We start from the raw sequence: 72,089 nt of genomic DNA on the forward strand, positions 1-72,089 counted from the left end.
ACTATTGGTATATACACATCAAATCAACATCCTAATCAACATTATTACTGCCCTAGATATGAGGTAACTAGGATTTATCAAGTAGTATGAATTATTAGTAAGAAAACAAAATTATGAATCCTTTTCTTTCTTTATAAACTAAAAACGTTTTTATAAATGAACACCATTTCTTCACTCCATTTTCTCATATCTACACCCTCATTTATCTCTCAAAATACTCCTAACTTCATACATGATCATCTCCAAGCATTTTCTCCATCATTTAGCTTCAATTACAAGCCTTAAACACCATAAGAAAACTCTTTCAAGAACATATCAAAATAACCACCCATTTGAAGAAGTTTACTTCCAACCTTTTGATCTAACTCCACCACTCTTTGATTCCAAGATTATTTCTTATCATTTGCAGTAACTTTGTCCAAGTAACTTGAGGTAGTAACCTTGTTCATAATCTTATTCAATTCATATTCATATAGCTAACTTATTTTGTGGTATAAAATTTTAACAACAAGAACATAGTTTGAATGATTTCAAACTTGTTCGTAAACTAAATAGATCTTTCTAACTTGACTTTTAAAACACTTCAAGACCTGTAATATATCATAATGATATGCTAACCTAACAAGATATAACTTGGTTTTACAAAGAACATCTTAAAAACTGAATCTACGTCGTCGGAGTGCAACCGGGGGCTGTTTTGGGTTGGATAATTAAAAACCATCTTGAACTTTGAATTGGAAGTTCATGTTCTGGAAAAATAATATTTCTTATGAATATGTTAACACATAAAAATTTCATGGTTTAACTCAAAGTGTAAGTATTTTTAGAAAAATGATCATTAAATGTTGTTTTTATGATGGAAAATGATCACTTTCATAAGTTTCACCAAAGTTTGACCTATAACCTATGATTTTGAATGCAAACTAAGGTATTTTCAGTTCATATTCTTAAAATTTGACTCGATCCAAGGAAGTGGCAAGTTAAAACAACAAAAACGGAGTTGTAATGAAGAAACTACGACTAAAACAAGATTGGGTATCCGAAGCTAGTTTAGCTACGAAAATATTTGGAGAAAAAGTAAATTAATCATATCTTTTCTAATTAATATGATATTTTATATATAATTACTTATGATTTGATTTTATATATTTCAGGACCACCCGTAAACAACACGAGAAGATTAATCATAAGACCTCATGATTGTACGCAACACGTCATTTGACAACACGGTACTTTATGTACGCAACACATCATTTGACAACATGGTACCATGGGTCGAGATTAATTCTGATCAATATGAATACGATGGGGTCTTTATTTATTTTATTTAAGCAACTAATTGTGGACCACTAACATCGGACTGCTAACTACGGACTAAGAAAATATTAAAAGTATTAAAAGCATATATATATGTAACGATTACTTAAAAAGAAAATATGTTGATATATTATATATATGGTTAGGTTCTTGATATCTATCGGAGACCAAGTCGAATTAAATACCTTCAAGGCAAAAGTGAGTTTCATTTGCTCCCTTTTTAATTGGTTTTGCAATATATATTTTTGGGCTGAGAATACATGCGCTGCTTTTATAAATGTTTACAAAATAGACACAAGTACTTAAAAATATATTTTACGTTGAGTTGTACCACTGGCATATTTCCCTGTAGCTTGGTAACTACTATTTACATGGGTATTGTAAACGCGAATCCTGTTGATAGATCTATCGGGCCTGACAACCCCAACCGGACTGGACGACCAGTATTCAACGGTTGCACAGTACTTCGTTTTGGTGACTACACTTGGTACGGTGCAGTGAGATTTCATAATAAAGGGAATATGAGACGTTGATTAAATGTTAAGTATGGTTACCAAGTGCTCAACCACTTAGAATGCTTTACATACACTTTCGAGTGTATTATGTTTATGATTATGAAATCTTGTGGTCTATTAATATATTGAAATGATTTTTATGATAAACCTATGAACTCACCAACCTTTTGGTTGACACTTTAAAGCATGTTTATTCTCAGGTATGAATTAAGTCTTCCGCTGTGCATTTGATCAATATAAGGACATTACTTGGAGCTGATCATCGCAATGGGACCAAATGTTGATGACTTCGTCCAGGTGGATTAGGACGGGTCCTTTCATACCCGCACCTATTTCCAGAAGATTCGTCAACTCCTTCTACAGCTTAAAATTTCGGGATGAAATTTATTTAACGGGTAGGTACTGTAGTGACCCGAACTTTTCCATGTTTATATATAATAAATGAAATTGATATTTACATGATTAAATGTTTCCAACATGTTAAGTAATCAAACTTGTTAAGACTTGATTATTTGAAATGAGTGTCATGTAGACAATTGACCACCCAAGTTGACCGGCGATTCACGAACGTTAAAACTTGTAAAAACTATATGATGATGATGATATATATATATATATATAGTTAACATGATATTATGAAAAGTAAGTATATCACTAGGTATATTAACAATGAGTTATATACATAAAAATGAGACTACTAAGTTAAGAAACTCGAAACGACATATATAATGATTATCGTTATAACAACGTCTTACTAAATACATATGTATCATATTAATATATTGTTACACTATATTTAACATGATAAAATAATAATTATATATATATATCATTAAGTATATTAACAATGAACTACATATGTAAATCAAGACTACTAACTTAAGAATTTCGAAATAATATATATACGTAACGATTATCTTTGTAATAGTATTTTAACATATATATATGATGTTAAGATATATTCATACACCATGTTATCATGTTAACATAACAATTTAACATCTCATTTAAGTATAATAACAATGAATTAATTACATTTAACAAGATCGTTAACTTAAAGGTTTCAAAACAACACTTACATGTAACGACTAACGATGACTTAATGACTCAGTTAAAATGTATATACATGTAGTGTATTTAGATGTATTAGTATACTTTTGAAAGACTTCAAGACACATATCAAAGCACTTCTACTTAACAAAAATGCTTACAATTACATCCTCATTCATTTTCATCAACAATTCTACTTGTATGCACTCGTATTCGTACTCGTACAATACACAGCTTCTAGATGTATATACTATTGGTATATACACTTCAATGATCAGCTCCTTAGCAGCCCATGTGAGTCATTAAATATGTGGGAACCATCATTTGGCAACTAGCATGAAATATCTCACAAAATTACAAAAAATATTATAAATCATTCATGAATTATTTACATGAAAACAAACTTACACATCCTTTATATCTAATCCATATACCAACGACCAAAAACACCTACAAACACTTTCATTCTTCAATTTTATTCATCTAATTGATCTATCTCAAGATCTATCTTCAAGTTCTAAGTGTTCTTCATATATTCTATAAGTTCTAGTTTCATAAAACCAAGAACACTTTCAAGTTTGCAAGATTACTTCCAAGCTTTCTAATCCATTCCAAGTAATCATCCAAGATCAAGAAACCTTTGTTAATTACAGTAGGTTATCTCTCTAATTTAAGGTAATACTCATATTCAAACTTTGATTCAATTTCTATAACTATAACAATCTTATTTCGAGTGATGATCTTACTTGAACTTGTTTTCGTGTCATGATTCTACTTCAAGAACTTTCAAGCCATCCAAGAATCTTTTGAAGCTAGATCATTTCTTGCCACTTCAAGTAGGTTTATCTACTAAACTTAAGGTAGTAATGATTTTCATAACATCATTCGATTCATACATATAAAGCTATCTTATTCGAAGATTTAAACTTGTAATCACTAGAACATAGTTTAGTTAATTCTAAACTTGTTCGTAAATAAAGTTAATCCTTCTAACATGACTTTTAAAATCAACTAAACATATGTTCTATATCTATATGATATGCTAACTTAATGATTTAAAACCTGGAAACATGAAGAACACCGTAAAACCGGACATACGCCGTTATAGTGAAATCGGGGGCTGTTTTGGGTTAAAAAAAGTATCTTAATATTTGAATTGGAAGTTTGTTTTCTGTAAAAATGATATTACATATGAACATGATACTATATCCAAAAATTATGGTTAAACACAAAGTGAAAATATGTTTTTCAAAATGGTCGTCAAGATGTCGTTTTTTTCGACGGAAATGACTACCTCTTTAAAAAATGACTTGTAACCTGTATTTCTGACTATAAACTTATACTTTTTCTGTTTAGTTTCATAAATTTTAGTTCATTATGAAACTATAGAAACTTGAATCACTCAAAACGGATTTGAAACGAATAAATGACGGGTAAAACAAAATTCTATAAACTTGCTAGTTTTAGCTACGAAAATTTTGTAACAAATCTAGACTAAACATATCCTAACTAATTTATATTGTATTATACATATTATGTAATCTTAGGATACCATAGACACGTATACAATGTTTTGACATATCATATCGACCCATCTATATATATTATTTGGAACAACCATAGATACTCTATATGCAGTAATGTTTGAGTTAGCTATACAGAGTTGAGGTTGATTCTAAAAATATATATACTTTGAGTTGTGATCTAGCCTGAGACATGTATACACTGGGTCGTGGATTGATTCAAAATAATATATATTGATTTATTTCTGTACATCTAACTGTGAACAACTAGTTGTAGGTTACTAACGAGGACTGCTAACTTAACAAACTTAAATCATAAAAATGAAATAAAAAATGTTGTGAATATATTTCTGATAATACTAAAAACGAACATATATTTCATAGCATTATCCCTCAAGAAAGAAAAGCTTTTAGTTGCAATTGTTCTATTTACAAGTGATATTCGTTTAAATAATAAAAGGTGAAGACAAAAGACAGATTCGAAGATTTGAAGATGCAAACGACCAAAAAGCTAAAAAGTGCAAAATACAATTCAAGTGCTTCAATTTATTGATAAGAAACGTCTAACAGTTACAAGAGTACGAGCCGCAAAACACAAAGTACAAGATATTAAATCGTACAAAAGGACGTTCAAAAATCCGGAACCGGGACATGAACCAACTATCAACGCGTGACACAACGAAGCTAAAATTACAAGTCAACTATGCACACAAATATAATATAATATATAAATAATTCTATAAATTATATATATATATTATATTTATATATTAAAATAAAAACCGTCGGCAAACAAGAAAACAAAAGTTTGGAGGAGTAAAATCCATGCGATCGCATGGCTGAAGATTCCAGGCCAGGTCCTATAAATTGCAAGTCTGGGCGACGAGTAATACACAGAATTCAATCTCTCTCACTCTCAATTTATATTTATATTTATATTTATATTTTAATTATAATTTTAATTTTAAGTTAATAATAATAAGGTTATAGTGGCGAATGTTATAAGTGTGTAAGTCAAAATTATGTCCGTGTAACGCTACGCTATTAATACTCATTATAAGTTATGTTCAACCTTTTTAAATTAATGTCTCGTAGCTAAGTTATTATTATGCTTATTTAAATCGAAGTAATCGTGATTTTGGGCTAAATATTAAAGACGAGATTATTAGGCTTTGTACTATAATTGGGGTTTGGACAAAAGACCGACACTTGTGGAAATTAGACTAAGGACTATTAATGGGCTTTATATTTGTTTAATTGAATGATAATTCGTTAATTTAATATAGAGATTTACAATTTGACGTATCTATAAATAACCATATACACTCCATCGGACACGATGGGCGGGATATTTATAAGTAATAATAATCGTTCATTTAACCGGACACGGGAATGGATTAATAGTCAATGGACTCATTAAAACATGGGTGGATTACGTACAAGGACACTTGGCGTAATTGTTAACAATGTATTAAAACCTTGGGTTACATGCATTCGATATCCTGGTGTAATTATTAAACAAAGTATTAAGACCTTGTTACAGTTTAAGTCCCCAATTAGTTGGAATATTTGACTTCAGATATAATGATAATTTGACGAGGACACTCGCACTTTATATTTATGACTGATGCACTGTTATGGACAAAAAACCGTATGGACATATTGAATAATCCAGGACAAAGAACAATTAACCCATGGTAATAAATTAAAATCAACACGTCAAATATCATGATTACGGAAGTTTAAATAAGCATAATTCCTTTTTATTTTATATCTTATCGCACTTTTAATTATCGTACTTTTAAATTATCGCAATTTTATTTACCGTCATTTTATTTATCGCACTTTAATTTATCGCATTTTATTTATCGTCATTTACTTTACGCTTTAAATTAAGTTATATTTATTTTTTAATATTTTACATTAGGTTTTAATTGCGACTTAAGACATAAAATCGACAAACCGGTCATTAAACGGTAAAAACCCCCTTTTATAATAATAATACTACTTATATATATATATATATATATATATATATATATATATATATATATATATATATATATATATATATATATATATATATATATATATATATATATATATATATATATATATATATTTATATTTTTACAATTATAGGTTAAAATAATTATAGCGTTAAACTTGTTTAATGTATCCTTGTGGAACGAACCGGACTTACTAAAAACTACACTACTGTACGATTAGGTACACTGCCTATAAGTGTTGTAGCAAAGTTTAGGAATATCCACTCTATAAATAAATAAATAACTTGTGTAAAATTGTATCGTATTTAATAATATTTCGCAATAAAAATATAACAATTTCGTATACGCTGCTGCACACATCAAGTATTTTTGGTGCCGCTGCCGGGGAACTCTTAAACGCATAAGCGAAACGCTATTAAAAAAAATTATTAAGCTTTTATTCATTTTTATAAAAATACGTCTTATATAATACAATCAAAAATATAAAATCAAGAAAAAGAAAAATATATATCTACATTTTTAAGTTTAGTTAAATTTAAAAAGTTTATATTTCTTTTTATTGTGAAAAGTTATAAAAATTGATAAGTAAATTTTTCTTATTTATAAGTTTTATATAAATATTTTACAAAAATATAAAACAAGAAAAAAAAATTTATAAAAGTAATCGGGCCTACACTGTAGCAGCTCAATATCTGAATTGGATCCACAGGCCATGCGACCGCATGGAATTAACAAAGAAACCTCATGCGATCGCATGAGGTAACCTGACACGACTGGTCTGATCATCGTACAACATTAATTACGGAGTATTATTAATTATTATTATTGTTAAAACCTAATTAAGGTTAAGATTTAATTATTATTTTTAATTAGGGTTTAGTTTTAATATTAATTAGTTTATTCTATTTTTATTTATAATTTGTGTTTTTTTTAGTTTAATTTAGTTTTATTAATTATAAAACTAATACTTTTATAAAATAATAATATAAAAATAATATTTTTATAAAAATTAGTAATTTTATCATTTTTAGTTTCTTTTTATAAATCATATATTTTAATTGTTTATTTCGTAATTTGTATTTTTATCATTCATAACTAGTTTTAAACTTAGTTTTTGCCGTAGTTAATTTATATTTCTAGATTTTTAGGCTTTGCCGTAAAATCCCTTAAGTAATTTTTCTTTAGATTAAGATTTAGGCGCTTTAAAATTTTATGACGTTGCTTATCGCTTTAGTTTTAAATAAATTTTAGTGCCTTTTTAAGTTATTGCCGTTTTGGATATAGAATTCCTTTTAAGCTTTAAATCCTTTAGACGCAACTTTTAATTTTTAATTTTTAGACTTTTAAGTTTTGACGTTTTACTTTCTTATTATTATTTTTCGACATTTATTTTTCGACGTTTTTCGACGCGCTCTTTTTCTTTCTTATTTCTCGATGCTCTAGTTTTTAGGACATAGAATTTTCTATTTCTTCTCTAAAATTTCAAAACGAAAAATTATTTTAAGTAGTTAAATTGATAGACATCCAAAATTTTCTGGTTCGTAGTAATAGTTGGATTTGTTAGTGGCGTGTTGTGGGCTTCCGATTTAAAGGGTCCTGGCTACCTGCTGCATCTATTGGCTATTCGAAACGTGGGCAAAATCGGAAAAGTCTATTAATTTGATAACTTATATAATTTTTATTTTTATAACTAATAGGATATTCAGGGCATCGAGCAAAACGGTCACCACCTTTCATACGTTCACCACCTGTAACTCGATCAAGACATTTAGCCAATATTGTCTCCATTGATTTTTCTTTAGAATCGTCATCTAGTCGACCAAGTACTCCAATTCAAATTTTCGATAATCCATTTTTTGAACCCGACCTCACAATTGAGAATCCGGAGGATATTCAGGGACAATTCAGAGATCCTGAACCCCTAATCATTCCTCCTGAACCACAAATTACTCATCCAGAGATTGTCGAGGAAGAAACCATTAAATCAGAATCTTCTAGTGATTCAGATTTAACAAATTCAATCATGGAAAATTTGGAACCTCTAAGTATGGAAGATCGAAGGAGAGCTAAACGCCCTGGCCAAGGTCATGCAATTACTCAACCAGACATTAATGCGCCAGATTATGAAATCAAAGGACAAATTCTACACATGGTAACTAATCAATGCCAATTTAGTTGTGCGCCTAAGGAAGATCCAAACGAACATCTTCGAACCTTTAATAGGATTTGTACTCTATTTAAAATCCGAGAAGTGGAGGATGAACAGATATATCTCATGTTATTTCCCTGGACTTTAAAGAGAGAAGCCAAAGATTGGTTAGAATCGTTACCTGAAGGGGCGATTGATACATGGTATGTCTTAGTTGAAAATTTTCTTAAACAATTCTTTCTAGCATCTAAAGCCGTGAGACTTCAAGGAGAAATAGTTACGTTCACACAAAAGCCAAATGAAACTCTATATGAGGCGTGGACAATATTTAGAAAGTTGTTAAGAGGATGTCCACAACATGGTTTAGACACTTATCAAATAGTACAAATATTCTACCAAGGATGCGACATTACTACAAGAAAAGACATCGATATAGCAGCTGGTGGTTCCATTATGAAGAAAACCGCAACTGAAGCTTACAAAATTATTGGTAACACTGCTTCCCACTCACATGAGTGGCATTAAGAAAAAGATATCATTAGATCATCTAAAGCAGCTAGAGCCGATTCTAGCCATGACTTTGATTCCATGTCCGCAAAGATAGATGCTTTCGAGAGACGAATGGAAAAGATGACTAAAGATATTCACGCTATACGAATTAGTTGCAAGCAGTGTGGAGGACCACATTTGACAAAAGATTATCTCAGTATTGAACAAACAATGGAACAAAGAGAGAATGTTTCATACATGAACCAAAGGCCTGGAAATAATTATCAGAATAATTATCAACCGCCAAGACCAATCTACAATCAAAATCATAATTATAACCGAAATGTTCCATACAACAACCAACAAGGTCCTAGTAATTAACAAGTATCTAATAATACTTACAATCAGCAAAGACCTATTTTTCCAAATAAACCACCACAAACCGATGATAAAAAGCCAAATTTAGAAGACATGATGTCAAAGCTAGTTGAATCTCAAACTCAATTTTTCACATCTCAGAAACAAACCAATGAACAAAATGCTCAAGCATTTAGAAATCAACAAGCTTCGATTCAGAATCTGGAACAAGAAGTAAACAACCTAGCAAGGTTAATAGTTGAAAGAAAACCGGAAAGTTTACCTAACGATACAAATGCTAACCCCCGGAATGAAACAGCTAAAGCCATTACCACGAGAAGTGGTATTATACTTAAACCACCTGAAATACCTGTAATTTCTGATGACGCTATTCCTACTACACAAAAACCACAATCTGATCAAGAAAACGAAAAAGAACCGGCAGTTGAAAAGGTTAATGAAGATAACACAGTTAAGGCTAAACCTTATGTTAAACCATATCAACCACCACTTTCTTATCCGAGTAAAATGAGAAAAGAAAGACTTGAAGTCGAGCAATCCAAATTCCTGGATATGTTTAAACAAATAAATGTCAATCTTCCTTTCATTGATGTGATTTCAGGAATGCCAAGATATGCCAAATTCCTGAAAGATCTAATCACAAATAGAAAGAAAATGGAAGAACTCTCGGCTGTTACAATGAATGCTAATTGTTCGGCAATGCTGTTGAATAAGATACCAGAAAAATTATCAGATCCAGGAAGTTTCACAATTCCATGTTTTCTGGGTAGTCTTAGTTCAATAGAAGCATTGGCAGACTTAGGTGCTAGTAGAAATTTAATGCCGTATTCACTATACGCTAAACTAGACCTTGGAGAATTGAAACCAACACGAATAAGCATACAACTAGCCGATCAATCAGTAAAATATCCTAGAGGGATAATGGATAACATGCTAGTTAAAGTTGGTACTTTAGTATTTCCAGTAGATTTTGTTATTCTGGACATGGAAGAAGATTCTCGAGTTCCTCTCATATTAGGAAGACCATTCTTAAACACGGCTAAAGCAATAATAGACGTGTTCGGTAAGAAACTGACCCTAAGTATAGAGGACTAGAGTGTTACCTTTTTTGTTGATAGAGCCATGCAACAACCGCAATCTGCAGATGATACATGTTATTATATTCAAACTATAGATTCACATGCAGAATTGTTAGAAGAATTTCCAGAATTACAAGGAATGGGAGAATGTTCTTTAGGAGAAGGAACTGAACCAATTGATGAAGCTGAAATGTTAGCCGCACTCATGGCTAATAATTATGAACCAACAACAGAAGAACTTCAAATGCTAAAAGAAGAAGACAGATATCGATACAAATCATCGATAGAAGAACCACTAACATTAGAGTTAAAGCCACTTCCAAACCATTTGGAATATGCTTATTTACATGGTGAATCCAAATTACCTGTAATAATATCGTCTTCTCTTACGGAAAATGAAAAATCTCAACTCATTTCTGTGCTAAAAGCTCATAAACCAGCTATTGCATGGAAAATTCATGACATTAAAGGAATAAGTCATTCCTATTGCACACATAAAATCCTTATGGAAGAAGGCCATAAAACCTATGTGCAACGCCAACGAAGACTAAATCCTAATATGCAAGATGTTGTTAAGAAAGAAATTATTAAACTGCTAGATGCAGGTTTAATTTATCCAATCTCTGATAGTCTATGGGTAAGCCCAGTTCAATGCGTACCTAAGAAGGGTGGCATGACTGTCATCACAAATGAAGAAAATGATCTTATTCCTACTAGGACTGTAACAGGATGGCGTGTTTGTATTGATTATAGAAAATTAAATGACACCACCAGAAAAGATCACTTTTCCTTACCTTTCATTGATCAAATGTTGAAAATATTAGCCGGGAATAGTTACTATTGTTTTCTTGACGGTTTCTCCGGATATTTTCAAACTCCAATAGCACCCGAGGACCAAGAGAAAACCACTTTCACGTGCCCTTATGGTACTTTTGCTTACAAACGCATGCCATTTGGACTTTGCAACGCCCTTGCAACCTTTCAAAGGTGCATGATGGCGATTTTCCACGACATGATAGAAGAATGCATGGAAGTTTTCATGGATGACTTTTCAGTCTTCGGTGATACTTTTGAATCATGTCTAGTTAATCTTGAACGAATGCTTATTAGATGCGAGCAATCAAATCTAGTTCTTAATTGGGAGAAATGCCATTTCATGGTTAAAGAAGGCATCGTTCTTGGTCATAAAATTTCAAAGGAAGGAATTGAAGTGGATAGATCTAAAGTAGATGTAATTGCTAAACTTCCACATCCCACCAATGTTAGAGGAGTTAGGAGTTTTCTAGGGCATGCTGATTTTTACTGGCGTTTCATAAAAGAATTTTCTAAAATTGCCACTCCTATGAATAAACTCCTAAAAAGGATGCTCCATTCATCTTTTCAGATGAATGCATCAAATCTTTTAATATTCTTAAAGAAAAACTCACTAATGTGCCGATCATGATAACTCCAAATTGGAATCTACCATTTGAACTCATGTGCGATGCAAGTGATTTTGCAATGGGAGCCGTTTTAGGACAAATGATTGAAAAACAATTTCAACCTATTTATTACGCTAGTAAGACGTTACAAGGAGCACAAACGAATTACACAACTACTGAAAAAGAACTTCTTGCTATTGTCTTTGCTTTTGACAAATTTCGTTCATATCTCGTTCTAGCAAAAACGGTGGTCTATACTGACCATTCTGCTCTTAGATATCTATTTTCGAAATAAGATGCTAAACCACGATTAATCCGTTGGATCTTACTCTTACAAGAGTTCGATATTGAAATCCGAGATAAAAAGAGAGCAGAAAATCTCGCCGCTGATCATCTTTCTCGTCTTGAAAATCCAGAATTAGAAGTTCTAAATGAATCGGCTATACAAGACAACTTTCCTGATGAATATCTATTGAAGCTAGATTATAATGAAATTTCATGGTTTGCAGACTATGCAAACTACTTAGTATGTGGATTCCTTGAAAAAGGGTTGTCATACCAAAAACAAAAGAAATTCTTTAGTGATATAAAACACTATTTCTGGGAAGATCCACATTTGTTTAAAAGTTGTCCCGATAGAATAATATGCCGATGTGTATTCGGGGATGAAGCTAGTCAAATCTTAAACCATTGTCACACAGTACCAACATGAGGGCATTATGGGTCTCAACTCACAGCAAGAAAAGTCTATGACGCTGGATTCTATTGGCCTACAATTTTCAAAGACGCACACCTTCTTTGTAAATCCTGTGATGCTTGTCAAAGGGGCGGAAAAATAAGTCAACGTGATGAAATGCCACAAAATATCATTCAAGTATGTGAAGTATTTGACGTTTGGGGTATTGACTTTATGGGTCCATTTCCAAAATCTCATAATAATCTCTACATTCTCGTTGCTATTGATTATGTATCTAAATGGGCGGAAGTACAAGCTCTCCCAACTAACGATGCACGAGTTGTAGTCAACTTCTTAAAACGTCTTTTTGCTAGGTTCGGAACACCGAAAGCTTTAATAAGTGATCGGGGTACTCATTTTTGTAATAATCAACTTGAGAAAGTTCTCAAAAGATATGGAGTAACTCATAAAATCTTGCTTATCATCCACAAACAAGTGGACAAGTTGAAAATACCAACCGAGCATTAAAACGTATTCTAGAGAAAACTGTAGGATCAAATCCGAAGGAATGGTCCATGAAATTGGACGATGCACTCTGGGCTTTTAGAACAGCCTACAAAACTCCAATTGGCACCACACCTTTTAGACTCGTTTACGGAAAATCATGTCACCTTCCAGTAGAAATTGAGCACAAAGCATTTTGGGCTTTGAAGACATGTAATCTTGATTTGCATGAAGCTGGATGTCTACGGTTAAGTCAATTAAATGAATTAGAAGAATTAAGACATGAAGCATACGAAAATTCGTTAATCTATAAGGAAAGAACGAAGAAATGGCATGATAAAAGAATCAGAAGTTCAAAAGAATTTAAAGAAGGAGATAGAGTTCTTCTTTTCAATTCACGATTTAAGTTATTTCCTGAAAAATTGAAATCTAGATGGTCTAGACCATTCATAGTCAAAAGAGTTTTCCCGTACGGAATAGTAGAATTGATAAGTTCAAATGGGATTGAATTTAAGGTTAATGGTCACAGAGTTAAACATTACATAGATAATCCAATGGAAGTTGAAGATGAAGTTAATCACAATTTCGACACCACAACTAACTAAGTGTGGGAAAATTCAAATCTTTTTAGGGTAATATATATTTCTATTAGAGTTAGATTTTCTGTTTTCGTGTAGTTCTCTAGAATGGAATCCGAATGGTCTTTCCCTAGCAGACCCTAAAGAACTAGTCTTCTCCCTCCATTCTGAATTTTTATTTCTTTTAGGTTTTACGAGATGAAGAATTCCTTTGATCTGAACCATGGTCTACTACTACATGCTATGATTACTAAACGTAATAATAACATCTTCCCGAGTGAACTGGTATCATTCATCAGAGGCAAAATGGACGAAGTGAGAAAAGAACTCAGGAAAGATCATCATAAGACATATTTTGGTAAAGGAAAATCAAAATCCGCAACAAAAAGAAGAGCACGACACCTTGAAAGATGTCATAAATGCGGAAAATGGTCACACGAAGGTAAATGTTCGAACAATCAAACATATTCAAATACCGAATTTGTTACTCTATGCAGAGAAGGACCGTTCATATGTTTAGAAGAAAAGTTATTGAAGAATCGAGGTTACGCCTACATAGCTATGGAAAACCAAATCACACGACTCTCCTATGAGTTGGCTAAAGCAAGTCTCTGAGAATTCTATCTCACAGATAAGTATGTACAAGTGTAAACCTGAGAGAATTTATAACCCTTCCCCACACTTGAGATCATGCAATGCCCTCATTTGCATGAAATCAGACTCTAATTATAAATTCATGAGGGTGATTAGTGCAGAAAAGTAGTTAAAGATACCCAGTTTTGTAATTACAAAGCTCTTCGAATGATAGATGGCGCGCCTCATCGTTCATTCCTTCTTGTTTTATCACACATGCTTTTTTTCAAAAACGGCTGCTTTTCTGAACTGTTTACTAATATTTGAAAAAGCATCTTTTACCCTAATCATGCATTTTTATTAACGAGTTATGCACTAACCCGAACCCCTAATTTAACGTTATGTGGGGTTAAACTTCCCCACACTTAGCTGACGACATGTGAAGTCGGTAGAATAAGTTCCAAGAATTAAAATAGTGAGCCAGTTATTTACATCTCGGGTGGTGTATAATATATCAATGGGTTTAAAGTTTAGACTCACCCGATCGTCACTACTTAATTCTTTTTTAAGTGTAGCTTTTAGTAAATGGATATGTCTCTTTTCTGGTTCTTGGTCAAATGGATCGATACACACCGACATACATATTATAGGGTGGAAAATTCCTAACATTTCCTTCCGATCATTCTCGGGATAAAAGTTTTCACCTCTATTACCCAATTGGGTAAAATCCGAGGTGTCAATATCTATTACAGCTCGTAGTTCATCTTCGGTAGATGACTCGTCTATTGAGAATATTGGGTTAGAAGGTTGTGGAATGGTGAATTTCAGGATTGGAGTAGATTCTTCTTCATTAACGGTACTTATCGGTCCCACCACTTTGGTCTCGAGGGTAAAATTTTCAACGTTATCGTTTTCCCAAGAGTACCAATTTGTCACCCTTACTTCTTCTTCTTCATCCATTGATGGATCGTTGATTTCGTTGGTAGAGGCTAATGTGTCGATATGTGGTGAAATTGGTAAAACTGAATAAAAAGTATCATCGGGATAGTTGGTGATTTCGGAGCTCTCGAATTCATCAAAATTCGATGATATGAGATTTTCTTGCACAATACTCCTTAGATCAACAGGTGTGTAATCTGATAGAGTTTCAGCTTGCCTATTTACAAACTCTCTCATTTGTTCATTTTGAGCATCAAGTTCTTCGAGTTTGATTTTCATATTGTCTAATAAATTTTCAGGCACATAATTTTCCTCGTCTTCTGGTTGTTGAGTTTGGATATATTCTTGGAAATAATCCTAATTAGAATTGTATTCCTCATAATCGTTCCATTCAGGTTCCATGGGTGCATAATTTTCCATAGGAACGTAATAATAACATTCCCATGTTGAGTGATAATCTCCACAGATTTCACAACCAGTTATTGTTTCGTCATTCGTGATCCAAGATTGACCGAACGAATTGTCATCAATACCCGTTTGAGAGTATTTATTAAATTGATTTCGGATGTCATAAAGAGTTTCCAAGGCCTTGTTTTCAAAATTTTCCATTTTATTGCGATGGCCAAATTTTAGCTACAATGTGGTGCATTCACTAATTATCCTATTAGTTATAAAAAGATAAAAATTATTTAAAGTTATCAAATTAATAGACTTTTCTGCTTTTGCCCACGTTTCGAATAGCCAATAGATGCAGCAGGGAGCCAGAACCCTTTAAATCGGAAGCTCACAACTCAGCCACTAACAAATCCAACTATTACTACGAAGCCGAAAATTTGAATGTCTATCAATTTAACCGCTTAAAATAATTTTTTGTTGAAATTTTAAAGAAATTATAGAGAAGAAATAGAGAAAATTCTAAGTCCTAAAAACTAGATCGTCGAGAAATAAAAAAGAAAAAGATTGCGCGTCGAAAAACGTCGAAAAATAAAAAGGTGAAAAATAAAAAGAAAGTAACGCGTCGTAACTTAAAAGGCACTAAAATTTTAAAATGGCGTCGCAAAATTTTAAAGCGCCTAAATCTTAGTCTAAAGAAAAGGCACTTAAGGGATTTTACGGCAAAGCCTAAGAATCTAGAAATAAAAATAAACTACGGCAAAAACTATGACTTAAAACTAAGTACGAGCGATAAAATACAAATATTACGCTAAAACAAATAAAAAGATACAAAATATAAAAAATAATCTTAAAGTTGTAAAAAGTACAATTTTTATAAAAATATTATTTTTATATACTTATTTTATAAGAGTATTAATTTAAATATATAAATAAAACTAATTAAAACTTAATATAACTAAATAATTAAAATTAAATATTAATTTAATTAAAACCTAAATCTTAATTAATTAATAATAATAATTATTACACCGTATTAAATGCGATTATGGTTTCTGGTCTGGCAGGTCAGGGCGGCTCCGCGAGTCGTGGAGTTTTAAGCCTGCAAACTCCGCGAGTTGTGAAGTTTGAAAAACGTGTTTTTTTTTAAATTTTATATTATTTTTCTAAAAATATATATAAATATATTTATACAAAAATAAATTAAAAATATAGCGTTTCGCCGAGTCCCCGGCAGCGGCGCCAAAAACTTGATGTCGTGCAAGGTGTACGTGAAATACTATATATTTTTAATATGAAATACGATACGATTTTACACCAGTTTTAATTATTTATTTACAAAATGGATATACCTAAACCTTGCTACAACACTATAGGCAGTGTACCTAATTGTAGAGTAGTATAGTTTTTAGTAAGTCCGGTTCGTTCCACAGGGAGCGGGCTTATTGCACAATATATAAAAGGGGGTTTACCGTTTAATGACTGGTTTGTCGATTTTATATTTTAAGTTACAATTAAAACCAAATGCAAAATAAAAGTGCGATAATTAAAAAAGTACGAAAATTAAAGTGCAATTAAATACAAAGATAATAAATAAAAGTGCAATTAAATACAATAACAATAAATAAAAGTGCGATAATTAGAAGTGCAATTAAATATGAAAATAAAGGAATTATGCTTATTTAAACTTCCGTAATCATGATGTTTGACGTGTTGATTTTAGTTTATTCCCATGATTGTTCTTTGTCCTGGATTATTTAATATGTTCATACGGATTTGTCCATAATAGTCCATCAGTCATAAATATAAAGAGCGAAAGCCTTCATCAAATTATTCTTATTCCCGAAGTCAAATATTCCAACTAATTGGGGATTCGAATTGTAACAAGGTTTTAATACTTTGTTTAATGAATACACCAGGTTATCGACTGCGTGTAAACCAAGGTTTTACTACTTTGTTAACAATTACACCAATTACCCTTGAATGTAATTCACCCCTGTTTCAACAAGTCTATTAACTATTAATCCAGTTCCGTGTCCGGTAAAATGAATAATTATTGGTATTTATAGATATCCCGCCCACCGTACCCAGTCAAGCGTATGTGGTTATATATAAATACATCAAATTATAAGTTTGTATATTAAATTAACAAGGTATTGTTTAGTTAATATAAAACCCATTAATAACCTATAGTCTAATTTCCACAAGTGTCGTTCTTTTATCCAAACCCCAATTATGGTACAAAGCCCAATTACCCAATTTTAATAATTTTAGCCCAACATCATGATTACTTCGGTATTAAATAAGCATAATAATAACTTAAGTACAAGACATTAATTTAAAAAGGAGAACATAGCTTACATTGATTATTTATCGCGTAGTGTTACACGGACAGAGCTCCGACCTTAAAACCCGTAAAAATAACTTTTACATAACCCAAACTAATCTAATATAACACTAATCTATACTATATATATATATATATATATATATATATATATATATATATATATATATATATATATATATATATATATATATATATATTATACTACGGAGTATTATTATTATTATGTTATTTAAACTCGCAGAATTCGTGGCCTTTTAAAGGGATTTTTGATTTTTCAAACTCCACGAGTCGTGGAGTTTTTGGCCTTCAAACTCCGCGAGTCGTGGAGTTTGATTTTCCAGCTCACATCAATTTGGATTTTAGCTTTGCCGACATAATATATAAATAAATATAATATATAAATAAATAAGTTTAAGAATTATTTAAATATTATATTATATTTATGTACATAGTTGACTTGTAATTTTTAGTCCGTTGCGTCGAGCGTTGAGAGTTGACTCAAGTCCCGGTTCCGGATTTTCGAACGTCCTTGCGTATTATTTTATATCGTGTACTTTGCGTTCCACAACTTGTACTCTAATCATTTTAGACGTTTCTCATCAATAAATTGAACCACTTGGATTGTATCTTGTACATTTGAGCTTTTTGGTCATTTGCGTCTTCAAATCGTCGTTTTCGCCTTTTGTCTTCGCACTTATTTAATATAAACGATTACAACTTAAAATAGGACAATTACAACTAAATAATTTACATATTGGGAGGATATTGCTACTAAATATATGTTCATTTGGAGTACTATCAATAACCTAGATTGATGCTATTTAATATGATTTGAAGCCAAAAACTTCAAAAATTTTAGAAATCTAGGGTTTGTGTTCTTGAGCAATTTGGGGCTTTTTGATATAAACAGGTTATGGCCGAATTTTGTCATGAATTATTGCTAAATTAAGTAGTGTAACATGTTTAGGTAGCTAAATGATCCAAACTTTGATCCTAAACATGATTTTTGAGAATTAAAGTGGACTTTTCAAGTCGAAAATTCATGAACTTGATTAATTTGATATAAATGCCATTTGAAACTTGTTCAATTGCTAGTAATGATTATTTTGACATGTTATTTGAGTAGAATGCTTATAAACTTTGTAAACATTTTCATATATGCTTATTTGAAAAAGTGTAGAATTGATAAAAATATGAAAATGAGCATGAGTTTAATATGGATTAAACATGTCATTGTAATTGTTTCAAGTTGTTATTTTGCTAACACTAATGCATATTTGGATGCACAAATTTTGTGTTTATTGTGTTTTGTAGAAATATACCGAATATGGCGGTGCATCATCATCCAGACAACCTGAAAACGAACCACAGCCAGAAATGCAATATGAGCCACAATATGAACCTGAACCTGAACAGGAACAACAACAAAAACAACAATATCATAATGATCAACACATACCATATTATGATCCGGAACAAGAATATGTTAATGCCTACGTACAATTTCCGATTCATCCAATAATAGAACACCCAATGATTCATGAAGAGCTGTTGCATTCCAATTTGAGATTTGATCAAAGCTGGAGAGCTTACCCGACGTACCAAAGTAACAAATTTAAACTGGTAATGAAAAATGTAGAAGTACCGAGGGTAATCGATTGGGAGTCTTTGGAAAGGGTCCAACTAGCTAACCCAGTTAGACTGCTACTGATCCAAAGGTATGGGAACTCTTCTTTTCTTGATTGGGAACGTTTATTCACCATTCATAGGCCTGTATATAAGGAATGGTGTGTTGAGCTTATGAGTACTATATCACTTGATACAGATGTAGTTAGGTTAGACGATAGGAACTTTCTTAGATTTTTACTTGGCCGTAGGATGTATAGGATATCCATGCTGGACATGGCCAGGGCTTTACAGATTTACACTCCCACTGAATTACTATTGCCTGATTGTACAAATTTGATTTATCATGGTGAAAGGGTAGATAGAAATTTTGACGCTGACGCCGTCTGGAGGCGTATGTCAAATTATAATGTTTTTACGCGGGGAGGAAGACACTCCTATTTAGATATTAACAAAGCAGAGCTTCGTATTATACATAGATTTTTAGCTAATTCGATTACACAAAGAGGTAACAACAAGGAGAAGATGACCCTACACGATTTATTTTACCTTAAGTGTATTTGAAACACTAGAAGCTTTGTTAATATCCCCTACTGTGTTGGTTTTTATCTGTCCAAAATGGTGGAAGGTATACAGGACGGGGGAATAATAGGAGGAGGTATTTTTGTTACTCTCATTGGAGAGTATTTAGGTGTAGATAGGGAACAAGGGGGTCCACTGATGGTGTGTAGGGAACAGGATGAGACTTTAGGATTGCGGGTCTATCAAGGTGCAAAGGTATTAAAGAGCAGATGCAATCAGGCAGTACCATATCAGGGCCCTCATCCACAGGTAGAGAGAGGTTCAGATGAGGAAATAGAGGAAGTGGATGACATTAGGGATGTCATTAGGGAGGCTGTTACTGACGTTTACCAGCATATAGATGAGGTAGAAATGATAAACGAGGCTAGACATAGTTAGTACGAGCAGTGGCACACCGAAAATGTATACGAGCATTCCATGCAACGACAGCATGATAGATGGCACTATCATCAGCATCAGATCATGAGCCAGCTATCATCTCAGGTACCAAATAACTACTTACCGACCCGACCTGCTTACTATCTGCCACACCAGCCTGATATGCGACCACCATTTACTCTCTACGACCCCAACCAAGCCTATCAGCACACCTATAACCAACCGTGGAACCCGACCGATGACATGAACTGGAACCCCAATCCAGATTGATACAGTTTGTGACGACCCGGGAATTTCCGACTAAATTTAAACTTAATCTTTATATGATTTCGATACGATAAGCAAAGTCTATAATGTTGAGTCTTGAAAATTTTGGAACTACGTTCATATATGAAATTGACCTTCGACCATTCCCGACGATTCACGAACAACTATATATATATGATTACTACTTGTAAATATATAAGATTATACTTAAAAATTTATTTATATATATATATATATATTTAATATATTTATTTATGTAATGAAACCTAATACTAAAATGTATTTATATATATACATATAGTATATTGAAAATGATTGAATTCGAGCCTGTTTAGTAAACGGTTGTAATATTCGTTGATGTTCCGATTGATATTAAGCAAATTAAATTCAAACATATATAATTTTAAAATAAAAGGTGATCCGAAAATGAGTTCTATAAATTTTTGACTTACTAAAAATATATTTAGGACATAGTTATTAAGTTTTAACACTTTTTATATTTCACCCATAAATGAGAGGGACAATTGATGTAATTTTTATTTAACAAATTAAAGATCGAATTTTATACCATAATGACCAAAATAAATAAATATAGTTAACCTAAAATTTTGGGATTTTCTGTGGACTTTTATCCGCCACTAGTTTAACGACGGGCCACGATTTAATATTCGCATTTAAAAACTGTCGGCAAGTATATTCTCAATTCACACGTTTTTTTTTGTTTCAATTGATATTATAATTATTAATATTATATTTATGATTGTTAAATGTCTCCTACTACATTCATTTTCATTATACAAACAAATGGAGTGCAGACAATTAAACCGATGGCATAACTATTGGCGTACTGTGCTAAATTTGTGGTTGTTCCTTGATTGAAGCTATTTACATAACTAAATACATACAGATATAATGAGATAGAGAAATCCACCCCACTTGCATCCTAATTCTTTCTTTCTTTTTACAACACAAAGAAAACTCATTTCACTATCTTCCTTCCTTGTAATTTTTTTTTTTTTTATGAATCACAAAATCATAACAAGCCTTAATCGCCGGTACCACCTCTGTGATCATCACCATTACTACTTATTTCGGTTTGAACCAAGTCGCCACCACCATGGAACAAGACCACTCATTTGGTTGTTTCTCTTCACTGTACAACAACACCATCGTGAGTCACCCTCGCAACCATCTTAAACCATCACACAAACCTGCAAACCCATATTCTGTTGCTGTTACGGGCTGTTGGCCATCACTTCTCACCATAACTGTTTTGTTACCATAAGCCACCTAAAACCCACCACCATCCGTCACCTTTTGATCACACAAACCACCATCAAACCCATCATTCATACGGGTTCAATTGTTGTTGTTACTTTCTTTTGTAAACCAACACACACACACACACACATGTATCCGTTTCTGTTTTAGTTCAATACAAACACCACCATATGAACTACAATCACGAACCCACTATGATCATCTTCATTAAACTATTATAACCACTCGATCAATATCAAACCATCTTGTTTCTGCAGCTACGCGCGTGTCACCTATTTTGTCTAATTCTGGCGAAGTGTGGAAGGTGAAAACATGATGTTATTATTTTCTAGTGAGTGCTCCTTATTTTCTTTCTTTATAGCCGACACTCAACAAACAACCAACCAACCCCACTTGGGAATTAATGAAAAAGGAAATTGATGTTACAGAAATTCCTTGTGGGTCACCATGTGCTATATATATATATATATATATATATATATATATATATATATATATATATATATATATATATATATATATATATATATATATTTTTCCTTTGTCATGAACCTTGTTGGACCAGCGTGGATTGTTTTAACACTTGGGCCGAGTATATATTCAACTGGACCGAGAGTTATTGGACCGAGCTGTCTATTTTCTTGGACTAGCTAGTTGGGCTATTAGTTGGGCCGTTATACTTTAATTCTATTTCGGATTAACGAGTAGATAATCATAGGATGAAAGTGATAATGCACGATGTTTAGATAAGATGATGATAATAGGTTAAGATAGTAACGATCGAATGATGAGGGATACGGTTATGATAGTAGTGGTATGATTTTTTTGGGAAAATATTATAATGATGATTATGACGAATAAAATATTGATGGTAGGATAAAATCAAACAAAGGTGTTCTAGTTATGTTGTTAAAAGATGATGATGATAATATGATTAACGAATGATACATAAAATCATGATGTCAGTATGATAATAAATAAGGACGATGATGAAATTGTGATGAAGATGATAAGTTTCATTCATATTAAATAATTAGAAAGGAGAATTAATACCAAAACAACCTAACAGTTCAATGGTTGGAGGTGTAATGGTTAAGCGAGAAGTCTTGGGTTCGAGCATGCGCGAGGGCAGCTATTTTTTTTTTTAAAGCTTGATGAGGTAGTTTTTCAATACTAAAAATTGTTATTATTACTATTACTATTAACATTCCTATTATTAAAAGTATTAAAATTATTATTTTTATAAAAATTATCACTTTTTAATAAGATTACCTTTACTATTAAAATTATTATTATTAGTATCATTTATGGAACTCATAAATCATTAAAATAATAGATATATCACTAATAATAAATATATTGTTCGATTACAACTATACGTGTTAATATATATATATATATATATATATATATATATATATATATATATATATATATATATATATATATATATATATATATATATATATATATATATATATATATATATATATATATATATATATATATATATATATATATATATATAAATGATATAGATTCATGAATCCGAGGCTAACTCTGCATTGTTCAATATAGTCATATGTATTTTAACTACAAAATACAATTGGTGAGTTTCATTTGCTCCCTTTTTAAATGATTTTGCAGTATATATTTTTGGGACTGAGAATACATGCGCTGCTTTTATAAATGTTTTACGAAATAGACACAAGTACTTAAAATTACATTCTATGGTTGGATTATTAAACCGAATATCGCCCTTCAAGTCTGGTAACCTAAGAATTTAGGGAAATGGCCCCTGATTGACGCGAATCCTAAAGATAGATCTATGGACCTTGACAAGTCCCATTCGGGGTACGAATGCTTTAGTACTTTGAGATTATTATACAAACGAGTGGTTCTATTTTGGGGATATTTTATGCATTAAGTTAACGTCGGTTACCAGGTGTTCAATCCATATGAATGGTTTTTATCTCTATGCAGTTTGCGAAATGCCTGATATGAGAATGATGTTTATGAAATATGAAAATCTTGTGGTCTATTAAAATGATGGAAATGATTATTTATGTTAAACTAATGAACTCTCCAACCTTTTGGTTGACACTTTAAAGCATGTTTATTCTCAGATATGAAAGAAATCTTCCGCTGTGCATTTGCTCATTTTAGAGATATTACTTGGAGTCATTCATGACATATTTCAAAAGATGTTGCATTCGAGTCATTGAGTTCATCAAGATTATTATTAAGTCAATTATAGTTGGATATATTATGAAATGATATACATGCCGTCAACTTTTGATGTACAGCAAGTTTGTCTTTTAAAAACGAATGCAATGTTTGTAAAATGTATCATATAGAGGTCAAGTACCTCGCGATGTAATCAACTATTACGAATCGTCTATAATCAATATGGACTTCATCCGGATGGATTAGGTCGGGTTGTGAAAGTTGATATCAGAGCAGTGGTCTTAGCGAACCAGGTCTGCATTAGTGTGTCTAACTGATAAGTCGATAGGATGCATTAGTGAGTCTGGACTTCGACCGTGTATGCATGTCAAAAGTTTTGCTTATCATTTCTAGTAAAAAATCATCTGCTTATCATCCTTAGAAAATTACCTGCTTATCATTATTAGTCTAGACACGTCTTGCTACATTAATTGCATGAGTAGTGTATAGACAAAATTCATATCTTAGCGTATCTGCTAAATCATATCTTATCGTATCTATTACTTTAAACTTTGCCTGACATATCCCGCAAATTCCTCCGTAATCTATGAAATCTTTTGATCTGTATATATATATATATATATATATATATATATATATATATATATATATATATATATATATATATATATATATATATATATATCCTATGTAAATAGAATACCACCTGATAGCCGGAAAATCATTTTATATCGAAAAATCCTTTATCCAATCGTACGAAATGGAATTTGTCATCAGTTCAAGTCCCTCGAATTCCGAAATGGAATCCTACTCAAGCTTCGAAAGCAGTGTGACCGGAATGGATCAACCAATCAGTCATCATCTATTCTGGATGAATTGGGGATGGGTTCGTAGCCTCCTCAATCATTGGAGACAAGAAGAAGGCGATCCTTTCCATCCACCACATTGCCCTCTTGACGAAGAACCTGAAGCACTTACCGGCGAACATGTCCAAAACACCATTTTCTCTCTCATTTCCAGGGTATCTCGTCACGATTATATACTATACCAAATTCTAGATCATATTTATCTACTCGTCCGAACCGACAATCACCCCGGTGTAATAGAAGAAGTCAACGAGCTTCGCGCTCGGGAAGTGGCTTTGGAGAATATGGTGCAAAGGTTACAAACACCAGCAGCAGCACCAGAAGCATAACCAGTATCACCACCACCAACAACAACCGCATCGCAAACCTCAACTTCACAATCTGTCACACTAACATCAACGTCATAAGCACCATAGATACCAAGGAGTACCAACAACAATGAACGATGAAGTATTAATTCATAACTTCATTGAAGAAATAATCTGCGAAGAATATGTGGTTTCTAAAAGTTTTAGAGATTACTTATTCTAGCTCAAACCGAAAAGTAAATGAGATTAATATCATGTTAACTCATTAAATCCATGATTACATCTGAAGAAAATATATATGTATATATATTTTTTCATAACGATTGTAATTAAAAATTCTTTTGTACAAACTGTTAATGATGAAAATATTTTAACGGGTAGGTAATACCCTAGGAATATTTAGATTTCACATTAATAAGTTACACTATACATTCTTCGAATCAGATTCAATAGTCATTTACTATCCTACTTACATCCACCGATATACAAATCCGTTCACCACAGAATAACCATATTCATCCAATTTCATATTGGGATTTTGATTTATCAGAATCCAACAAGTGGCATAATAAAGAAAACATTTGACAAAATAAAATTTGTTAGAAACAAACAAATTAACTATGAGAAATTTTGTTAAGAATCCACGCTAACTGTTCCTAGCTAATTGTTCCTAGCTAACTGATTACATTTTATTTATCGCAATTTAATTATCGCAATTTATATTCTTGCAATTTTATTTATCGTCATTTAATTTCTGTTATTTACTTTACGCACTTTATTTATCGTTATTTAATTTCTGTTATTTATTTTACGCACTTTAAATATCGGGACACGTATACAAGGTTTTGACATATCATATCGACGCATTTATATATATTATTTGGAATAACCATAGACACTCTATATGTAGTAATGAACGAGTTCTCTATATAGGGTTGAGGTTGATTCTACAATAATATATATAATTTGAGTTGTGATCGAGTCTGAGACATGTACACGGATCACGATACATATTAAATAATTCGAATATTATATATTAAACTATATATGAATTATTGGACTGTTAATTGTGAACTATCGACTGTGGACTAATAACATTGGACAATTAAAATAAATTAAAATATTGATTATAATATATGAAACTAAACAATTCTTCAAGTTTGCCACTTGATTTCATCTTAAACCTCATTTGTATCTTGACGATACAATCTGCGTTCAAACCTTTCATGATTCTTGACAACACTTCAGTCGAGAGAACGAACCAACCGCACTCCATCTATGGAAGAAAAGAATGATGAATATAGATATGCATTTGAAAACACTCAGAACCTGAGTAAAACGTTTAACCCGTATCTGTGTTAGCTCCTTTAGCATTATTATTACCCAAAATAACCTTACAATTCCTTTTCAAGGTAGCAAATTTTGTCACAACTCCAGCAAGTCAACTTCGACTTTTCAGTAGGACTAGCCTTACTATAACCTTGATATATATGCGTGCTCTTTTATTGTTACCGGGGAGCCTTTCATATTCTATCATATTACCAGCAGACGTACCAGCAACCTCGTTGCTTATTGGTTTAAATATCTCCGATAAATCATTATATTTATTTATTGAAACCCTATCATATACTCATCCGCATCTTGTAACGAGAACTGCCATACCAATTATCGGGAATCAACAAACAGTACTTTGAAAACGCACAGCATATCTACATCAACAGTTATATGTGTAACATTTATCTTTTAGAATTATGGTCTTTCATTCTGAAATTCTGAACAGCACTCAGTCTACAAACCAATACTCTGAATGTTGAAAAAGCTGAATGAAGCAGCAGAAACTGTAGACAACCGTAAACGACCTTAATCGTCAAAAGTTTAATGATAAATAATAGTATGTTGGAAAAGCTCAGAAAAGTTGGAACTGAAAAACGGATTGAGCTAACCATGAAGGAGACCAAGGACAAATACAAGGACCATACCCTATATTCAAAGAATCCAGATAATTCTGGATTCGTTGAAATCTTTAGAGGATATCTTGCTCCGAAGTCATCTTAAAATCTTGCGGAAAATCTTTCTCCATCAACCATCGAACTTAGAAATTCCAAAATATCATCATCAATATCTTCGATATTTCTGAGGATATTTTCATAAATATTCTCGTCCGAAATTATATACCTCTTCGTGCTTCCTGTGTTTCATTATATTGGAAACTTCTGTAAAATCTAAGTTTAATTTATGAATAAGTTCTGGAGAAATGTAAAGAAATTGATGCATGAATTAGTATAATATAATGACACTTGATCAACATGATTATATTACAGTAAGTCATGCTGAGTTTCTAATGGAACGTGATGATTCACAGATCATATCGTCATCACGTGCCATGTTACATAACTCTTTCATTCAAATTAACTTCTGAACATATCAAGAAAATATATTCTTGATAGTTCCATTCTCAGTGATTCTGGTAAATTGACAAATCAAATCGTGCTATTACATTCTTTCTTGCTTAGAACATTAAGATCATTCAGAACTCCATACCTACAAATTCTGGACCAATACTTTCGAAAAGAAAACAAAAGAATGAAGCTCCGAAATAGAAATGGGAGTATAATTTGCAGCAAATAGGAGAGAGCATTAACTGTGAATAACAATGATTATAGGAGACAGAAGCAGGGACATCGAAATATAAGAGAAAATATAAAGCCCAATAACAACACGGAGATTACAAATCGTGGATATTAATACGAATAGGAATATAAAGACACGGTAGAATTAAGAATAGTATCACCCCAAGGTAATAGTAGAAGTAAACAAATTTTTCTGGTGGAAGATTGAAAAGAAGGATGACAGAAGTGATAATTAGAAAAATATCAAGGATTAGAACTAGATTAAGCATTTTCACAATATTTTGGATGTATGAAATAAGAAAGAAAGTAGAGGAATGGTGACAATAATGGAAAGGAAAAGCTTAATTTATAATGGAAATATCAGACAGAGTAATCGAGGCAGATCACCGTATTTAATTACGGAGATCTTAATTTCCTTACTCGCCGAAAGAATCAAATATTTTAGATTTCGAAGATTTTCTTTAAATCCCTTGAATTCCGGAATTCAACCCTGACTCTGTCAAAAGTTAAGATGAATCTTTACTTTCCTATTTCACTCTTTGGTGATAGCTTCATTCGTACTCTTCGAGTAATCGAATTATTTTATCTATATTACTCAATGATGATAAAACTCTATTTATCAACACATATTCGCCATAAAAACATTTTTATTGTTAGCCATGACCACCACACTCAAATTTCGGGATGAAATTTCTTTAACGGGTAGGTACTGTGACAACCCGGGAATTTCCGACTAAATTTAAACTTAATCTTTAATAAGCAAAGTCTATAATGTTGAGTCTCGAAAATTTTGGAACTACGTTCATATATGAAATTGACCTTCGACCATTCCCGACGATTCACGAACAACTATATATATATGAATACTACTTGTAAATATATAAGATTATATTTGAAATTTTATTTATATATATATATATATATATATATATATATATATATATATATATATATATATATATATATTTAATATATTTATTTATGTAATGAAACCTAATACTAAAATGTATTTATATATATACATATAGTATATTGAAAATGATTGAATTCGAGCCTGATTAGTAAACGGTTGTAATATTCGTTGATGTTCCGATTGATATTAAGCAAATTAAATTCAAACATATATAATTTTAAAATAAAAGGTGATCCGAAAATGAGTTCTACAAATTTTTGACTTACTAAAAATATATTTAGGACATAGTTATTAAGTTTTAACACTTGTTATATTTCACCCATAAATGAGAGGGACAGTTGATGTAATTTTTATTTAACAAATTAAAGATCGAATTTTATACCATAATGACCAAAATAAATAAATATAGTTAACCTAAAATTTTGGGATTTTCTGTGGACTTTTATCCGCCACTAGTTTAACGACGGGCCACGATTTAATATTCGCATTTAAAAACTGTCGGCAGGTATATTCTCAATTCACACGTTTTTTTTGTTTCAATTGATATTATAATTATTAATATTATATTTATGATTGTTAAATGTCTCCTACTACATTCATTTTCATTATACAAACAAATGGAGTGCAGACAATTAAACCGATGGCTTAACTATTGGCGTACTGTGCTAAATTTGTGGTTGTTCCATGATTGAAGCTATTTACATAACTAAATGCATACAGATATAATGAGATAGAGAAATCCACCCCACTTGCATCCTAATTCTTTCTTTCTTTTTACAACACAAAGAAAACTCATTTCACTATCTTCCTTCCTTGTTATTTTTTTTTTTTTATGAATCACAAAATCATAACATGCCTCAACCGCCGGTACCACCTCTGTGATCGTCACCATTACTACTTATTTCGGTTTGAACCAAGTCGCCACCACCATGGAACAACACCACTCATTTGGTTGTTTCTCTTCACTGTACAACAACACCATCGTGAGTCACCCTCGCAACCATCTTAAACCATCACACAAACCTGCAAACCCATATTCTGTTGCTGTTACGGGCTGTTGGCCATCACTTCTCACCATAACTGTTTTGTTACCATAAGCCACCTAAAACCCACCACCATCCGTCACCTTTTGATCACACAAACCACCATCAAACCCATCATTCATACGGGTTCAATTGTTGTTGTTACTTTCTTTTGTAAACCAACACACACACACACACACACATGTATCCGTTTCTGTTTTAGTTCAATACAAACACCACCATATGCACTACAATCACGAACCCACTATGATCATCTTCATTAAACTATTAGAACCACTCGATCAATATCAAACCATCTTGTTTCTGCTGCTACGCGCGTGTCACCTATTTTGTCTAATTCTGGCGAAGTGTGGAAGGTGAAAACATGATGTTATTATTTTCTAGTGAGTGCTCCTTATTTTCTTTCTTTATAGCCGACACTCAACAAACAACCAACCAACCCCACTTGGGAATTAATGAAAAAGGAAATTGCTGTTACTGATAATGCTAAAAACGAACATATATTTCATAGCATTATGTAGTGACCCGAACTTTTCCATGTTTATATATATTAATTGAGATTGATGTTTACATGATTAAATGTTTCCAACATGTTAAGCAATCAAACTTTTTAAGACTTGATTAATTGAAATAGGTTTCATATAGACAATTGACCACCCAAGTTGACCGGTGATTCACGAACGTTAAAACTTGTAAAAAAACTATATGATGACATATATATGGTTATATATATAGTTAACATGATATTATGATAAGTAAACATATCATTAATTATATTAACAATGAACTACATATGTAAAAACAAGACTACTAACTTAATGATTTTGAAACGAGACATATATGTAACGTTTATCGTTGTAACGACATTTAATGTATATATATCATATTAAGAGATATTCGTACATCATAATATCATGATAATATAATAATTTAAAATCTCTTTTGTTATTATAAACATTGGGTTAACAACATTTAACAAGATCGTTAACCTAAAGGTTTCAAAACAACACTTACATGTAACGACTAACGATGACTTAACGACTCAGTTAAAATGTATATACATGTAGTGTTTTAATATGTATTTATACACTTTTGAAAGACTTCAATACACTTATCAAAATACTTCTACTTAACAAAAATGCTTACAATTACATTCTCGTTCAGTTTCATCAACAATTCTACTCGTATGCACCCGTATTCGTACTCGTACAATACACAGCTTTTAGATGTATGTACTATTGGTATATACACTCCAATGATCAGCTCTTAGCAGCCCATGTGAGTCACCTAACACATGTGGGAACCATCATTTGGCAACTAGCATGAAATATCTCATAAGATTACAAAAATATGAGTAATCATTCATGACTTATTTACATGAAAACAAAATTACATATCCTTTATATCTAATCCATACACCAACGACCAAAAACACCTACAAACACTTTCATTCTTCAATTTTCTTCATCTAATTGAACTCTCTCAAGTTCTATCTTCAAGTTCTAAGTGTTCTTCATAAATTCCAAAAGTTCTAGTTTCATAAAATCAAGAATACTTTCAAGTTTGCTAGCTCACTTCCAATCTTGTAAGGTGATCATCCAACCTCAAGAAATCTTTGTTTCTTACAGTAGGTTATCATTCTAATACAAGGTAATAATCATATTCAAACTTTGGTTCAATTTCTATAACTATAACAATCTTATTTCAAGTGATGATCTTACTTGAACTTGTTTTCGTGTCATGATTTTGCTTCAAGAACTTTGAGCCATCCAAGGATCCATTGAAGCTAGATCCATTTTTTCTCTTTTCCAGTAGGTTCATCCAAGGAACTTAAGGTAGTAATGATGTTCATAACATCATTCGATTCATACATATAAAGCTATCTTATTCGAAGGTTTAAACTTGTAATCACTAGAACATAGTTTAGTTAATTCTAAACTTGTTCGCAAACAAAAGTTAATCCTTCTAACTTGACTTTTAAAATCAACTAAACACATGTTCTATATCTATATGATATGCTAACTTAATGATTTAAAACCTGGAAACACGAAAAACACCGTAAAACCGGATTTACGCCGTCGTAGTAACACCGCGGGCTGTTTTGGGTTAGTTAATTAAAAACTATGATAAACTTTGATTTAAAAGTTGTTATTCTGAGAAAATGATTTTTATTATGAACATGAAACTATATCCAAAAATTATGGTTGAACTCAAAGTGGAAGTATGTTTTCTAAAATGGTCATCTAGACGTCGTTCTTTCGACTGAAATGACTACCTTTACAAAAACGACTTGTAACTTATTTTTCCGACTAGAAACCTATACTTTTTTTGTTTAGATTCATAAAATAGAGTTCAATATGAAACCATAGCAATTTGATTCACTCAAAACGGATCTAAAATGAAGAAGTTATGGGTAAAACAAGATTGGATAATTTTTTCTCATTTTAGCTACGTGAAAATTGGTAACAAATCTATTCCAACCATAACTTAATCAACTTGTATTATATATTATGTAATCTTGAGATACCATAGACACGTATACAATGTTTCGACCTATCATGTCGACACATCTATATATATTTCGGAACAACCATAGACACTCTATATGTGAATGTTGGAGTTAGCTATACAGGGTTGAGGTTGATTCCAAAATATATATAGTTTGAGTTGTGATCAATACTGAGATACGTATACACTGGGTCGTGGATTGATTCAAGATAATATTTATCGATTTATTTCTGTACATGTAACTGTGGACAACTAGTTGTAGGTTACTAACGAGGACAGCTGACTTAATAAACTTAAAACATCAAAATATATTAAAAGTGTTGTAAATATATTTTGAACATACTTTGATATATATGTATATATTGTTATAGGTTCGTGAATCAACCAGTGGCCAAGTCTTACTTCCCGACGAAGTAAAAATCTGTGAAAGTGAGTTATAGTCCCACTTTTAAAATCTAATATTTTTGGGATGAGAATACATGCAGGTTTTATAAATGATTTACAAAATAGACACAAGTACATGAAACTACATTCTATGGTTGAATTATCGAAATCGAATATGCCCCTTTTTATTAAGTCTGGTAATCTAAGAATTAGGGAACAGACACCCTAATTGACGCGAATCCTAAAGATAGATCTATTGGGCCTAACAAACCCCATCCAAAGTACCGGATGCTTTAGTACTTCGAAATTTATATCATATCCGAAGGGTGTCCCGGAATGATGGGGATATTCTTATATATGCATCTTGTTATTGTCGGTTACCAGGTGTTCACCATATGAATGATTTTTATCTCTATGTATGGGATGTGTATTGAAATATGAAATCTTGTGGTCTATTGTTACGATTTGATATATATAGGTTAAACCTATAACTCACCAACATTTTTGTTGACGTTTAAAGCATGTTTATTCTCAGGTGAATATTAAGAGCTTCCGCTGTTGCATACTAAAATAAGGACAAGATTTGGAGTCCATGTTTGTATGATATTGTGTAAAAACTGCATTCAAGAAACTGATTTCGATGTAACATATTTGTATTGTAAACCATTATGTAATGGTCGTGTGTAAACAGGATATTTTAGATTATCATTATTTGATAATCTACGTAAAGCTTTTTAAACCTTTATTTATGAATTAAAGGTTATGGTTTGTTTTAAAAATGAATGCAGTCTTTGAAAAACGTCTCATATAGAGGTCAAAACCTCGCAACGAAATCAATTAATATGGAACGTTTTTAATCAATAAGAACGGGACATTTCAGTTGGTATCCGAGCGTTGGTCTTAGAGAACCAGAAAATTTGCATTAGTGTGTCTTATCGAGTTTGTTAGGATGCATTAGTGAGTCTGGACTTCGACCGTGTTTTCTTTAAAAATGATTGCTTAACATTTTTGTTGGAAACTATATATTTTTAACATATGAATATTATGTGATATATTAATCTCTTAACGTGTTTGATATTATGTGATAGATGTCTACCTCTAGAACAAGTCCCATTGACTCACCTAATAATAATGAAGAGTCAAATGTAAATTGGAATGATTTGTGGACTGATTCACAAGTTCCCGAAGAGGAACCGGAAGAAGAGTCGGAACCGGAAGAAGAATCGGAACCGGAAGAAGAATCGGAACCGGATGAAGAAATAGAACCGGTGGGGGAAATAATAAAACGGTTAAGTAAAAGAAAATCCTCAACCAACCGACCAAAGTTAATTATGGTCAATGGTGTTTCCGTCAAGGAAGCAAAATATTGGGAGGATTACCAATTCTCCGATGAATCGGATTCCGACGAGAATTTCGATGATGTTATAGAAATTACCCCAACTGAATTTAAAAAGGCAAAAGAAAATAATAAGGGAAAGGGCATAAAAATAGAGAAATCTAATTCCAACCCCGATGAACTTTATATGTATCGTCAACCCCCGAAGTCCTTAAGTTGTAACAATGACCCGGGAACCTCTAAACCACCAGGTTTTTCTAAACCAATGTGGACAACGATGGCTCGTATTAGGGGAACATCATATATCCCTAGAAACTTGGCAAAACGAACCAAAACCGAAGAAGAAGAAACGAGCGAGTCGGAATAAGATAGTTGTATTCGTGTGGTGTAATATATGGAATATAGTATTCTTATGCTTTATGATATATGTAAAAATTGCTTGTATTAATAAGTATTTTTTTTATGAATCTAACTCTTGTCTATTTTACAGTTTAAAAACACAAAATGGATAGACAACCCAATATTTTAAGAGACCTACCCGGAGACATGATTGATGAAATCTTGTCTAGAGTCGGCCAGAATTCTTCGGCACAACTATTTAAGGCGAGATCAGTTTGTAAGACATTCGAAGAACGTTCCAAGAATGTCTTGGTTTATAAGAGACTTTCGTTTGAAAGATGGGGGATATCACATTGGGAAACACATAAGTTACGATGTGTTTATTTTGACGCATATATTGCGGGGAACCCAAATGCTATTTTACGCAACGGGTTAAGAAATTATTTTGACTCAATATATCCGAATATTGGACTTCGTGATTTAGAAAAAGCGGCTAACATGCAACATAAAGAAGCATGTTATGCTTACGGATTAGTAATGTTCGCTTCTCACCAAAGTGAGAACAAGAACATCGGGCTACAACTATTAAACAAAACGTTTCCACAAGTGACGGAGTCGGTAATTGGGGTAAGAAATGAGGTTTTTAGATTATTACGGGACTGTTGGACATTACGTAACCCTCGTCCCTTTGATGACGTTACAACACGCTGTCTTATCAACGGCCATAACGGTTATGTTGCACAAGACCAAGGATGGGAAGTAGTCCTAGTAAAACCAGAATGCATGACTTGTTTCTGGACGTATGAATTACGTGTCTTTATTGCCTTTGCTGAACGACTTGTGTACTAGCTAGAATTGTCTTCACAACTATCTTGTATCAAAGTTATTGTGTGCTATATTTCATTCTTTATGTAAAATAAGCGGTATTGTAAGTTTGTAAAATATTGTATAAAAGTTTGAACGCGAAATATTATTATAATCAGTTTTTCATATAGAATTGTAGTAGTTGAATTGTATATTAGCTACTAAGTATGAACTTAACGGGTAGGTACTACCCGAATTTAAACTTATAAAATGCTAATATGAAGAAAAAGCTTTTATAAATGAGTTCATATTATGCTACGAAATACTATTAACTACTCTTAATATTCTGTATGATTAACTTGTTCCATTTAACTATTTTGAAGGAAATGGCACCGACTACTCGACACACCGTGAATATGAATGAAGAGGAATTCCGTACTTTTCTAGCTTCAAACATAGCCGCAGTACAGGCTGCGCTACATACCAACAATAACCTTGGATCTAGCAGTACAGGAAATCGTGTAGGATGCACCTACAAAGAATTCACTGCCTGCAAACCTTTGGAATTTGATGGAACCGAAGGACCGATCGGATTGAAACGGTGGACCGAGAAGGTTGAATCGGTGTTTGCCATAAGTAAGTGTACTGAAGAGGACAAAGTGAAGTACGCTACGCATACCTTCACAGGTTCTGCGTTAACATGGTGGAATACCTATCTAGAGCAAGTGGGACAAGATGATGCGTACGCACTACCGTGGTCAGCATTCAAGCACTTGATGAACGAGAAGTACCGTCCCAGAACCGAGGTCAATAAGCTCAAGACAGAACTTAGAGGGTTACGAACCCAAGGATTTGATATTACCACGTACGAAAGACGATTCACAGAATTGTGCCTATTGTGTCCGGGAGCATTCGAAGATGAGGAAGAGAAGATCGACGCGTTTGTGAAAGGATTACCGGAAAGAATCCAAGAAGATATAAGTTCACACGAGCCCGCCTCCATACAACAGGCATGTAGAATGGCTCACAAACTAGTGAACCAGATTGAAGAAAGAATTAAAGAACAGACTGCTGAAGAGGCCAATGTGAAGCAAGTCAAAAGAAAGTGGGAGGAAAACGGTGATAAGAATCACCAATACAACAACAACAGCAATTACAACAATAATCGCAACAATTATCCCAACAATCGCAACATCAATCGCAACTACAACAAACGGCCCAACAACAACAACAACAACAACAACAACAGCAACTACAACAATCATCCCAACAACAATAATAACCGCAACAACAACAACAATCAGAAGCAGCTATGCCAAAGGTGTGAAAAGAATCACTCGGGGTTCTGCACCAAATTTTGCAACAAGTGTAAAAGAAATGGTCATAGCGCGGCGAAGTGTGAGGTCTACGGACCAGGGGTTAATAGAACGAAAGGAACAAATGGTGTCGGAACGAGTAATGGCGGAGCAAGTAGTGTCGGAGCAAGTTATGCCAATGTAGTTTGTTATAAATGTGGAAAACCAGGCCACATTATTAAAAATTGCCCGAACCAGGAGAACACGAATGGACAAGGCCGTGGAAGAGTTTTCAATATTAATGCGGTAGAGGCACAGGAAGACCCGGAGCTTGTTACGGGTACGTTTCTTATTGACAATAAATCTGCTTACGTTTTATTTGATTCGGGTGCGGATAGAAGCTATATGAGTAGAGATTTTTGTGCTAAATTAAGTTGTCCATTGACGCCTTTGGATAGTAAATTTTTACTCGAATTAGCAAATGGTAAATTAATTTCAGCAGATAATATATGTCGGAATCGAGAAATTAAACTGGTTAGCGAAACATTTAAGATTGATTTGATACCAGTAGAGTTAGGGAGTTTTGATGTGATAATCGGTATGGACTGGTTGAAAGAAGTGAAAGCGGAGATCGTTTGTTACAAAAATGCAATTCGCATTATACGAGAAAAAGGAAAACCCTTAATGGTGTACGGAGAAAAGGGCAACACGAAGCTACATCTTATTAGTAATTTGAAGGCACAAAAACTAATAAGAAAAGGTTGCTATGCTGTTCTAGCACACGTCGAGAAAGTACAAACTGAAGAAAAGAGCATCAATGATGTTCCCATTGCAAAAGAATTTCCCGATGTATTTCCGAAAGAATTACCGGGATTACCCCCACATCGATCCGTTGAATTTCAAATAGATCTTGTACCAGGAGCTGCACCAATAGCTCGTGCTCCTTACAGACTCGCACCTAGCGAGATGAAAGAACTACAAAGCCAATTACAAGAACTTTTAGAGCGTGGTTTCATTCGACCAAGCACATCACCGTGGGGAGCTCCTGTTTTGTTTGTCAAGAAGAAAGATGGTACATTCAGGTTGTGTATCGACTACCGAGAGTTGAACAAACTTACCATCAAGAACCGCTACCCACTACCGAGAATCGATGACTTATTTGATCAACTACAAGGCTCGTCTGTTTATTCAAAGATTGACTTACGTTCCGGGTATCATCAAATGCGGGTGAAAGAAGATGATATTCCAAAGACTGCTTTCAGAACACGTTACGGTCATTACGAGTTTATGGTCATGCCGTTTGGTTTAACTAATGCACCAGCTGTGTTCATGGACCTTATGAACCGAGTGTGTGGACCATACCTTGACAAGTTTGTCATTGTTTTCATTGATGACATACTTATTTACTCAAAGAATGACCAAGAACACGGTGAACATTTGAGAAAGGTGTTAGAAGTATTGAGGAAGGAAGAATTGTACGCTAAGTTTTCAAAGTGTGCATTTTGGTTGGAAGAAGTTCAATTCCTCGGTCACATAGTGAACAAAGAAGGTATTAAGGTGGATCCAGCAAAGATAGAAACTGTTGAAAAGTGGGAAACCCCGAAAACTCCGAAACACATACGCCAGTTTTTAGGACTAGCTGGTTACTATAGAAGGTTCATCCAAGACTTTTCCAGAATAGCAAAACCCTTGACCGCATTAACGCATAAAGGGAAGAAATTTGAATGGAATGATGAACAAGAGAAAGCGTTTCAGTTATTGAAGAAAAAGCTAACTACGGCACCTATATTGTCATTGCCTGAAGGGAATGATGATTTTGTGATTTATTGTGATGCATCAAAGCAAGGTCTCGGTTGTGTATTAATGCAACGAACGAAGGTGATTGCTTATGCTTCTAGACAATTGAAGATTCACGAACAAAATTATACGACGCATGATTTGGAATTAGGCGCGGTTGTTTTTGCATTAAAGACTTGGAGGCACTACTTATATGGGGTCAAAAGTATTATATATACCGACCACAAAAGTCTTCAACACATATTTAATCAGAAACAACTGAATATGAGGCAGCGTAGGTGGATTGAATTATTGAATGATTACGATTTTGAGATTCGTTACCACCCGGGGAAGGCAAATGTGGTAGCCGATGCCTTGAGCAGGAAGGATAGAGAACCCATTCGAGTAAAATCTATGAATATAATGATTCATAATAACATTACTACTCAAATAAAGGAGGCGCAACAAGGAGTTTTAAAAGAGGGAAATTTAAAGGATGAAATACCCAAAGGATCGGAGAAGCATCTTAATATTCAGGAAGACGGAACCGGGTATAGGGCTGAAAGGATTTGGGTACCAAAATTTGGAGATATGAGAGAAATGGTACTTAGAGAAGCTCATAAAACCAGATACTCAATACATCCTGGAACAGGGAAGATGTACAAGGATCTCAAGAAACATTTTTGGTGGCCGGGTATGAAAGCCGATGTTGCTAAATACGTAGGAGAATGTTTGACGTGTTCTAAGGTCAAAGCTGAGCATCAGAAACCATCAGGTCTACTTCAACAACCCGAAATCCCGGAATGGAAATGGGAAAACATTACCATGGATTTCATCACTAAATTGCCAAGGACTGCAAGTGGTTTTGATACTATTTGGGTAATAGTTGATCGTCTCACCAAATCAGTACACTTCCTACCAATAAGAGAAGATGACAAGATGGAGAAGTTAGCACGACTGTATTTGAAGGAAGTCGTCTCCAGACATGGAATACCAATCTCTATTATCTCTGATAGGGATGGCAGATTTATTTCAAGATTCTGGCAGACATTACAGCAAGCATTAGGAACTCGTCTAGACATGAGTACCGCCTATCATCCACAAACTGATGGGCAGAGCGAAAGGACGATACAAACGCTTGAAGACATGCTACGAGCATGTGTTATTGATTTCGGAAACAGTTGGGATCGACATCTACCGTTAGCAGAATTTTCCTACAACAACAGCTACCATTCAAGCATTGAGATGGCGCCGTTTGAAGCACTTTATGGTAGAAAGTGCAGGTCTCCGATTTGTTGGAGTGAAGTGGGGGATAGACAGATTACGGGTCCGGAGATTATACAAGAAACTACCGAGAAGATCATCCAAATTCAACAACGGTTGAAAACCGCCCAAAGTCGACAAAAGAGCTACGCTGACATTAAAAGAAAAGATATAGAATTTGAAATTGGAGAGATGGTCATGCTTAAAGTTTCACCTTGGAAAGGCGTTGTTCGATTTGGTAAACGAGGGAAATTAAATCCAAGGTATATTGGACCATTCAAGATTATTGATCGTGTCGGACCAGTAGCTTACCGACTTGAGTTACCTCAACAACTCGCGGCTGTACATAACACTTTCCACGTCTCGAATTTGAAGAAATGTTTTGCTAAAGAAGATCTCACTATTCCGTTAGATGAAATCCAAATCAACGAAAAACTCCAATTCATCGAAGAACCCGTCGAAATAATGGATCGTGAGGTTAAAAGACTTAAGCAAAACAAGATACCAATTGTTAAGGTTCGATGGAATGCTCGTAGAGGACCTGAGTTCACCTGGGAGCGTGAAGATCAGATGAAGAAGAAATACCCGCATCTATTTCCAGAAGATTCGTCAACACCTTCAACAGCTTAAAATTTCGGGACGAAATTTATTTAACGGGTAGGTACTGTAGTGACCCGAACTTTTCCATGTTTATATATATTAATTGAGATTGATGTTTACATGATTAAATGTTTCCAACATGTTAAGCAATCAAACTTTTTAAGACTTGATTAATTGAAATAGGTTTCATATAGACAATTGACCACCCAAGTTGACCGGTGATTCACGAACGTTAAAACTTGTAAAAAAACTATATGATGACATATATATGGTTATATATATAGTTAACATGATATTATGATAAGTAAACATATCATTAATTATATTAACAATGAACTACATATGTAAAAACAAGACTACTAACTTAATGATTTTGAAACGAGACATATATGTAACGTTTATCGTTGTAACGACATTTAATGTATATATATCATATTAAGAGATATTCGTACATCATAATATCATGATAATATAATAATTTAAAATCTCTTTTGTTATTATAAACATTGGGTTAACAACATTTAACAAGATCGTTAACCTAAAGGTTTCAAAACAACACTTACATGTAACGACTAACGATGACTTAACGACTCAGTTAAAATGTATATACATGTAGTGTTTTAATATGTATTTATACACTTTTGAAAGACTTCAATACACTTATCAAAATACTTCTACTTAACAAAAATGCTTACAATTACATTCTCGTTCAGTTTCATCAACAATTCTACTCGTATGCACCCGTATTCGTACTCGTACAATACACAGCTTTTAGATGTATGTACTATTGGTATATACACTCCAATGATCAGCTCTTAGCAGCCCATGTGAGTCACCTAACACATGTGGGAACCATCATTTGGCAACTAGCATGAAATATCTCATAAGATTACAAAAATATGAGTAATCATTCATGACTTATTTACATGAAAACAAAATTACATATCCTTTATATCTAATCCATACACCAACGACCAAAAACACCTACAAACACTTTCATTCTTCAATTTTCTTCATCTAATTGAACTCTCTCAAGTTCTATCTTCAAGTTCTAAGTGTTCTTCATAAATTCCAAAAGTTCTAGTTTCATAAAATCAAGAATACTTTCAAGTTTGCTAGCTCACTTCCAATCTTGTAAGGTGATCATCCAACCTCAAGAAATCTTTGTTTCTTACAGTAGGTTATCATTCTAATACAAGGTAATAATCATATTCAAACTTTGGTTCAATTTCTATAACTATAACAATCTTATTTCAAGTGATGATCTTACTTGAACTTGTTTTCGTGTCATGATTTTGCTTCAAGAACTTTGAGCCATCCAAGGATCCATTGAAGCTAGATCCATTTTTTCTCTTTTCCAGTAGGTTCATCCAAGGAACTTAAGGTAGTAATGATGTTCATAACATCATTCGATTCATACATATAAAGCTATCTTATTCGAAGGTTTAAACTTGTAATCACTAGAACATAGTTTAGTTAATTCTAAACTTGTTCGCAAACAAAAGTTAATCCTTCTAACTTGACTTTTAAAATCAACTAAACACATGTTCTATATCTATATGATATGCTAACTTAATGATTTAAAACCTGGAAACACGAAAAACACCGTAAAACCGGATTTACGCCGTCGTAGTAACACCGCGGGCTGTTTTGGGTTAGTTAATTAAAAACTATGATAAACTTTGATTTAAAAGTTGTTATTCTGAGAAAATGATTTTTATTATGAACATGAAACTATATCCAAAAATTATGGTTGAACTCAAAGTGGAAGTATGTTTTCTAAAATGGTCATCTAGACGTCGTTCTTTCGACTGAAATGACTACCTTTACAAAAACGACTTGTAACTTATTTTTCCGACTAGAAACCTATACTTTTTTTGTTTAGATTCATAAAATAGAGTTCAATATGAAACCATAGCAATTTGATTCACTCAAAACGGATCTAAAATGAAGAAGTTATGGGTAAAACAAGATTGGATAATTTTTTCTCATTTTAGCTACGTGAAAATTGGTAACAAATCTATTCCAACCATAACTTAATCAACTTGTATTATATATTATGTAATCTTGAGATACCATAGACACGTATACAATGTTTCGACCTATCATGTCGACACATCTATATATATTTCGGAACAACCATAGACACTCTATATGTGAATGTTGGAGTTAGCTATACAGGGTTGAGGTTGATTCCAAAATATATATAGTTTGAGTTGTGATCAATACTGAGATACGTATACACTGGGTCGTGGATTGATTCAAGATAATATTTATCGATTTATTTCTGTACATGTAACTGTGGACAACTAGTTGTAGGTTACTAACGAGGACAGCTGACTTAATAAACTTAAAACATCAAAATATATTAAAAGTGTTGTAAATATATTTTGAACATACTTTGATATATATGTATATATTGTTATAGGTTCGTGAATCAACCAGTGGCCAAGTCTTACTTCCCGACGAAGTAAAAATCTGTGAAAGTGAGTTATAGTCCCACTTTTAAAATCTAATATTTTTGGGATGAGAATACATGCAGGTTTTATAAATGATTTACAAAATAGACACAAGTACATGAAACTACATTCTATGGTTGAATTATCGAAATCGAATATGCCCCTTTTTATTAAGTCTGGTAATCTAAGAATTAGGGAACAGACACCCTAATTGACGCGAATCCTAAAGATAGATCTATTGGGCCTAACAAACCCCATCCAAAGTACCGGATGCTTTAGTACTTCGAAATTTATATCATATCCGAAGGGTGTCCCGGAATGATGGGGATATTCTTATATATGCATCTTGTTATTGTCGGTTACCAGGTGTTCACCATATGAATGATTTTTATCTCTATGTATGGGATGTGTATTGAAATATGAAATCTTGTGGTCTATTGTTACGATTTGATATATATAGGTTAAACCTATAACTCACCAACATTTTTGTTGACGTTTAAAGCATGTTTATTCTCAGGTGAATATTAAGAGCTTCCGCTGTTGCATACTAAAATAAGGACAAGATTTGGAGTCCATGTTTGTATGATATTGTGTAAAAACTGCATTCAAGAAACTGATTTCGATGTAACATATTTGTATTGTAAACCATTATGTAATGGTCGTGTGTAAACAGGATATTTTAGATTATCATTATTTGATAATCTACGTAAAGCTTTTTAAACCTTTATTTATGAATTAAAGGTTATGGTTTGTTTTAAAAATGAATGCAGTCTTTGAAAAACGTCTCATATAGAGGTCAAAACCTCGCAACGAAATCAATTAATATGGAACGTTTTTAATCAATAAGAACGGGACATTTCACATTATTCCTCAAGAAAGACAAGCTTTTAGTTGCAATTGTTCTATTTACAAGTGATATTCGTTTAAATATTAAAAGGTAAAGACAAAAGACAGATTCGACGAATTGAAGACGCAAACGACCAAAAAGCTCAAAAGTATAAAATACAATCAAAGAGGTTCCAATTATTGATAAGAAACGTCTCGAAATTACAAGAGTACATGATTCAAAACGCAAAGTACAAGATATTAAATTGTACGCAAGGACGTTCGAAAATTCGGAACCGAGACCAGAGTCAACTCTCAACGCTCGACGCAACGGACTAAAAATTACAAGTCAACTATGCACATGAATATAATATAATATATAAATAATTCTTAAAAATTATATATATACTATATTAATATTTAAAATCATCGGCAAACAAAGAGCCAAGGATGAATGAGCTGTAAAAACGAACTCCGCGACTTGCGGAGTTCGAAGGCCAAATGTACCGCGAGTCGCGGAGATTACCTGGACGAAAATTCCTATAAAAGCAAACGAATTCTGATCATTTTCATAATCCATAATCTATCTCTCTCTCAATATATACGTAAATATATATATATAATTTATATTTAAATTTTAATTTTAATTTTAAATCCTAATAATAAGGGTATGTTAGCAAATGTTGTAAGGGTGTAAGTCGAAATTCTGTCCGTGTAACGCTACGCTATTTTTAATCATTGTAAGTTATGTTCAACCTTTTTAATTTAATGTCTCGTAGCTAAGTTATTATTATGCTTATTTAATCCGAAGTAATCATGATGTTGGGCTAATTACTAAAATTGGGTAATTGGGCTTTGTACCATAATTGGGGTTTGGACAAAAGAACGACACTTGTGAAAATTAGACTATGGGCTATTAATGGGCTTTATATTTGTTTAACTAAATGATAGTTTGTTAATGTTAATATAAAGATTTACAATTGGGCATCCCTATAAATTACCATATACACTCGATCGGACACGATGGGCGGGGTATTTATATGTACGAATAATCGTTCATTTAACCAGACACGGGAATGGATTAATAGCCACTAGAATAATTAAAACAGGGGTGAAATTATGTACAAGGACACTTGGTATAATTGATAACAAAATATTAAAACCTTGGGTTACACTCAGTCGACATCCTGGTGTAATTATTAAACAAAGTATTAAAATCTTGTTACAGTTTAAGTCCCCAATTAGTTGGAATATTTAACTTCGGGTATAAGGATAATTTGACGAGGACACTCGCACTTTATATTTATGACTGATGGACTGTTATGGACAAAAACCAGACGGACATATTAAATAATCCAGGACAAAGGACAATTAATCCATGGGAATAAAATTAAAATCAACACGTCAAACATCATGGTTACGGAAGTTTAAATAAGCATAATTCTTTTATTTCATATTTAATTTCCTTTATTTTATATTTAATTGCACTTCTAATTATCGCATTTTTATTGTTATTGTATTTAATTGCACTTTTAATTATCGTACTTTTTAATTATCGCAAGTTTATTTTATCGCACTTTTATTATTCGCAATTTCATTATCGTTATTTACTTTACGCTTTAAATTAAGTCTTGTATTTATTTATTATTTTTACATTTGGTTTTAACTGCGACTAAAGTTTTAAAATCGACAAACCGATCATTAAACGGTAAAAACCCCCCTTTATAATAATAATATTACTTATATATATATATATATTTGTATTTTTATAAAATTAAACTAATATAGCGTTAAGCTTTGTTTAAAGATTTTCCCTGTGGAACGAACCGGACTTACTAAAAACTACACTACTGTACGATTAGGTACACTGCCTATAAGCGTTGTAGCAAGGTTTAAGTATATCCATTCTGTAAATAAATAAATATCTTGTGTAAAATTGTATCGTATTTAATAGTATTTCCTGCTAAAATATAAAGCTATTTTATATACACCTCGCATAACATCAAGTTATTTTTGGCGCCGCTGCCGGGGAAGCTTAAACGCCGAAAGCGCAACACTAAATATAAAAAAAAAAGATTTTTATTTTTAGTTTACTTTTATTAAAATTCACTTTTGTAAAAATACGTTTTAAATATTCGAAAATATAAAAAGAAAAAAAACAAAAATTTATATATTTTTAAGATTTTGTTAAATATTTAAGTTTTATAAAGTTTCTTTATTTTTATTTTATAAAAATATAAGTTTTATTTAAGTATTTTGTTTTTATTTAAAACATAAAAACAAAAACCGAAAAAAAAAAACGCGTCGAATTTTAAACTGTACCTGAGTTGAAATTTGGAACCCCGCGACTCGCGGAGTTTGCTGCTTTGAATACCGCAACTCGCGGAGTTCTCTCTGACGCGCCTGACAGAACCCTAATCAGCATTTATTACGGAGTAATTATTATTATTAATTTTTAATTAAAAACCTAATTAGGTTTATAGTTTTTAATTAGTTTTTAGTTTTTATTATTATTTTGTATATTTAGTTTATTTAGTTAATTAAATTGTAAAATTAATAGTTTTATAAAATAAATAATATAAAAAATAATATTTTTATAAAAATTGTAATTTTTACAACTTTTTGTATATTTTTATATTTTGTCCCTTTTTAATTGTTTTAGCGTAACTTTTGTATTTTTCGCTCGTATTTAGTTTTAATTCATAGTTTTTGCCATAGTTATTTTTACTTCTAGATTTTTAGGCTTTGCCGTAGAATCCCTTAAGTGCTTTTTCTTTAGATTAAGATTTAGGTGCTTTAGAATTTTGCGACGCCTTTTTAAGTTTTAGTACCTTTTTAAGATATTGCCATATGAAATATAGTTTTTCCTATAAGCCTTAATATTTTTAGACGCCTTTTACCTATGTATCAATTATCATTCCAATTAGTAATCTCAATTTGCGATTATAATTTTAAGTTAGTTGTAGTGATAAGGTTGGGTTAGTCAAATGTTTTTAAGTTTTATAAGTTTCTTTTATTTTTCCGTCGCCTTTTATTTTTCTTTCTTATTTTTCTTTTTCGATCTTTTTCCGACGAACTCTTTTTCTTTCTTATTTCTCGCCATTCTAGTTTTTAGGACATAGATTTTTATTCTACTTCTTATCTAAATTTCTTAAAATTACGAAAATTTATTTTAAGTGGTTAAATTGATAGACATCAAAATTTTCTGGTTCGTAGTAATAGTTGGATTTGTATGTGGACCGGGTTATTGGAGCCAAACAGTCCTCAATTATATTGAGACCAAACGAATCCTGCCCCTCTGCTGCATCTTTTGGCTATTCGAAACGTGGGCAAAATCAGAAAAGTCTATTGATTGGATAACTTATTATAATTTTTCTTTCCTTTTAAAAACTAATAGGATATTCAGTGAATGCACCGAGCAAGACGTTCATCACCTTTTGTACGTTCACCACCTGTAACTAGATCAAGACATCTAACTAATATTGTCACCGTTGATAATCCATTTTTTGAACCCGACCTCACAATTGAGAATCCGGAGAATATTCAGGGACGATTCGTAGATCCTGAACCATTAAATTTTCCTCCGGAACCACCAATCATTCAAACAGAGATTGTTGAGGAACGAACCATTAAATCAGAATCCTCTAGTGATTCCGATTCAACAAATTCAATTATGGAAGTAACAGAACCATTAAGTATGGAAGACCGAATGAGAGCTAAACGCACTGGCCAAGGTCACGCAATTACTCATCCAGAAATTAATGCGCCAGATTATGAAATCAAAGGACAAATTCTACACATGGTGACTAATCAATGCCAATTTAGTGGTGCGCCAAAGGAAGATCCAAATGAACATCTTCGTACCTTTAATAGGATCTGCACTCTATTTAAAATAAGAGAAGTCGAGGATGAACAGATATATCTCATGTTATTTCCCTGGACTTTAAAAGGAGAAGCCAAAGATTGGTTGGAATCGTTACCTGAAGGGGCGATTGATACATGGGACGTTTTAGTTGAAAAATTTCTTAAACAATTCTTTCCTGCATCTAAAGCCGTAAGACTTCAAGGAGAAATTGTTACGTTCACACAGAAGCCAAATGAAACTCTATATGAGGCTTGGACTAGATTTGGAAAGTTGTTGAGAGGATGTCCGCAACATGGTTTAGACACCTGTCAAATAGTACAAATATTCTACCAAGGATGCGACATCACTACAAGAAAAGACATAGATATAGCAGCTGGTGGTTCTATTATGAAGAAAACAGAAACTGATGCTTACAAAATTATTGATAACACTGCTTCCCACTCACATGAGTGGCACCAAGAAAAAGATATCGTTAGATCATCTAAAGCAGCTAGAGCCGATTCTAGCCATGACTTAGATTCCATTTCTGCAAAGATAGATGCTGTCGAGAGACGAATGAAAAAGATGACTAAGGATATACACTCAATACGAATTAGTTGTGAGCAGTGTGGAGGACCACATTTGACAAAAGATTGTCTCAGTATTGAATTAACAATGGAACAAAGAGAGAATATTTCATACATAAACCAAAGGCCTGGAAATAATTATCAGAATAATTATCAACCGCCAAGACCGATTTACAATCAAAACCAGAATTATAACCGAAATATTCCGTACAACAACCAACAAGGTCCTAGCAATCAACAAGTATCCAATAATAATTACAATCAGCAAAGACCTAATTTTCAAAACAAACCACCACAATAAACCGATGATAAAAAGCCGAATTTAGAAGATATGATGACGAAGCTAGTTGAAACTCAAACGCAGTTTTTCACATCTCAAAAACAAACTAATGAACAAAATGCTCAAGCATTTAGAAATCAACAAGCTTCTATTCAAAATCTGGAACAAGAAGTAAGTAACCTAGCAAGGTTAATAGGTGAAAGAAAACCGGGAAGTTTACCTAGTGATACAAATGCTAACCCCCGGAATGAAACAGCTAAAGCCATTACCACAAGAAGTGGTACAACACTTAAACCACCTGAAATACCTGTAACTTCTGATGAAGCTATTCCTACTCCACAAGAACCACAACCTGATCAATATAAGGAAAAAGAACCGGTAGTTGAGAAGGTTAATGAAGATAACAAAGTTAAGGATAAACCTTATGTTAAACCATACCAACCACCACTTTCTTACCCGAGTAAAATGAAGAAAGAGAAACTTGAAGCCGAGCAATCCAAATTCTTAGATATGTTTAAACAGATAAATGTAAATCTTCCTTTCATTGATGTGATTTCAGGAATGCCTAGATATGCTAAATTCTTGAAAGATCTAATCTCAAATAGAAAGAAAATGGAAGAACTCTCGGCTGTTACTATGAATGCTAATTGTTCAGCAGTACTGTTGAATAAGATACCAGAAAAACTATCTGATCCAGGAAGTTTCACAATTCCATGTTTTCTGGGTAGTCTTAGTTCAATAGAAGCATTAGCAGATTTAGGTGCTAGTATAAATTTAATGTCGTATTCACTATACGCTAAACTAGACCTTGGAGAATTGAAACCAACAAGAATAAGCATACAACTAGCCGATCGATCAATAAAATATCCTAGAGGGATAATGGAGAACATGCTAGTTAAAGTTGGTACTTTAGTATTTCCAGTAGATTTTGTTGTTCTGGACATGGAAGAAGATTCTCAAGTTCCTCTCATATTAGGAAGACCATTCTTAAACACGGCTAAAGCAATGATAGACGTGTTCGGAAGAAACTGACCCTAAGTATAGAGGACGAGAGTGTTACCTTTTCAGTTGATAGAGCAATGCAACAACCGCAATCTGCAGATGATACATGTTATTATATTCAAACTATAGATGCACATGCAGAATTATTAGAAGAATTTCCAGAATTACAAGGAACAGGAGAATGTTCTTTAGGAGAAGGAACAGAACAAATTGATGAAGCTGAAATGTTAGATACACTAATAGCTAATGGATATGAACCAACAACAGAAGAAATCCAAATGCTAAAAGAAGAAGACAGATATCGATACAAATCATCGATAGAAGAACCTCCGAAATTAGAGTTAAAGCCACTTCCAAACCATTTAGAATACGCTTATTTACATGGTGAATCTGAATTACCTGTAATAATATCGTCTTCTCTTACTGAAAATGAGAAATCACAACTCATTTCTGTGTTGAAAGCTCATAAACCAGCCATTGCATGGAAGATTCATGATATTAAAGGAATAAGTCCTTCGTATTGCACACATAAAATCCTTATGGAAGAAGGTCATAAAACGTATGTGCAACGCCAACGAAGGCTAAATCCTAATATGCAAGATGTAGTTAAGAAAGAGATTATTAAACTGCTAGATGCAGGTTTGATATATCCAATCTCTGATAGTCCATGGGTAAGCCCAGTTCAATGCGTGCCTAAGAAGGGTGGCATGACTGTCATTACAAATGAGAAAAATGAGCTTATTCCTACTAGGACTGTAATAGGATGGCGTGTGTGTATTGATTATAGAAAATTAAATGACGCCACCAGAAAAGATCACTTTCCCTTACCTTTTATTGATCAAATGTTGGAAAGATTAGCCGGAAATAGTTACTGTTGTTTTCTAGATGGATTTTTCGGATATTTTCAAATTCCAATAGCACCCGAAGATCAAGAGAAAACCACATTCACGTGCCCTTATGGTACTTTTGCTTACAAACGCATGCCATTTGGACTTTGCAACGCCCCTGCAACCTTTCAAAGGTGTATGATGGCGATTTTTCACGACATGATAGAAGAATGCATGGAAGTTTTCATGGATGACTTTTCAGTCTTCGGTGATACATTTGAATCATGTCTAGTTAATCTAGAACGAATGCTTATTAGATGCGAACAATCAAATCTAGTACTTAATTGGGAGAAATGCCATTTCATGGTTAAAGAAGGCATCGTTCTTGGACATAAAATTTCAAAAGAATAAATTGAAGTGGATAGAGCTAAAGTAGATGTAATTGCTAAACTTCCACATCTCACCAAAGTTAGAGGAGTTAGGAGTTTTCTAGGGCATGCCGGTTTTTACCGACGTTTCATAAAAGATTTTTCTAAAATTGCCACTCCTATGAATAAACTCCTAGAAAAGGATGCTCCATTCATCTTTTCAGATGAGTGTATCAAATCTTTTAATATTCTTAAAGAGAAACTCACTAATGCGCCGATCATGATAACACCAAATTGGAATCTACCATTTGAACTAATGTGCGATGCAAGTGATTTTGCAATGGGAGCCGTTTTAGGACAAAGGATTGAAAAACGATTTCAACCTATATATTATGCTAGTAAGACGTTACAAGGAGCACAAACGAACTATACAACTACTGAAAAAGAACTCCTTGCTATTGTCTTTGCGTTTGACAAATTTCGATCATATCTCGTTCTAGCAAAAAAGGTGGTCTATACCGACCATTCTGCTCTTAGATACCTATTTTCGAAACAAGATGCTAAACCAATATTAATCCGTTGGATCTTACTCTTACAAGAGTTTGATATTGAAATCCGAGATAAAAGAGGAGCAGAAAATCTCGCCGTTGATCATCTTTCTCGTCTTGAAAATTCTGAGTTAGAAGTTCTAAATGAATCGGCCATACAAGACAACTTTCCTGATGAATATCTATTGAAGATAGATTATAATGAAATACCATGGTTTGTAGACTATGCAAACTACTTAGTATGTGGATTCCTTGAAAAAGGATTATCGTACCAAAAACGAAAGAAATTCTTCAGTGATATAAAACACTATTTCTGGGAAGATCCACATTTGTTTAAAAGTTGTCCAGATGGAATAATACGCCGATGTGTATTCGGAGATGAAGCCAGTAAAATATTAAACCATTGTCACACAGGACCAACAGGAGGGCATTATGGGCCTCAACTAACAGCAAGAAAAGTTTATGATGCTGGATTCTATTGGCCTACAATTTACAAAGACGCACACCTTCTTTGCAAATCCTGTGATGCTTGTCAAAGGGCCGGAAAAATAAGTCAACGTGATGAAATGCCACAAAATGTTATCCAAGTATGTGAAGTATTTGACATTTGGGGTATTGACTTTATGGGTCCATTTCCAAAATCCCATAATAATCTCTATATTCTCGTAGCCATTGATTATGTATCTAAATGGGCGGAAGCACAAGCTCTCCCAACTAACGATGCACGAGTAGTAGTCAACTTTTTAAAACGTCTTTTTACAAGGTTTGGAACACCGAAAGCTTTAATAAGTGATCGGGGTACTCATTTTTGTAATAATCAACTTGATAAAGTTCTTAAAAGATATGGAGTAACTCATAAAATCTCCACCGCATATCATCCACAAACAAGTGGACAAGTTGAAAATACCAACCGAGCTTTAAAACGTATTCTAGAGAAAACCGTAGGATCAAATCCGAATGAATGGTCCATTAAATTGGAGGATGCACTCTGGGCTTTTAGAACAGCCTACAAAACTCCAATTGGAACCACACCTTTTAGACTTGTTTATGGAAAAGCATGTCATCTTCCAGTAGAAATTGAACACAAAGCATTTTGGGCTTTGAAGACATGTAATCTTGATTTACATGAAGCCGGACGTCTACGATTAAGTCAACTAAACGAATTAGAAGAATTAAGACATGAAGCATACGAAAATTCATTAATCTATAAAGAAAGAACGAAGAAATGGCATGATAAAAGAATCATAAGTTTAAAAGAATTTAAAGAAGGAGACAGAGTTCTTCTTTTCAATTCACGATTCAAGCTATTTCCTGGAAAATTGAAATCAAGATGGTCTGGACCATTCATAGTCAAAAGAGTTTTCCCATACGGAACGATAGAATTAATAAATTCAAATGGAATTGAATTTAAAGTTAATGGTCACAGAGTTAAACATTACATACATGGTCCAATGGAAGAAGACAATGAAGTTAATCACAATTTTGATACCACAGCTAACTAAGTATAGGGGGTTTATGTATTTCTGTTAGAGTTAGATTGTCTGTTTTTGTGTAGTTCTCGAAAATGGAACCCGAACGGTCTTTCCCTAGCAGACCCTAAAGAACTAGTCTTCTCCCCCCATTCTGAATTTTTATTTTTTTTAGGAAATGAAGACTGCCTGTGAACTAAACCATGGTCTAATGCTATACGCTTTGATCACTAAACGTAATAATGACACACTTCCGAGTGAAATAGTATGAGTAATTAGAGAAAGATTGGACGGAGTTAGAAAAGAATCCAGATGCGAAGATAATAAGTTACAATTTGGTAAAGGAAAATCAAAATCCGCAGCGAAAAGAAGAGCACGACACCTAGAAAGATGTCACAAATGCGGAAAATGGTCACATGGAGGTAAATGTTCAAATAATCAAACCTATTCAAACACCGAATTTGTTACTTTATGCAGAGACGGACCGTTCATATGTTTAGAAGAAAAAACACTGAATGCTCGAGGTTACGCCTATGTAGCCATGGAAAACCAATTAAACCGACTATCTTATGAATGGGATAGATCATATAACTAAGAAATCTATTTCACAGGTATGTTTGTACAGTTTTTATTTTATTTTTTTATTTTTATTTTTAACCTTTTGATAATAAACGCTAATTTGTTCGCTATAAAGTATTAAATTGGTATTGAATAAAATTAGGTTTGGCGACCGAAATTATTGATATCATTTAAAAATTTATTACATCACTGCGAAATTTAACGTTTATTCTTAAGGTATAAATATCTTTAATCAATCAACCCAAAATATTTCAAAAATTCGTCATGCGTTAAATTAGGTCATGGAACCAAAATTACTTTACCGAAAAGAGGGGCGCATATTTTTGATAATATTTGATTGATTAAAGTGGGATAAAAAGCCAAAAAGATTTTTAATTTTATTTTTACCATGTTTTTAAAATTAATATATAAATCTTAAATTAATATTGTAAACTTTGTAAAATCAATATATTTAAAATTGTAAATATTTGAAAAATTAATATAAGTTTGGTGTGAATTTATAATATGAATTTTTAAATTAAGTTTGGTGTGAATTTTTAATTTTTAAAATATGAATTTTTAATTTTATGCATTTCAAATTTTAAGTTTGGTGTGAATTTTTAATATTAATTTTGAATTTTATATTTAAATTGTGTGAATTTTAAAACAAAAATTTACTTTATCTCATTAAGTTAAAAATATGATTTTTAAAATTCGTCGTAAGTTGAAGACTAGGTCTTTGAACCGAAATTGCTTTACCCAAGGGAGGGACGAGAACTTTTATTATCATTATTTTTAACCTTATTGAATTAAAGTATGCCAAAAACATTAAAAAACCCCAAAAATCTTAGCTTTTAAAACAATCGCTACAAAAAGATAAATTTTAAAATTTTGTCGAAGGACGGACTAGGACATCGATCCGAAACGACCTCGTCCTAAATAACAAGGGAAACAAAATTTTAAAATTAATTACTTAATTGTTTTAATTAGTATAAGATGTTAAAAAAAAACAAAAAAAAACAAACAAACTCCGCGACTCGCGGAGTTTGAAGGTTCAAACACCGCGACTCGCGGAGGGACCAAAACTAAGGAAAAAATAAAAACGCAAAAACTGATCAGTTGAACATCCCCACACCACAAATACTGCGAAACAAAGCCGAAAAAACCCGAAAAAACACTCCCAAAATCACAATTTTTAACCGTTAATCATCAAAACTTTTACTAAAATCATGTTGAGAAGGATGCTATCAAGGAATTACTCAAGAAAAATGGTAAATTTCTACACCTAAACACCATTTAATCCGAAAATTAGTGTTCTTGAGCAATTTTATATTCAATTCGATTTTGATGCTTTTTAGTGTAATTATGCTTAAATTGCTTATGTATTATGCTTGTATAACCTAGATTGATGCTATTTAACATGATTAGAAGCCTTAAACTTCAAATTTTGAGTAATCTAGGGTTTGTGTTCTTGAGCAATTTGGGGCTTTTTGATATAAACAGGTTATGGCCGATTTTTGTCATGAATTGTTGCTAAATTAAGTAGTGTAACATGTTTAGGCAGTTAAATGATCCAAACTTTGAGCCTAAACATGATTTTGAGAATTAAAGTGGACTTTTTCAAGTCTAAAATTCATGAACTTGATTTTTGAGAGATAATGCAATTTGAAACTTGTTTAATTGCTAGTAATGATTATTTTGACATGTTATTTGAGTTGAATGCTTATGAACTTGGCGAACATTTTCATATATGCATATTTGAAAAAGTATAGATTTGATGAAAATATGAAAATGAGCTTAAGTTTGATATAAATTGATCGTGTCATTGTAATTATTTTGATTGATGATTTTGCTGACACTAATGCATATTTGGATGCACAAAAATTGTGTTTGATGTGTTTTGCAGACTGAAGGGGGTGAATCTTCATCCCAAGCTCGCAATGCTCCTGCTGAGAATGCGGAACAACAGGAGGTGGATAACTACTACAAACAAGATATACCTCATCCAGTCATGACATTTTCTGATATGCACTTGGAAGATTTGCACCCGAACCTGAGATTTGACAGACTTTGGATAGATTATCCAAAATACCAAAGGGGTTTGCATACTCTTCATTCTAAAGTTGTTGAGGTACCTAGGGTCATAGAATGGGGACCATTAGAAGCTGTAGAATTGGCCGGGCCAATTAGGGAATTACTTGCACAGAGGTATGGTAATTCTACTTTTAACGACTGGGTACGTTTATTCACCATGCGTAGACCTGTATATAAAGTATGTTGTGAAGAATTGTTGTGTAGTATAGAATTAAATGATCGGGTAGCTAGTTTAACCGATCGATCTTTTATTAGATTTTTGTTAGGAGGTTCGATGCGCCACATGTCTTTACTAGACATGGCTCAGGCTTTACGTATATATACGCCTGAGGAGTTAGCATCTGCCGATTATAGAGGGTTGATACTAAATGGTAGAAAGATAGATGAAAATTTTGATACACATGGTGTATGGAGTCAAATGACAAGCCATCACCGATTCAAAGGGGGAAATTACTCTTATTTGGATATAGATAGAGCTGAATTAAGAGTAATTCATAGGTTTTTAGCTAATTCGATTATACAAAGAGGTAAGAACAAGGAAAAGGTAAATGAACGGGATTTGTTTTACCATATGTGTATTCGAGACCCACAAAGCGCTGTAAGTATACCTTATTGTGTGGGTTATTATTTATCAGCTATGGTTAGGGGGATGAGACCGCGTAGCATAATAGGAGGTGGTATATTTATTACTTTGATTGCTGAATATCTCGGTGTGGATATAAGTCGGGGAGATTATTAGTCGAAGAACCAGAACCCCGCGAAACAATAGGTTTAAATGTATACCATGGTGCGAAAGTTTTGAAGAGGCGAAATAACGCCGCAGTACAATACCATGGTAGACATCCACAGGTTGAGAGAAACCAACAGCAAGGTAATGTAGGAGGGGGAAATGAAATGCAAGAAATGCAAAGGTTTATAGCTTCACAGGAGTACGAAAATGCTAGACATAGAGCATTTGAAGATTGGCAAGTTCATCAAAACCAAATCATAGCTTATTGCCAACATATAGGTAGAAACTATATTCCTACTCCAAAGCCCATATTCCCTCCCTGGTCTATAGAGATTCAACCACCGTATCCTACGTATAACCCAGCCGAAGCATTTTATAGCACCTATGGTTATGTATGGAACCCCTACTGGTATCAGTATCATCCCTAGTCTACTTAGTTTTATTTATTTTGTAATTTGTAATGTTGATACGTTTAATACTTATGTTAATATTGTAATAGTTGTTATAATTTTCTAACTTTTATTCTTAGATTTTAATAATTTTTGAATGTGGGGTAATATACCAAACTTCAAAAATATGTATATATGTTTGCAGTTTATCTTATGTACACAACAGGGTAAAACAACGCATTTTCAAAGACTGGCATTAAGTTCAGCAAAAGCAACTAATTTTGACGACAAGATGTAAAATATATGTGAAATAACAACAAGACGGAATGAACAAATGATGTGCACCATTTATCATTCAGCAAACAAACGCCAATATATTTGGAAACTTTGGTAAAATTTAATCATTTTCACACAAATCACCCTCAATAATTTAAATTGTTACTGATTTCTTGTAAATGAGGGCATTGCAAGATCTTAAGTGTGGGAAGGGGTTAAATTCTTTCGGATTTTTAAAAATTTTTATCATAAACACTTGTTTACCATTAAAAATACTAGTAAAGCAATAGTTGTATTAGAATCTAGTGCTCTCTGATAATAAAGAACAGCCCTAGTCTTATATACTGACTACCTAATTCTAGTAAAAATTTTCAAAATTTTCAATTAAATGAACTCAAAATCATGTTTATACATATTTATGAACGATAAAACTAGGTTTTAACACCGAAATTATTGTTACCTCGAAAAGGACATAAATTGAGAAACAAACCAAAATGTTAAAATTCATTTAAAATGGAATAGAGGACAATAAAAAGGAAAATAAAAGCCAAGTGTGGGAAAATTCTCCAAGTTATTCAAAACATATGTCACATATTTTTGTACAAATAACTGAAAATACTTTTGCTTTGGACTAAACTAAATTTTTTTTACCTGATTTACTGTAAGAAAGATGGATCTACACGATGAATCAATTCCATCATTAAAAGGAAGTAAAATCTTCCGAAAAAGACACGCGCTTCTTGATTTAGGTCAAGAAGTTGTCGTCCAGACCAGCTGTAGGTTGACGAAAAATCTAGAAAAGTCATCACTAAAATCAGCAGGAAATCCACGGACCTCAGCATTAAACAGGGTCGCCAAGTGGTCATTTTTATCCTAACCATGAGAAGGATTTATCTCGTACAATGGGGGGCACCGTGCAAATTAGTTGGATAAGACTAATGAATCAGATCCCCAGAAAGGATAATCTCCTTAAAGATTAAAAATCATCTTTTAAGCCTGATATTACTCAATCCTAGAGATTGACCTTAAAGATTGAGAATTCAAACTCATGGAATTCAATGATATCTAAACTCGAGCTTGAACGAGAAAATATTTTGATAAAATTACAAACCGATTGGTTTTCTAAAAACCCATTTTCAATGCGTTCATTACCATTGAACGTAAAATCCTAGGAATTCACCTGGAATTCATTAGGTCACCTGAACCAAATCGGGTGTCAACCGTAAGAACGGTGGTTTCATAGCATGGTCAATGAAAGGACCCGTCCTAATTCATCTGGACGAAGTCACCAACATCTGGTTCCATTGCGATGATCGACTCCAAATAATGTCTTTAAAGTGAGCAAATGCACAGCGGAATGTTTCTTTCATACCTGAGAATAAACATGCTTTCAATTGTCAACCAAAAGGTTGGTGAGTTCATAAGTTTATCATAAAACAATAAAATTCATCATTTTAATAGACCACAAGATTTCATATTTCCAATTCTCATAAACATACGTCCCATGCATAGAGACAAAATATCATTCGTATGGATTGAACACCTGGTAACCGACATTTACAAAATGCATATAAGAATATCCCCATCATTCCGGGATCCTCCTTCGGACATGATATAAATTTCGAATTACTAAAGCATCCGGTACTTTGGATGGGGCTTGTTGGGCCCGATAGATCTATCTTTAGAGTTCGCGTCAATTAGGGTGTCTGTTCCCTAATTCTTAGATTACCAGACTATATAAAAAGGGCGATATTCGGTTTAATAATCCAACCATAGAATGTAATTTTAAGTACTTGTGTCTATTCCGTAAAACAGTTATAAAAGCAGCGCATGTATTCTCAGTCCCAAAAATATATATTGCAAAAGCCTTTAAAAGGGAGCAAATGAAATTCAGACATATAAATATTGTAAAACAGTTAATAAAGCATTTGCATGTATTCTCAGCCCAAAAATGTAAACAGTAAAAGGGAACAAATGAAACTCATGCATATAAATATAGTAAAATAGTTAATAAAGCATTTGCATGCATTCTCAGTTCAAAATATAGATTGCAAAAGCAATTAATAAAACAGTTATAAAAACATCGCATGTATTCTCAGTCCTAAAAATGTAAAGAGTAAAAGGGAATCAAATGAACTCACCTAATGTATTTTGTAGTAAAAATACATAGAACGACATTGAACAAGTATAGGGTTGGCCTCGGATTCACGAACCTATATCATTTGTATATAAATTAAAATGTATAATCATAATCGAACAAGTTTATATATTATTTTAAATTATATATTATACATATTTAGTTTGTGTATATATTCAAAATATTTAATATCTATATATATTTAGTTTTATTAATATATATATATATATATATATATATATATATATATATATATATATATATATATATATATATATATATATATATATATATATGGTTAGTATTATATAAAAAGTATCATTAGTTTGTTATATGTAAGTATTTATATAGATATTGTTATTATGTTTGATATGTAGGTATGTAAACTATTAATATAATTATAATATATGTATTAAGTATATCTTAGGTACAAAATAGCTATTTGTAACAAATTGATAGTTTTGATAATAATGATTTATTAATAATAATAACTATATTGTTTAAATTGATACTTATGTTAATAATAATAATAGTAAAACTAATAATTACTAAAAAATGATATTAATACTTATTATTAGTGAAAAATAATAATAGCTTATATTGTTTTTATAATATCAATAATAATAATTCTAATCATATTCATAATCTTCGTGTCGAATTTATATGATAACGGCTATAGTTTCTTATATCATTAATTTGTACCTATAATCATAATTTTTACATGTATTCGTATACTTACAATTATTTTCTATAATCTTTATCCTATTATCTTTTATTATATATTTATGTTATGAATAGGCTTAATATCTTTGAAATCATAATAATAATACTTTTAATTATTCTAATACACATATTAATGATATTAATAATAATAACAATTAACAACAACAATAATTTATAATAATAATAATAACAATGATAATAATAATAAAGATTTTTGAGATTAAAAACTACCTCATAAAGCCTTTTAAAAAAAATAGTTGCTACAAGTCGGGCTCGAACTCGAGACCTCTCGCTTAAACACCCATACGCCCAACCATTGCTTCGATGATTACTTTCTATTTTTATCCCGCTAGATTATCTATTTATTATATACGAAACCGCTTACTTTTCTTCCTAAATTAAATCCCAAAATATCATCATCTAACCAAATCATCTTTTATAATTATCATCATCATAACCATGATCATCACTATACATTATCAAGATCTTCATCACCCTACTCGATGTAGCTTCACCGTGTATCATCATATACATCAACATATCATAACACCCATCATCATCATTAACTATATATGTATCATCATTGTAAAACATCTTAACTCATCATTAACATCTAACAACATCATCACCACAAACCCGATCACGTAATCATCTTCTTCGTTCCTAAGTTTTCTTCTTCATCGTGGCTATCATCTTACCATCAACATATATACACGACATCATGTAAATCCCTCAGCCAAATTAGGAAAACTAGTATATCTCCTAATGTCCAAACAAGTTAACAGCCCATTTATCACACAAATTCACTGCCCAACACTACACATAAACACATAGCCCAAAAGTGGAACCGGGATTAGAAATAGAAAACTTGTAGCGATGGCCCAAGATAAAAAGAATTGACAGTCCATTCAGTGGATATCAATTAACAGCTCACGAAATTAATAAAGAGGTTTTCGTTGGTTTAATCTCAGCCATCGAATTAATACGTGTTTAAACAAATCGCTAGTGGGGTGTTGGGGGTGTCGGCTGGGGATAAAACAACATGTCATCATCATACTTTAATCATTCTAACATAATCATTATCATTGCATCATGTGTAATCATCATCAAGGTCATCATTTTAATTACCTTTGCGGTTTCAAGATCAGAAGCAAAGCATACGCAACAGTTTATATATTTGTGGTTTGTTCACGGTTTCAAAACAGAAACAAGTGGCAGATGATGATCTTCGAACAATTTAAGAGAGAGAGAGGGAGATGGATAGCGTGAGATGTAGAGAGAGAGGTGGTTTGAGGATAGTGATACGGCTGTTTTTGGAACAGAAATTAGAAGCAGGATAGTAGTAACACGAAGAAGGAAGGAAGAGAGAAAGAAGAAAAAAAATCATGATGATGGTTTAATCGAATATGATCATAAAGGTGGTGTATAACAATGGTGTGGGTTTGGTTGTGTTGGTCGAACTAGGAATAACTAGTTGGTTCAACAGTGGCGGTTGAAGCTTGATCGAAGTGGTTTTGGTGATTCGAAACAAAAACAATGGTTTACAACACTAGTGGTCTACACGACTCTCTTGATTCTCATTTTAAAAGTTATCGTGTTTCAAATATTGTGGTGAAGATCATGGTACCCGAAACCGTCATGAAGGTTTGAATTTTTGAGAGTCTTTATTTATTTATTTGTATTAAATTTTGAGAGGGTTGATTATTGAGAAGTGAAGTAATGATTCATGGAGGTAGTTTGGTTGATGAGTGTGTGTGAGCTTTATTCCATAGTTTTTGTTTTTTTTTTCTTCAATTGCAGGATAATGTGGATATGTAATGTGATATCTAACAATTTTCACAGTATATGATTCGATTGTATTTGTTTTGTAGTTAAGATTGTGTCGACAAGCAATATTCAGTCAGTAGAAGAAAAATATAAACAAAGTAAAAGCAGATTGTTGATAATCCAATTTGGTACGACCGAATGTGATGTATAACAGATTGAGGACAGATACAAAAATTTGTTACAGTTGATGGAATACAGAATCGTACCTTTTTCCTTGTTTTATATATATATATATACAATTAATATTAGTAATTATTATATAAATATTAATAATAATAATACTTATAATTAATAATAGTAATAATAATAATAATAATAATATAGATAAAAATATTTATCAATAATAATAATAATAATAGTATTAATGATAATAATCAGTTGTGTCTTAATATAAATAACAATACTTAACATAATTGTTTTAATAGAAATTAATACTAGTTATAATAATACAAATAATATTCATATACATATATTTCAATACTTAGTATTATTTTACAAATTTCATATAAAAGATTAACAACATTTATTATATAAATATATTTATTTATCTATATACTTATCTATTTACAGATAGTTGTTCGTGAATCGTGTAGAGTGGCCGAGGGTCAATTGAATATATGAAAATCGTTTCAAAATTTTCTAGACTCAACATTACATACTTTGCTTATCGTGTCGGAACCATATAAAGATTAAAGTTTAAATTTGATCGGAAATTCCCGGGTCATCACAGTACCTACCCGTTAAAGAAATTCCGTCCCGAAATTTGAGTGAGGTCGACATGGCTAACAATAAATATGTTTTCCTGACGAATATGAGCTGATAAATAGAGTTTTTATCATTATTGAATAATACAGATAAAATAATTTGATTATTCGAAGAGCACGAATGAAGCTATCACAAAAGATTGAAATGAAGAAATAGAGATTCGTCTTAGCTTTTGACACGGTCAAGGTTGAATTCCGGAATTCAAGGAATTTGAAGAAAATCTTCGAAATCTAAAAGATTTGATTCTTCGACGAGTAAGGAAATTAAGATCTCTATAATTAATGCGAAAATCTGCCTTGATTTCTTTATCTGGTATTTTCACTGTAAATGAACTTCTTCCGTTCCATTACTTTCACCATTCCTATACTTTCTTCCTCTATTCCTACTTCTAAAATATTGTGGAAATGCTCCATCTAGTTCTGATTCTTGATATTTTCCTATCTATATATCTGTCATCCTTCTTTTCAATCTTCCACCAGAAAATCTGTTTACTTCTACTATTGCCTTGGGATGATACTATTCGTAATTATACCGTGTCTTTATATTGCTATTCGTATTAATATTCACGATTTATAACCTCCGTGTTGTTATTGGGCTTATATTTTCTCTTATATTTTGGAGCTCTTTGCCTTTTTATTCTTCTCTCGACTCCTAGTAAAACGAGCAACGGTACAGAATTCATAGATATGAATTTCGAAATGAACATAGTTAATCTTCTAAGAAGGAAATGGTAATAGCACGATCTTGATTCGTCAAATTACCAGAATATCCGGGAAAGATGGAACTATCAAGAAAATATGTTCTTGATATGTTTATATATCAGATAAAATGTAAGAGTCGTGTAACATGGCACATGATGATGGTACTGAGAATCATCACGTTTCATTAGAAACTCAGCATAAATTATTGTAATATAATCACATTGATCAAGTTTCATTATATTATACTAACTCATGCTTCAGTTCCCAACATTACTTCAATAACATTCATATTTTAAACTCGAAAGTTTACAGAATATAGAAACTAACAGTTTCTATATGATGTAATACTGATAACACGAAGAGATTAATGATTTCAGATAAGAATAGTTATAAAAATATCTCCAGAAATATGGAGGATATTTATAATGAAAGATACGATAATATCTCGGAATATCTAAGATCAGAGGATGATAGAAACTATTGTCTGTAAGGGTTTAGAGTAAAGAGCAAGATATTCACTAAAGACTTTAGCAGACATTGAATCATTTGGATTCTTTGAAGTCAAACTTATTCTTTGTGATTTGTCCACGGCTTTCTTCATAGTTTCGCATAATCTGCTTTTCGGTACTAAATTTTCTATTGAATGTTTCCAATATAATGATACACAGGAAGCACGAAGAGGTATATAACTTCGGACGAGAATATTTATGAAAATATCCTCAGAAATATCGAAGATATTGATGATGATATTTTGGAATTTCTAAGTTCGATGGTTGATGGAGAAAGATTTTCCGCAAGATTTTAACATGACTTCAGAGCAAGATATGCTCTAAAGATTTCAACGGATCCAGAACTACCTGAATCCTTTGAATATAGGATTTGGTCCTTGTATTTTTCCTTGGTCTCCTTCATGGGTAGCTCAATCTGTTTTTCAATACCCAATTTTCTATCGAGCGTTCCTAACACTCCTTTCTCTATCATCAAACTTTTGGCCGTTTAGACCATCTACCATATTTCTGTTTCCTCTGCATTTAATGCTATGATATCTGAATCATCGGTTATTAATCCAAGGTGGTTTCAGGAGAATTGTATTTTTAGATGATTAGACGCTGATGGTAATATGGTGGAATATGGAAGGTTCCCTGGTAACAATAAAAGAGCACACTTATATATCAAGGTTATGGTAAGGCTAGTCCGACTGAAAAATCGAAGTTGACTTGTTGGAGCTGTGACAAAATTGGCTAATTTAGAAAGGAATTGCAAAGTTATTTTCGGTAATAACAACACCAAAGGAGCTAGCACCGATATGTATTGAATGTTTAATCAGATTCAGAGTATTTTTCAGGTGCATAACTATATGTATAAATCTTTTCTTCCGTAGATGATGTGCGGTTGGTTCATCCTCTCGATTGAGGTGTTTTCAGGAATTATGATAGGTTTGAACGCAGATTGTAATCGTCGAGATACAATGAGATTTAAGATGAGATCAAGTGGCAAACTTGAAGTATTGTTTAGTTTCATATGTTATAATCAATATTTTAATTCATTTTAATTGTCCACTGTTGGTAGTCCTCGGTTGATTAGTCCACAGTTAGCTAGGAACAGTTAGCTAGGATTTTGTTAGTGTGGATTCTTAACAAAATTTTCTCATAGTTAATTTGTTTGTTTCTAACAAATTTTATTCCATCAAATTTTTTTCTTCATTATGCCCCTTGTTGGATTTCTGATAGGTCAAAATCCAAATATGAAATTTGAATGGAAATGGTTATTCTGTGGTGAACGGATTCACTTATCTGTGGATGTAAGTAGGATAGGAAATGACTGTTGAATCAGATTTGAAGAATGTACAATGTAACTTATTAATGTGAGATCTAAATATTCCTCGGGTATTACCTACCCGTTAAAATATTTTCATCATTAACATTTTGTACGAAAGAATTTTTAATTACAATCTTTATGAAAATATACTTACAGATATATATTCTTCAGATGTAATCATGGATTTAATGAGTCAATATAATATTAGACTCATTTGATTTTCGATTTGAGCTCGAATAAGTAATCTCTAGAACTATTAGGAACCACATATTCTTCGCAGAATATTAATGAAGTTATGGTTCAATACTTCATTGTTCATTGCTGTTGGTACTCCTTGGTATCTATGATGCGTATGATGTTGATGTTCGTGGGATAGATTGTGAAATTGAGGCTTGGGATACGAATGTTGTTGTTGGTGGTACTGTGGGTGCCGGTAATGTTGCTGAAGCTGGTACATTTTGCACCATACTTTTCACGGCTACAACTCGGGTGTGAAGCTCGTTGACTTCTTATATTACTCTGGGATGATTGTCGGTTGAAATGAGCGGATGAATAAGGTTTCGAATTTGAGATAGTGTATAATCATAGTGAGATATTCGAAAAATAAGGGTGAAAATGGTGTTTCCAATAGGTTCACCGGTAAGTGCTTCAGGTTCTTTTCCAAGAGGGCAATGTGGTGGATGGAAGGGATCGCCTTCTTCTTGTCTCCAATGATTGAGTAGACTACAAACCCATAAGATGAAATGGGGATGGCTGATTGATGGATTCATTCTGGTGACGCTGCTTTTGAAGCTGGAGTGGGACTCCATATCGGAATCCGAGGGACTTGAATTAGTTGTGAGTTCCATTGCGTACGATTGAATAAAGGATTTTTCGATATGAAATGATTTTCGGATATCGGATGATATTCTAATTACATAGAATACCTATACATAGTACAGAAGATCCCGTAGATTACGAAGAGAATTAAGGAAACGTGTCAGATAAAGTCTACAGTAACAGATACGCTAAGATATGAATTAGCAGATACGCTAAGATATGAATTTTTGTCTATACACTATTCATGCAATCAATGCAGTAAGATGTGTCTAGACTAAGAATGATAAGCAGGTAATTTTCGACAAGAGATGATAAGCAAAACTTTTGACATGCAGACCAGGTTCAAGTCCAGACTCATTAATATAACCTAACAACTACTAGGTCGAAGTCCAGACTTCACTAATGCATCCTAACAACTACCTGTTAGACACACTAATGCAGACCTGGTTCGCTAAGACCACCGCTCTGATACCAACTGAAAGGACCCGTCCTAATCCATCTGGACGAAGTCACCAACATCTGGTTCCATTGCGATGATCGACTCCAAATAATGTCTTTAAAATGAGCAAATGCACAGCGGAATGTTTCTTTCATACCTGAGAATAAACATGCTTTCAAGTGTCAACCAAAAGGTTGGTGAGTTCATAAGTTTATCATAAAACAATAAAATTCCTCATTTTAATAGACCACAAGATTTCATATTTCCAATTCTCATAAACATACGTCCCATGCATAGAGACAAAATATCATTCGTATGGATTGAACACCTGGTAACCAACATTCACAAAATGCATATAAGAATATCCCCATCATTCTGGTATCCTCCTTCGGACATGATATAAATTTCGAATTACTAAAGCATCCGGTACTTTGGATGGGGCTTGTTGGGCCCGATAGATCTATCTTTAGAGTTCGCGTCAATTAGGGTGTCTGTTCCCTAATTCTTAGATTACCAGACTATATAAAAAGGGCGATATTCGGTTTAATAATCCAACCATAGAATGTAATTTTAAGTACTTGTGTCTATTCCGTAAAACAGTTATAAAAGCAGCGCATGTATTCTCAGTCCCAAAAATATATATTGCAAAAGCCTTTAAAAGGGAGCAAATGAAACTCACACATATAAATATTGTAAAACAGTTAATAAAGCATTTGCATGTATTCTCAGCCCAAAAATGTAAAGAGTAAAAGGGAACAAATGAAACTCACGCATATAAATATTGTAAAATAGTTAATAAAGCATTTGCATGTATTCTCAGTTCAAAATATAGATTGCAAAAGCAATTAATAAAACAGTTATAAAAACATCGCATGTATTCTCAGTCCCAAAAATGTAAAGAGTAAAAGGGAATCAAATGAACTCACCTAATGTATTTTGTAGTAAAAATACATAGAACGACGTTGAACAAGTATAGGGTTGACCTCGGATTCACGAACCTATATCATTTGTATATAAATTAAAATGTATAATCATAATCGAACAAGTTTATATATTATTTTAAATTATATATTATACATATTTAGTTTGTGTATATATTTAAAATATTTAATATCTATATATATTTAGTTTTATTAATATATATATATATATATATATATATATATATATATATATATATATATATATATATATATATATATGGTTAGTATTATATAAAAAGTATCATTAGTTTGTTATATGTAGTATTTATATAGATATTGATATTATGTTTGATATGTAGGTATGTAAACTATTAATATAATTATAATATATGTATTAAGTATATCTTAGGTACAAAATAGCTATTTGTAACAAATTGATAGTTTTGATAATAATGATTTATTAATAATAATAACTATATTGTTTAAATTGATACTTATGTTAATAATAATAATAATAGTAAAACTAATAATTACTAAAAAATGATATTAATACTTATTATTAGTGAAAAATAATAATAGCTTATATTGTTTTTATAATATCAATAATAATAATTCTAATCATATTCATAATCTTCGTGTCGAATTTATATGATAACGGCTATAGTTTCTTATATCATTAATTTGTACCTATAATCATAATTTTTACATGTATTCGTATACTTACAATTATTTTCTATAATCTTTATCCTATTATCTTTTATTATATATTTATGTTATGAATAGGCTTAATATCTTTAAAATCATAATAATAATACTTTTAATTATTCTAATACACATATTAATGATATTAATAATAATAACAATTAACAACAACAATAATTTATAATAATAATAATAACAATAATAATAATAATAAAGATTTTTGAGATTAAAAACTACCTCATAAAGCCTTTTAAAAAAAAATAGTTGCTACAAGTCGGGCTCGAACTCGAGACCTCTCGCTTAAACACCCATACGCCCAACCATTGCTCCGATGATTACTTTCTATTTTTATCCTGCTAGATTATCTATTTATTATATACGAAACCGCTTACTTTTGTTCCTAAATTAAATCCCAAAATATCATCATCTAACAAAATCATCTTTTATAATTATCATCATCATAACCATGATCATCACTATACATTATCAAGATCTTCATCACCCTACTCGCTGTAGCTTCACCGTGTATCATCATATACATCAACATATCATAACACCCATCATCATCATTAACTATATATGTATCATCATTGTAAAACATCTTAACTCATCATTAACATCTAACAACATCATCACCACAAACCCGATCACGTAATCATCTTCTTCGTTCCTAAGTTTTCTTCTTCATCGTGGCTATCATCTTACCATCAACATATATACACGACATCATGTAAATCCCTCAGCCAAATTAGGAAAACTAGTATATCTCCTAATGTCCAAACAAGTTAACAGCCCATTTATCACACAAATTCATGGCCCAACACTACACATAAACACATAGCCCAAAAGTGGAACCGGGATTAGAAATAGAAAACTTGTACCGGTGGCCCAAGATAAAAAGAATTGACAGTCCATTCAGTGGATATCGATTAACAGCTCACGAAATTAATAAAGAGGTTTTCGTTGGTTTAATCTCAGCCACCGAATTAATACGTGTTTAAACAAATTGCTAGTGGGGTGTTGGGGGTGTCGACTGGGGATAAAACAACATGTCATCATCATACTTTAATCATTCTAACATAATCATTATCATTGCATCATGTGTAATCATCATCAAGGTCATCATTTTAATTACCTTTGCGGTTTCAAGATCAGAAGCAAAGCATACGCAACAGTTTATATATTTGTGGTTTGTTCACGGTTTCAAAACAGAAACAAGTGGCAGATGATGATCTTCGAACAATTTAAGAGAGAGAGAGAGGGAGATGGATAGCGTGAGATGTAGAGAGAGAGGTGTTTTGAGGATGGTGATACGGCTGTTTTTGGAACAGAAATTAGAAGCAGGATAGTAGTAACACGAAGAAGGAAGGAAGAGAGAAAGAAGAAGAAAAATCATGATGATGGTTTAATCGAAGATGATCATAAAGGTGGTGTATAACAATGGTGTGGGTTTGGTTGTGTTGGTCGAACTAGGAATAACCAGTTGGTTCAACAGTGGCGGTTGAAGCTTGATCGAAGTGGTTTTAGTGATTCGAAACGAAAACAATGGTTTACAACACTAGTGGTCTACACGACTCTCTTGATTCTCATTTTAAAAGTTGTCGTGTTTCAAATATTGTGGTGAAGATCATGGTACCCGAAACCGTCATGAAGGTTTGAATTTTTTAGAGTCTTTATTTATTTATTTGTATTGAATTTTGAGAGGGTTGATTATTAAGAAGTGAAGTAATGATTCATGGAGGTAGTTTGGTTGATGAGTGTGTGTGAGCTTTATTCCATAGTTTTTGTTTTTTTTTCCTTCAATTGCAGGATAATGTGGATATGTAATGTGATATCTAACAATTTTCACAGTATATGATTCGATTGTATTTGTTTTGTAGTTAAGATTGTGTCGACAAGCAATATTCAGTCAGTAGAAGAAAAATATAAACAAAGTAAAAGCAGATTGTTGATAATCCAATTTGGTACGACCGAATGTGATGTATAACAGATTGAGGATAGATACAAAAATTTGTTACAGTTGATGGAATACAGAATCGTACCTTTTTCCTTGTTTTATATATATATATACAATTAATATTAGTAATTATTATATAAATATTAATAATAATAATACTTATAATTAATAATAGTAATAATAATAATAATAATATAGATTACAATATTTATCAATAATAATAATAATAGTATTAATGATAATAATCAGTTGTGTCTTAATATAAATAACAATACTTAACATAATTGTTTTAATAGAAATTAATACTAGTTATAATAATACAAATAATATTCATATACATATATTTCATTACTTAGTATTATTTTAAAAATTTCATATAAAAGATTAACAACATTTATTATATAAATATATTTATTTATCTATATACTTATCTATTTACAGATAGTTGTTCGTGAATCGTGTAGAGTGGCCGAGGGTCAATTGAATATACGAAAATCGTTTCAAAATTTTCTAGACTCAACATTACATACTTTGCTTATCGTGTCGGAACCATATAAAGATTAAAGTTTAAATTTGATCTGAAATTCCCGGGTCATCACAGTCAAGGACAGGACCTTGTGCCAGACCGAAAAATTATAAGGGTGAGCTTTACTATTGCTCCTACCAAGGATAGTAATTGCGTCCGACACGTTATAGACCATAATTAAAAGCATGTCAGGGGACATTGCCTTAACAGTTGCTTGTTCAACGCTTTCTTTTACAACCGGACGGTAGTTTACCGAAAGGTAATATACGGGATAAGTAAACTGGACGTGTTGCTTTCCAAATACAAGGTTAGCAAGTGGGTGACACAAAACCATAAGTTTTGAGCTAAAATTTTCAAATCTGAAACCCACCAAACCCACAAAAATATTTTGCAAACACCGGTGAAGGGTTATTCCGGAAAACTTATCTAGGGTAAAAGCTAGATTTAATTTTCAAAAGATCAAATGTTTTCATAAAGATCTAATTTCCTTAATGGATCTAAATTTTTATAGTCATGTGGGACTGTAAACCATATCGTTACTACCATTGTTTATACCGCCGTATAGAAATCACTGATGTACAAAGTGTGAAGAATAAAGAAGTGATTCTAGTATTTCAAGACTATATTGCTTGAGGACAAGCAACGCTCAAGTGTGGGAATATTTGATAATGCTAAAAACGAACATATATTTCATAGCATTATTCCTCAAGAAAGACAAGCTTTTAGTTGCAATTGTTCTATTTACAAGTGATATTCGTTTAAATATTAAAAGGTAAAGACAAAAGACAGATTCGACGAATTGAAGACGCAAACGACCAAAAAGCTCAAAAGTACAAAATACAATCAAAGAGGTTCCAATTATTGATAAGAAACGTCTCGAAATTACAAGAGTACAAGATTCAAAACGCAAAGTACAAGATATTAAATTGTACGCAAGGACGTTCGAAAATCCGGAACCGGGACCAGAGTCAACTCTCAACGCTCGACGCAACGGACTAAAAATTACAAGTCAACTATGCACATGAATATAATATAATATATAAATAATTCTTAAAAATTATATATATATTATATTAATATTTAAAATCGTCGGCAAACAAAGAGCCAAGGATGAATGAGCTGTAAAAATGAACTCCGCGACTTGCGGAGTTCGAAGGCCAAATGTACCGCGAGTCGCGGAGATTACCTGGACGAAAATTCCTATAAAAACAAACGAATTCTGATCATTTTCATAATCCATAATCTATCTCTCTCTCAATATATACGTAAATATATATATAAATTATATTTTAATTTTAATTTTAATTTTAAATCCTAATAATAAGGGTATGTTAGCAAATGTTGTAAGGGTGTAAGTCGAAATTCTGTCCGTGTAACGCTACGCTATTTTTAATCATTGTAAGTTATGTTCAACCTTTTTAATTTAATGTCTCGTAGCTAAGTTATTATTATGCTTATTTAATCCGAAGTAATCATGATGTTGGGCTAATTACTAAAATTGGGTAATTGGGCTTTGTACGATAATTGGGGTTTGGACAAAAGAACGACACTTGTGGAAATTAGACTATGGGCTATTAATGGGCTTTATATTTGTTTAACTAAATAATAGTTTGTTAATGTTAATATAAAGATTTACAATTGGGCATCCCTATAAATTACCATATACACTCGATCGGACACGATGGGCGGGGTATTTATATGTACGAATAATCGTTCATTTAACCAGACACGGAAATGGATTAATAGCCACTAGAATAATTAAAACAGGGGTGAAATTATGTACAAGGACACTTGGTATAATTGATAACAAAATATTAAAACCTTGGGTTACACTCAGTCGACATCCTGGTGTAATTATTAAACAAAGTATTAAAATCTTGTTACAGTTTAAGTTCCCAATTAGTTGGAATATTTAACTTCGGGTATAAGGATAATTTGACGAGGACACTCGCACTTTATATTTATGACTGATGGACTGTTATGGACAAAAACCAGACGGACATATTAAATAATCCAGGACAAAGGACAATTAACCCATGGGCATAAAACTAAAATCAACACGTCAAACATCATGGTTACGGAAGTTTAAATAAGCATAATTCTTTTATTTCATATTTAATTTCCTTTATTTTATATTTAATTGCACTTCTAATTATCGCATTTTTAT

The sequence above is a fragment of the Rutidosis leptorrhynchoides genome, chromosome 5, assembly GCF_046630445.1.
Source record: "Rutidosis leptorrhynchoides isolate AG116_Rl617_1_P2 chromosome 5, CSIRO_AGI_Rlap_v1, whole genome shotgun sequence".
Classification (NCBI taxonomy): domain Eukaryota; kingdom Viridiplantae; phylum Streptophyta; class Magnoliopsida; order Asterales; family Asteraceae; genus Rutidosis; species Rutidosis leptorrhynchoides.